The sequence below is a fragment of the Lytechinus variegatus genome, chromosome 1 (genome assembly GCF_018143015.1).
Source record: "Lytechinus variegatus isolate NC3 chromosome 1, Lvar_3.0, whole genome shotgun sequence".
NCBI classification, from domain to species: Eukaryota; Metazoa; Echinodermata; class Echinoidea; order Temnopleuroida; family Toxopneustidae; genus Lytechinus; species Lytechinus variegatus.
This window is the reverse complement of record NC_054740.1, coordinates 33739107-33811195: the sequence shown is the minus strand read 5'-3', so window position 1 is coordinate 33811195 and position 72089 is coordinate 33739107. Positions and strand designations below refer to the sequence as shown.

Below are 72089 nucleotides of genomic sequence, written 5' to 3'. Positions count from 1 at the left end.
ACACCATACTTTTAGGACCTATGGCAGCCATTTTGGATTTCAAAGTACACCATTTATTACCTCCACCATGTCCACGACCAATATGTGATGTATTTACTTAGAAATAATGTTGAAGACAATATCTTTACTCATACATGACAGTTATATGCATTTTATGATTCTCACTCTTGTGAAAATTAGTTTCCCTATTCGCATGTTATTTAGTTAGGGCTTGTAGAGGTTATTTTGAATGTCAAAATACAGTATTTATCACCTATATGAAAGAAGAAATGCGATGATTAAAAAAAATGTTTTCAAACAACGTTTTACTCATACAACAGGATTATATGGATGTCATAGTCAAGCAAATCCAAATTCGTACAAAATTATATGTCCCAATTCACATTGTAGATAATACTGTTAGGGCCTATAGGGGCCATTTTTAATTTCATAATACAGTATTTATCTCATGTATGACAAAAGAAATGATATGTCTTGCTATAAAACATGTTGTCAGACAATATTATACTCGTAGATCACAATTACATGCATTTTATGTTTCTTACTCGTGTTAAAATTAGTTTCTCTATTCGCATTGTACATGATGAATATAGGGGCTATGGCGGCCATTTTGAATTTCAAAATACAGCATTTAATACACATAAATGGCATATTTACAACTATGTTTTTAGTCAGTATTTCAATCGTTTATCTTAATAATATGCATTTTAATGCTCAATCTTCTCATTTTTTTGGCCCCGGCCATTGCCATTGTACATAATACTCTTTGGGCCAGTGGCGGCTATTTTAGATATCGAAATACAGCAATGTTCCCATATTTGACATAATAAGTAATATATCTCATTAGTAATGATGATTTGCATATATTACTTCGTTCATACATCGCGATTTTTGCAGTTTAGTGCTCATTTTTGTGAAAATTAGTTTTCCCTATTCATATTCTACATGATAGTGTAAACAATGGCCTATGGCGGCCATTTTGAATATCAGGAAGATAAATATTTTGTCAAAAATTATTTTTTAAGATTGTATTTCACTCCTGCCACACAATTTCATGCATTTCACAGCCAATGTGCGGACAATTTTATGAATTTCATGGGTAATTTGCATATTTTGGCGGCCATATTGGATTTTGCCAATTTGCGGAAAATGCTCAAGGTTACACGAGTGGCATCATTCAGATTCGTAATCAGCACCCTCGAATTGACAAGAAACCATAAAAAAATATTGTATATATAAAAAAACAAGGTTTGGTCAATTTCCTATGGGGCCTATCCTGGACTATCTTGAGAACTGAGGAAACCCTAAATTATGCATAAATTATTTTACTTAAACCATGTGTTCCAGAAAAACTAATAGCTTTTTGGAATTCCTCCATATTATAAACACGAATGGGGACAATTGAAAAAAGTTCATGTAAATAACTTTAAGTGCACTATAATGACACGTGTGCGCTCTATTTATTTCAAGTTATTTCATACAGCAATAGGTTTAAATGATTTCTTGTATAAAATTAAAAGAACTTGGGACTCCCCTAATTTTTCATTTTGTAACAGTGACCCGAAAACCTATTTACGTCTTTATATTGACAGTCCTGTTGTGAAACCCACTTGGGATGAAATTATGAAAGCTGTTATTAAAGAAACCTCTAGAGAATGTTTTAAAATCTGAAAAGATGTTCGGTTATATTAATGATAAATTTTATTTTTTCATATTTGTTTCTTTAACTTGAATATTATATCTATATAATGTACCTCTGTCGAAACTTTCAAAAATCTTCTAAAAACTTTGCTATTTAACTCTTAGCTCTTTATGCGCCTTGAGCATTCTACAGAGTGGATTTGGCGCTTTACAAGTCTCATTATTATTATTATCATTATTATCATATTTGGAAATTCGGAACTAGCCACCAACTTTTTAAGGTTACAATAAAGCATATTTGACCTTTAACAAGGATATTGAATATCATATCGCCAAGAAAAATAAACTTACAAGTCATTTTCGGAAATGGAGATTTAAGTTGTAAGATATTCCATCATTATTAATTTAGTAACCAAAGAATGCCTTAATGTGCCTTTTGGGGATGGAATTCAATTAATCGTTAATGATAGGTAAATTAGCTTATTGTTATCCCTCTATTATTACATTATTGCCTGTACTATAGGGGATGATGAATACTTAGAAGAGACAAAGTGACTGATTTTACCACTTGTTTTTCAATTATGTACTTGTTTAATGTAAACTAATAATGTGTATGCTGCTCTTTTATTTTTCTTATCTAGGTTTTTTTAATTACTTATATTGATTATTTGTGATTTGTTACATAATATCATGAAAACCCAATACAAACTTTTTTTAAATACATAAATAAAGCAAAGGTTAAGTGCAAGATTTTTTTTTTATCTGAGATAACGTTTCACAATGAGTTGGGATTATTTGAGGTTTAGACAAAAATGAAGACAGTCAAATTTCTCCTTGTAAGTCCCACCTGTGATGATGACTAGAAATCCATCATTATGCTACAGACATTAAAATCCCTTAGAAAAAAGTTCCGTTAATTATCTTCATTGCATTGTTGCCGTTTCACATATTACTTAAGCTTTCTCGGCTGTTCTAAAGTAAATTTGAATCAAATAGTGATGATAATTTTGATGCCGAATATGGTTATGAACATTAATTATTATTTTAATTCTTATCTTCAAAATAATGCTATTATCGATACATCATTAATATCGTTAACAATATTATTATGATTATCAATAGTAGGTCTGTTATCATTTTTACTATGATCATGACAATTATGACAAGAGCAATATGCCTTCTGATGATTTCCAGTGTTGGTGAAAATGATAAATATTATTAGGGTATAATATATATTTTTTTAGACATGGACTTTACGGGTCTTACCACATAACAAAGATCCGAAGAAGAATCCAATTCCACAAACAATCTCATAAGAAGCCAGAATCACCGGGAAATGTGCCCGAGGCGCTCTGTCCTTACAGATGACCAACGACAGAAGGTTTCGTTGGGCAATCGTGAATGCCGAGATGAATGAAGTCACAATCATGACAGCAAATCTTGGAGCGAAGATATTCCACAAAAGTGATAAGATGTTGAGTAAGGTAAAGAAAAGAAACAAGGATTGGCCAGATAAAAGCTTAGATTTCTCGAAGTATCCGCCTAAAATTCGGGCTACGAATATTCCAGCCCCCGCAGAATAAGGAAGCCACAGTATCTGGGATGTAGGAATGTCAAGAGCAATCGCACATGGGATGAGATATGCATACCAACTAGAGTCCACCATATACAATACAAGTGTGACCAGCATAAGGAGAATCATCCAGCGATCTTGATTATATATGGAGTCTGTGAAGATTCGATACAAATTAGAACAATCATTCAGACATTTTCGCTTAAACCCTTTTTCTAACATAACATGCATGTTAGACACGCCCGTGATTCTTTTACCAGTAGCTGATTTTTCAGGTGTTACCTCTTTGATGTCACTTAACCTTGCGTTCTCATTTTCTGATCCGATTCCATCATTTGCCGGTTTTATTTCAGCGTAAATACCGCCAACCTGTGATTTATCCCCGTCATTGTGTGTTTTTTCCTGGATACTTGATCTTGAGATAAGCGCTTCTTTTTCAGACCTATCAAATTGGTCTTCAATTTCTTCATCGTGGGTGTAGAAGGGCCCAAAATCGTTATGTACGACGCCCTCTACGTCGAGATCAACCATCAAGACGAAAGGTATAAGGTGCGCCACGATAGCTCCAATAATCATCAGGGACCCTCTCCAGCCATAAATCCTCATCAGGTAGTCTGCGATCGGGGGAACTAGAGCCACTCCGATGGCGTAACCTGATGTACCAATTCCATAGAAGACTGCAAACGCTTCTCCAGACTGATCGCTCAGAATGATTACCAATGAAATTTGCAGGATGCTGGAACCAAGACCTGCGCAGAGAGAAGGGTGTTTCATCATTATTTATTATTATCATCATTATTATAATTGTGATGATGATCATCATCTTCATTAGTCAGTGTCATTACTGATATCTAGATTGCCCTTTCTATCAACGTTACAAAAGTTTTTCTCTATTGATCAGAATAAACAACATGACATCAATCGATTGCTTACTGGAATCGGGTTGCCCCTGTATGGGAATTGGAGAATGTAGTATAGTCAAGATTCATTAACATACCAGCAACTGATAAGAAGACAGCTAATTCTATACCATTGGTTGCAATGGATACAAGAAGGAGTCCTCCTGTTGCGAGTATTGCACCTGTCACCAGAAGACATCGCCGGAACCCGCCGTGGGGTCTTCGATAGATGTACGCAATTACAGGACCTGTAGCAATCGAGAAAATGCATATAAAATGAATGAAAAGAACATAGTCATAACTTAAATCAAGGTTCCCAGAGCTATCTGCCCTTTCGAAAAATTGGTGATGCCGAAAAATGTCTCTACCGGGAATCGAACTCGGGCCCCCAACTTTGAACGCCGATGCCTTAACCCCTAGACCACAGAGAATAGGATCGGGGTTGCCCTAGCCACTAACCCGTCTCTATGGTTTAGTGGTTAAGGAACCGACGTTCAAAGCATTGGGCCCGGGTTTGATTCCCGGCAGAGAAATATTTTCGGCATCACCAATTTTTCCAAAGGGCAGATTGCTCTGGGGAACCTTCATTTAAGCTGCGCCTACCATTGTTCTCTTCATTCATTTCTTTTTTATATCGCAATCGAATAGTCCATGTAAATGCGAGTTCCAATTTTCATTTGTGAGAACGAACATTTATTTGTCTTAGACTCTATTTTCAGTCGTTTCGCTTATTTTTTGTGATAACATAATTATATTCCTGCAAAAGCATGTAAATCTGTGAATGTGTTTTTGGCCAAGAATTGTTTTAATTCCGCATAAACTTATGTTTCTGCGGATGTCTAATACTGTGGTTGCTTTTATTTCTGTAGTTTTCTTATTTTTTGAAATTGTTTTATTTGCGAGATTCTCTATTTTTAAACGATGACATTCGTTTGTAAAATATACTGCTATTTCATTCACGATGTTTTTTTTTCTGAATGGGTCTTATGTTTGTAAAAATATTTTCTCTATGATTGACAAGGTTTATTTCTGATGTGTCTTCGATTGATCAATTATATCCTTTTCGGGTTAAATACCTATTTCTGGCTGAAAATGTCTTATTCGACCTTTCTGAATGTTAATATTTCTGAGACACTACTTTTATTTCTGAGAAACGGCAATTTTTTTCTAAGAGACTGCATTTATTTCTAAAAGACTACATGTATTTATTTCTGAGAGCTTCTTTATTTTTTTTAGATTTATAATTTTGGCCCTTTTGGCTGCCCATGTATATGTTGGTGTCTACACGATGTTTCAAGTTTCAAGATGGGTCAAGTAATGATTTTGGACTAGTAACTAAAATCCAAGATGGCTTCCAAAAATGGAGTCCAAAATGGCTGTTGGTACCATAGAGATATATACTTAAAGGGGAATCCAGCCTTGGCCATAAAATGTTGTGTTGGGAAGGAGAAAAATAAATTAAACAGAATGGTGAAAGTTTGAAAGAAATTGGACAAGTAATAAGAAAGTTAAAGCTGCTTTAAAATTGAGATCACTAATACTATGTAGATTTCAAATTGGCAACTGAGTATGTAAATTATGACAAGGGGCAAGGACAACTTTCCCATAGGCCATGTACTTTATTATCAGGGATTTGTGGTTTTCTCCTAAGTACCAATTCCCCTGGGGCAGTAATCTAAATATAACCCATGTAGTATATTGTTTTATGTCCTCATGAACGAAAAATATAATTTGAAATGAAACTTTTGGGAAAAATGACATTTTAGCCATAATATGTATTGGAGTACATGGAAGAGTAGTCCTTGCCTTACATCACTATGACATCCCATATGCGGCCAATTTGAAATCTCCATGGGTATAGTGATTACCAATGTTTACAACTTTTAAAAATTCATATCTTTCTTTTTGTTTGTCCAATATTGTTCAAACTTTTACCTATCAACTTGTCTGATTTTTCTTTTCCTTATTAAAACAAGTTTTTATTTGGGTTGGATTCCCCTTTAATAACGCCTAATCAGTATACATCTCTATGGTTGGTACTCATAAATGAACATATTTCATTTAATATCTGCCTGACAGATATGATATTGGTGTCTAAACCATGGTTTAAAGAGTCAAATAATATATTGGGACAAGTTACAAGGAATGTCAGTGGTCCAATAGGCCTATGTAAAAAAAAAATGGCTTCCAAATGGAGTCTAAATTGACTGCTGTTACTGGAAAAATGTAGTTCATTAATATCCACCTGGGAGATGATTATTGTGGTGCCTACACCATTTTTTTATTGTCAGATTTTTGGGCGGCCGAATTATTGCCCCCCCCCCCCTGTGGAAAATCCTAGGTACGCCACTGTCTGTTGATATGTCTTAATAAATACAAATGCAAATCCTTGTTTGTTTCGATAGCAGGTTGAAAAATGTGAAAGTTGCTGAATTTTCTATAATGGAATCACCCTATTCCATTTTTTTTTCACTTTACACCAAACTCGGATTTCGTTTACCTGGAACGAATGAAAGTGCTTCGAATAATCCAATAGCAAGACCAATATCAGTCAACGATAGTCCTAATGTTCGCTTCAGGTCAGGTAGATAAACCCCAATGCATTTTACAGTTCCTATGAAATGACACGTCTGAAGAAACAAAGCCAAGACCGTTTTAAGGGCGCTTGAATTCCTGAAAATCGAACAGGTTTCCATCTCATTTCTGACAAGTTTCAAGATGCGATTCTTTTCTTACAGCGTAGTTCTTTATTCCCAAAAAACATCTTTCAGCGAGGTTCTCGTATCCGGAGTTATCCAGGATCGCTAGTTGCAAAAACTTAAAAAGAGTCTGACTACTAGATACTTTGTTTCTTCACGGGGTGAACTTTGCTATAGTAATCATTCCTATCATCCGCATAGGCAATACAAGATTAATGATTATTCTCTATACAGTAATCTGACTTCAGATCACCACAATATGTGCGATGCTATATCATTGCGTACAATATTTCCTTGCTTATAAACCCTATAGTTAAAAATTACCATGAAGTATCGCACCCGAACCGAATCGGTGAATAGACAAAATATAAATATAATAGAATTTGCTGTTGAAGTTTTGTCCGGAATTTTGTATTGTTAAGGTGAATCCAACTGGAAAGGGCCTAAAGGCATGTAGCATATATTTTTTTAAATGTTTTTTAGCCTTTATTCAGATAATATCACATTTTTCATGCATATACAAAATAAAGTGAAGTACATGTATACAGCAATATAACAAATGAAATATTTTTTTAACAAAGATTATCACAACGCATAATACAAACAGAGAAAAAAGTTATTTTCACATGTGGTTACTGTAAATAATGCGGTATTGTATGCTGAAAAAAATCCAAACATAAAGACTTTTTAAATTCTGAGCAAATAATAAAATTGATATATATAATACTTTGTTTGATAAAGATGTGAATAGGCTATCCCATTATATATATATTGTCTCCCCCCACGTTCGAGGAGAGATTTCAACACCCCCACTGCAAAAAAACTGGTTACAGTTGTCAGTACTTCACTACAGATTAGGAATTAATATTTGTTTTATTGCTTACTCTCAAAACAATTACTGTCCTTGTATTACGAGTGAGGAAAGCGAGCTAGGGAAATATAACACAAGAACTATTTATATGCCATCAAAATATTTACTAAGAAATACCCGGTTATCTCACGTATGGTACTTGCTACCTTTCATAAAAACGTCATTGATAGCAGTGTATCCATTAGCATACCTACGGCAGACTCCCCCCCCCCTGACGAGTCACAACCCATGCAAGGGACGTATCCCCCCCCCCTGTGGCCTTCTCCTTTGAACCTTTTTTTTTTGCTTGTCAATTTTTTTCTGGTACAACAAAATCCTTTATTTGTGGTTGAACACCTTTTTTCATATTATTGTCATTTTCCATATCATTTTCATATCATTTTTTATCATATAAAATCTTGTGAAATGTAATAAATTCACCTCCCAACACTTCAAAATCAATTGAATGCGATCCAGTGATTTTCCTTTTCTCATTTTTCTCTAATTTTACTATGTGTGAATATTGACACGTAAAAGTCGTAGTGATATACGCTATAAAAAACAAAATGTTCGATTATTTTATTTCGATAATTATCATTAAAGAACGTTGTAGACATAGGGTCAACGGCGCCGGAAGCGGGGGGAAAAGAACCCCCCCAAAAAAAAAAAAAAATTGGGGGGGGGGGAAAAACGCAAAACGACATTTTGCCCCCCCCGCAATGTGCCCCCTAAAAGTAGAAAAATGATAAATTATTTAAGGACAAAAGTAAAAGATGAAGGCACTTTTCTGCCTAAAAGTTGTCATTTCCATTGTCAAAAATGAAAAGATGTCGCCCCTGACGGGGCAATTACATATCATAGTAAGCCTCGCGTCTTTTGACGAACATGTCCCTCTGTGAAACATACCTTTGATAAGCCCCTTTTCCATCTTATTACAGTGTGATAACGTTTAACCTTTTTAGTAGACTGCAAAAAAAGGATGAACGCTGCATTTTTAAGTACAAATGTCCCACTTGGCACAAATGTTCCTTGAGTCAAAAGAAAAAGATTCATCCAAAGAGACACGCTGTATCTATGCAAATAAGCAAGTAATTTGCATAAATTTGCATATTAGGTCGATATAGTGAAAACAAGTATGTAAGAATATTTATTTAACCAGAACTGCCCTAAAATTGGAAATAAAGACTTAGGGTAAGAAAGGGAAGAAAACTGACATAAAATGATTGGGATATCCTTTTTTATTATTACCTAATTTACATGAATTATGGAAATTATAATTTAAAACAGAATGTTTTTTTCATGAATCCTGAGCTGTTTTATAAATAACAGCAATTAATACACAATGTCAACATTCTACATGGAAGAAAATATATTAGCGAAAACATCGATATGCTTCATGACAGTATTAGTGTCTTAATTTGCTTAGAAAGAGGGCAAATATGTCAAAATGTATGACTTGATATTGCGCTATTTTATTAAAACAGACCGAAACAACCTCTGTGTCACAGTCACACTCACGAATCGGACAAAAAAGCGATCAATGGTATGTCATTCGAGATAACACAATCTCAACACAATAGCTACCATCGGCTTCTCGTATTGCTTTTGTTTGTGTGTCTGCCACACCGTAATCTATGGTATATATAGATTACACGGGTCGTGTAACGTGGTACAGTGGTAAGAGCATTGGACTTATAATCGTAAGGTTGTGAGTTCGAATCCCAACTCTGCCATTGTCTCCACTTTGATAAAAAGGCCCGAGAGTGATATCTGTCGTCTATAACGTCAGCCACTATGACTGATTAACCTAGACGTAAAATGTTTCATAGGTAATTGGTTTTATACCAGCTTGGCGTTTACCAGCAAAATGCTGTCCTGCCGAGTTCCTACGGGAGTTACCGCAAACAGAAACAGATACGGGCAAAATGCATTTCGGTATCGGTAAAACACTATTAATTTTGTTTTATTTGTTTTCTAATTTGTTTCTCTTGGAAAATTTACAGGAGACATTGCTTTTCAGGTTACTGCTTTTGAAGCTCTGGCACATGAATCATGACGAATGTACCCCACCTCAATCCATATTTTAACTTTGTTAAAATATATTATTTTTTGGAGACCCCGAAGTGGCAAAACTGCATTCCCCCGCGGCATTCCCGCTACTTTACAAAACCAGTTTGACTTGTATTATCGACTTGGAAAAGACAGATGTATGAGACATCAGTTAACATGTTTCCTGAAGATAGTTTTTTGTTTGTTTATTTAAGCCTACGTCTACGGGAGCCCTCCGAATTTACCCCATCCCCTCTCTGTATTTCGACATTAAATATATCGTGTTTTAAAGCCACCGGCAATGCAAATTGCGTTTTGGGTATAATAAAGCAACTTTTATATCTACATTTCATATTCATCTATATTGATATTATTATTAATAAAATTATTATTGTTATTATTATTGTTATTATTATTATTGTCCTGCAGTTTGTAATAATGCTCTAGCACAGTAAAGGCTATAACCCAACAGGAGCATGCCTAAGATACCCTTCCCCCTTTTGGTTATAATTATGTATTAAAAATAGTTTATTGTCTTTAGAACTCTTAAAAGATTACTTTTGTTTGTATTGTTATCTTGGAATAGATTGAGGAGAAAATACTCTACAATTGACATGTAGAAGAGCTGTGGTACATTGAAGAAAAGCCACACGTAAGCTCTAAAATACTCAAAACCCTTTATTGAATCCACTCTATGTTAAATTTAAATGTTTTTAGAGCCCATTCGGAAGAAAGATACATTTTTACTGCACACAGTAAAACATCTTTACTTTCTCCTCTTGAAAAAAAAACATAGAAGGCATTGTTTTATATCGCATAAAATAAGTTCGTGTACATGACGGTGGCCTGTCGAAGTTGCCCAACCCTTTATTTTGTTTTGACAATATATATTTAGAATATCGTGTAAATGAAGCCCTCATCTGGAAAAGGGCACTCATTAAAGGCAACATCTACATTAAATAGAGGAGGCCCTGGCACTGGAAAGCGGGGGCTGAAGCACCCGCAAGAACAACAACAATAATAATAATAACAATGATAATAATACTAATAATAATTATGATAATATCAATAATGATTAATGTAAATATAAAAATATAGATATAAAAGTTGCTTTATAACAAAAAACGCAATTTGCCTTGCCGATGGCTTTAAAACACGATATTTAAGCGCATATGGACATGCTATGCTGTGATGCGCTATACAAGAATTGAGCATTATTATTATTTATTTAAAGTCGAAATACGAAGAGGGGATGGGGTAAATTCGGAGGGCTACCGTGAGCGTAGGTTTAAGTAAGCAAAAAAACTTTCTTCAGGAAACATGTTGACTGATGTCTCATACATCTGTCTTTTCCAAGTCGATTATACAAGTCAAACTGCATGGTTCTTAAAGTGCCGCGCGATGCAGTTTTGCCACTTCGGGGTCTCCAAAAGATATATATTTTAATAAAGTTAAAATATGGATTGAGGTAAGATACATTCGTCATGATTCATGTGCCAGAGTTTCATTAAAGCAGTAACCTGCAAAGGAATATGTCTCCTGTAAATTTTCCAAGAGAAACAAATTAGAAACAAATAAAACAAAATTAATAGTGTTTTACCGATACCGAAATGCATTTTGCCCGTATGTATCATAGATTATGGTGTGGCAGACACACCAACAAAAGCGATATACGAGAAGCCGTTGGAAGCTATTGTGTTGGGATTGTGTTATCTTGAATGACTTTATTGTCCGATTCGTGAGTGTGACTGTGACATAGAGGTTGTTTTGGTCTCGTATTAGCGCAATACCACGTCATACATTTTGACATATTTGCCCTCTTTCTAAGCAAATTAAGACACTAATACTGTCATGAAGCATATCGATGTTTTCATGTAGAATGTTGACATTGTGTATTAGTTGCTGTTTTTTTTAAACAGTTCAGGATTCATGAAAAAATTTTTTAAATTATAATTTTGTATTGTATTGTATTGTATTTATTTAATCACGGAAAAACTTACATTCAGTCATAACAGACTGCTTTTCAGCAAGTCCGTGAACATTAAAAAACATGTAAAAGTGAAACAATACGAAAATATTTTAAATATTACAGTAACACATAATATAAGACATACATAATTAAAATGAAAAACAATAAGTAAAACTACATAAAACCGCAGTGCGAAGAGAAATCATAGAAATTCTCTAGCCCCCCCCCCCCCCACGCAGATGAGTCAGAAGTCGTTGGAATTAACTGATTTCATAAATAAATAGAACTGATCCAGTTGACGGGTATTACTTGGTAAGGAATTAAATAATTGAATACCTATATAGAGACCACCGTCCCTTATAAAATTTGTTTTGGGTTGTTCGAGATTAATCCTACACTGGTAATTTCGAAGAGAATAATTACTTTTCTTGATACTTATTTTGGAGCACAAGAAAGATGGAAGTAGTCCATGAAGTAATTTAAATATAAAGGAAACTGCCTGCTTTTTTCCACCGCAATTCGAACTTTTCAATGTTCAGAGTAGAATACAACAAGTTGGAACTGTATCTATAATCAACTCTTAAGACCATACGCAGTGCTCGATTTTGAAGAACACTTAATTCTTTGAGTAAAACTTTCCTGCATTGAACCATACTATAGAGCAGTAATCAAAGTGTGGTTGAAAGAGTGATTTGTAAAGCATTATAGCAGTATTCAGACTGATGTACGGCCCATGCTGAGCCGTTTCAATCAATATAGTGTTTTTTGTTGCTTTCGTCTTAACGAATTTAATTCCAGTTAAGCGGTGCACTGAGCATAACGCCAAGGTATTTACACTCTTCCATGCACTCTTCTGATTTCTTTTACCGTCAATTTGAACTTGTGCATTTGCAAATGCTAATAATTTACGCCTTGATCCACATATGATAAATTCACATTTCTTAGGGTTCAGTAATAATTTATTACATTTCAACCAGTCTGAAATCCGTGCCAAATCTTCATTTAGACAGGAACATAAATCAGAAACATTATCTGAGGAATAGTATTTACAGGTATCATCAGCGTACATTGAAATACTGCTAAACTTTACAACAGTAGAAATATCATTTATGAAAATTATAAACGTCAATGGACCAATTATACTCCCTTGCGGAATTCCCCAGGTAACTGTATTATAAGAAGAAAATGTATCATTGATAACTGTTACATGTTTTCTTAAAGTTAAATAGCTTTGGAACCATCGTAAGCTTGACTCATCGAACCCCAGAAGATCAAGTTTTGTTAACAGAATATAGTGGGAAACCATATCAAATGCTTTCCGAAGGTCAAGCGATACTAAGCCAACAGCGTGCCCAATATCCAATTCTTTACGAATATTTTCTGTAATTGTAAGAGGGCTGTATTTGTTGAATAATTGGGGCGAAATCCAAACCGATTGTTTGAAAGTATATCATTATCAGAAACATATTTATATACTTGCTAAAAAGAAAAAAAAAACAATTTCCATAATTTATGTAAATTAGGTAATAATAAACAAGGATATCCCAATTATTTAACAACAATTTTCTTCCCTTTCTTGCCCTAAGTCTTTATTTCCAATTTTAGGGCAGTTCTGGTTCAATATATATTCTGAAATACTTGTTTTTACTATATCGACATAATATGCAAATTTATGCAAATCACTTGCTTATTTGCAAAGATACAGCGTGTCTCTTTGGATGAATCTTTTTTTTCTTTTGACTCAAGGAACATTTGTGCCAAGTGGGACATTTGTACTAAAAAATGCAGCGTTCAACCTCTTAACAAGTCTACTATTTAATGAATACATTTCAGTCTAAAACCGGTTCACCCACTAATGCACGCTGGCTGTGTCGGCTAACAAACGCGCGGTAAGCCAGAAACGCTCAGACCGGACCCGATATCACTAACACGCGTGAACGCTAGTTGCTCGAGCAACATATGGAATCTATGTCATAGCTGTCACATATGGAAGCTTCAAAGTGCCACCCAGATGCTGAGATAGTTATATCGGGAAGTCGACATCTTGCAAGCAAAAAGACCAGATGACGAGATCCCGGATCTCATCATGTCCACATCTTTAAGAAGAGATGATCAGATGACAAGATCCCGGATCTCATCATGTCGACATCTTTTAGAAGAGATGATCAGATGACAAGATCCCTGATCTCATTATGTCGACATCTTTCAGAAGAGATGATCAGGTGACAAGATCCTGGATCTCGTCATGTCGACATGATGAAATACGGGATCTTGTTATCTGATCTTCTCTTCTGAAAGATGTCAACATGACGAGATGCGGGATCTTGTTATCTGATCATCTCTTCAAGATGTCGAAATGACGAGATCCGGGATCTTGGCATCTGATCATCTCTTCTAAAAGATGTCGACATGACAAGATCCAGGATCTTTTCATCTGATCATCTCTTCTAAAGGATTTCGACATGACGAGATCCAGGATCTTGTTATCTGATCATCCCCCTCTCTTAAAATATTGTATAACGTAAATACTTCTTTACATGACCCATCAGTTACGTTTTTTCAAGTGCACAAAAATTGTATTTATTTTTAAACAAATTTATCATTACCACCCAATATTTAGTTGTTGTAGTTTTATAATGAAACTAAGTTAGGGGCTTGCCTCCTGTACAAGCTTTGCTTTTTTCGGCAAGTCCCTCCGTTTTACTTTCAAATACAAATGTCATTTCTGATAAATTTATTTACTCAATTGTGTTCTTTAAATTTATGATTATTTATATATACATATTATATTTCGTAGTATTTTCGACCTTGTTTTGTTATGTTTATTATATTATTGTTATGTTCATTATATTACTGTGAAACGGAAATAAATAAATCAATAAATCAATCAATCATCTCTTCTAAAATGATGTCAACATAATGAGATCCGGGATCTTGTCATCTGAGCATCTCTTCTAATAGATGTCGACATGATGAGATCCGAGATCTTGTCAGTCTGATCACCTCTTCTAATAGATGTCGACATGATGAGATCCGGGATCTCGTCATCTGATCTTTTGCTATCATGATGTCGACTTCCCAAGATAATTATCTCAACATCTTGGTGGCGCTTTTAAGCTTGCATAGTCACGCCCAGAAATCATAACATCTCGAGGTCGTCAATATCTCATATACCTGTTGCCTGTGTATAAGTCATCCCTGAAATAGTACATATAGATTAATAAAGATATAGATTTAAATTATGAAAACTTATTTCAATTATATAATTTTCAACTAAATATGAATTTAGTTAATACAATGATATCAAGTCAGTGCCCTAAACTGCATGATGCACCTTTCCTAAAAGTGTGATTTAGTAAGTCAAATGCTCTATTGGCATGCATGACTGGCGCATTATGTATCGAAATCATATCATCCGACCTCCGAATTTCCTGTCTTCGTTAACCAAAATGTACATGAATTTGTACGAGAGATCATAGCGAGTGAGGAAATAATCATTTAAACAGAACTCTAATCTAATCAAAATTTAATTTAATTGTATTGGTATGGTATACATTGAAAATATGTTAAACAGGCAGCTCGCAGGCTGAAAATGTTCAAAAAATCAATAGAGATAGTATTTTTTTTTTTGCAGGAGTTTCTGCATTTATTGTAAAGTTAAAATAAATTTTACAATACATAAAACATAATCGTAATATGACATGAAAGTACATTGTAATGTGACAGATTTATAATAGTATAAACAAAATTTTAGACATGAATACAATAAGGATAAGACAAAGTAATGAAAAAAAGCAAATGCAGTGGCACACTATATAAGCAAAAAAAATGCTTGAGCAATAGCAGCCAAAGGGGGAAGAGCGCTACATGGAAACCTAATTTTTATACTGGTCCGGGTCTGGAAGAAAATGTTGAGATAGTATAATTATACAATGGTGAGAGATAAAACATAAATCGAATTTACATTGATAAAATGTCAAATGCAATTGATAGAAATGAAAATAAACTGATTTACTACAATTGTGTTTGAGATAAAAATACAGAAACAAGCAAATAGGGCAACAATGAACAAAAGCAGAAATGAGTGGTGTAGTTGAGACAAAGGTCAAGTGATTGAAATTTTAAAAAAAGTAAATCTGTTGTGTAGATAAAGACAGAATAATTAACGTTACTTCGAGTTGAAATAATATTAAAAGAAAAAGTGAATTTCAGTGTGCAGCAAAGTGTCCATGTTAAAGAAGATTTGATAAATAGATATTTTAACAGTTTCGAAATATTGCAAATTAATTTACAGATAAACAGGATGAGTACAGGGTAATAATTAATTTAAGTGCAGTGCAATAAGAAAATGTCTTAGTATGTAAATATGATTTTTACAGAATTCTACAGAATATATTTTAAAATAATGACTGGATGAATCATTAAAGCCCCTTTTACAACTGTTGGTGCGACTGCTTCCTGACTGCTTACAAGCGTTGCGACTCTGTGCAACATATTTTGTGACCAAATCAATTATCGCAAACGATCGCACGAGAAATAGTGAAAGCCCCTCAATGGGAACTCCCAAAAAAGAGAAGAGTTTACTTGCTTGAAACGTCGAGACCACTCATCAACCCTTTTCAGAAGTATCTTGCATGATGAAACCGAAAACATAGCCATCTATTCTCAAAATCATGCAAACCTTCAAAGCTCGCACAATAGCCGTTATATGAAAATATTCAAAATATTCAGATTAAACAGAAAAACCTATGAACAACAATATTGGCATGGAAAACATTTTTTTTAAACAACAGTTTTTTGGTCAATCGCGCAAATAGAAGTTTACTAAAATAGCGTCCTCTATAAAGGATTTAGGCTCATTCGGTTTTTCTCGTAAAATTCTTTTTATATAACGGAAAATGATCAATTTGGACGTTTTTGTTGTTTTTTATGAATTTGTCTCGAGACTCGTCAATACATTCTAACAAATACAGAAGCCGCGGAACTGATGTTTGGGAAATGGGGGGGGGGGGTGGGTTTGGAGCCCCCCTCTTTTTTTTCAAATGAGCATGTACAAAACCCGAAACGACAAAATGACAATGTAAAGAATTTCCAACTGTCGTAACTTAATGGCAGCTTCCATGGTAACAGGGCTCAGCAGCCAATCACAATCAAGGTTTCTTTGGTAATTACCATGATGGAAAAGTTACGATTGTAAGTCTCTGTGAAACGGACCCTTACCTCTCAATAACAAAATATGCCCGTTTATAACCCCGGTCGCATTTCACCAACTGTTTGATTAAAGGACAAGTCCATCCCAACGAACTCTTTTAATTTCAAACTTAAAAAATGCATACACTGTAAAAACGCTGTTTAAAATTTTAAGCACGTTGTTTAAGCCTGTCACTCTAACAACTATACTGTTTAAACTTTTTAAACAGCCGTTTAAACCTTTTGAACAGCTGCTTAAACTTTTTAAACAAGTTGTTTAAAAAGTTTTAACAATTACAAAAATTTAAACAACCTGTTGTTAAAGTGACAGGCTTAAACAACGTGCTATTTTTTTTTTACTGTATAAGTGCTCCATGACGATCTCGGTCACTTTGCTCCCACGCTATCGAATTTCTTCTAATATCTTTAAGCCTCTTGCCCGTCCTCCATGTCCAATGACAAATAATCGCATAAAGGGAAGGGGGAAAAACTAATTTTGCAACCTAAAAAAAAATATTGTGGGGAGGGGGGGGCAGGTTCCCTTTCTGCCCCAAGTTTCCAGCGCTTTGACACCATTGACAAGATACAACTTAAATCCCCTTACACTCATCCCCCAAAAAACTTGCTTTGGACCCACTGAGAGCCCCATATTTCACCCCTCTGCTTCCAATGCCCCTGGATGGGCTCAATTACAATGATCCCCTTTTGCACTCTTACCCCCGAAAATCCCTAACTGCAGAACCGACATGATAAAGAACTCTTAAATTATCAAAATAAAACAATCTCAGTTTATCAAAATCGATAAACTATTAAGTTTTTCAAATTCGAAAAACTGATTTTTTTTCCCAATATAGAAAGATTTATTTTATTTATCAACAAACACTATGTTTTTTTCTTTTCCGTGATAAAATAAAACAATAATATAGGTATTTAATTTCAAAATTGATTCATTGCCCTTGTCTGAGACCAACCAATCATACACTTTACCTTTATGTCGAAAAGTATAGTTTTTCGCGAAACTCTGTTTTTCAAATTAAACACTATGTTTATTGAAATACTTATAGTTTATCGATCGTAAAACTAAGTTTATCGAAAAACTATCCTGTTCAAGTGAAAACTAATTTTATCCGAAAACCATGTTTATTAAACGAAACACTAAGTTTATCTAATGAAAAACTGAGTTTTTCGAGTGATAAACTTTGTTTGGGCGAGCGAATATGAGTTTTTAGAGCGAATTGCTGAGTTTTTCGCCTGTATGTACGGCAAAAACATGACAAAAGGCACGCCATAAACGTGCCCAATCTTGAAAGAAAAAAAACACACACCCTGTTCTTTGGTTGTTTGGACACGCATGATATCCACTCGTCAATGGGGTCCCTCCCTTCCCGGCGGTGATATATTTTCATCACAAATGTTCAAATCTGTGACGATTGAGGCCACCATTTTAAGCCTATGCATGTGTCCTGTAATTACACACCTTGTTTACACAGTGATTCGGCTCGGTTCGACACGCGAGCCGTGCTCAACACGGCAATTTTTTTTTGCTGTGTAAACGTGATCGGTGTGATCCGCGAGAAGTGTCAAACACGGCTTTTTTTGTCCGCCAAAATTGTAGGTTTCAACCTGCGAGCCGAGTTAGAGTTGCCCCTTTTTCGGGCGTAAACAGAAAGCCGTGTCGAACCTGGATGACCCAGGTCAGACAAGGCATATCCGTACTCTACTTCCGTTCGTGATCCGCGGGCCGCAAAAATGCGAGCGCAAATCGCGAAACGAAATTTTGATAAACTGTCATTATAAAAAGGGGATTTTAATTAATTTGTTATAGAATTGATATATAAAAAATATGGAATAAACAAATAATGCGAGCACACAGCGCAAAAGGCGGCAAATGATATTCACACAATAAAACGGACATTTTAAACGAAATCAATTTGTAAATCAAACAAAATAATGAAAGCTCGATGTCTGAGCTGAAATATGCATTGCATATTTAAAAACTTGATATAGGCTATCACTATATTAAATTTTCGCTCGTGCTTCGCGCTCGCATAGCCTGTTCTATAAAATACATATCTTGCTCAATAGGCTGATATGTAGCCTACATATCAGCCTATTGAGCAAGATATGTATTTCATAGAACAGGCTATGCGAGCGCGAAGCACGAGCGAAAATTTAATATAGTGATATGAAATATATTTTTAACTCATTATCCAAGTCTTCCCTTGGCCTTATTTATTCTCTCGTCTCCCTTCTCTTATTTTTCCTCTTCTCTTCCCCTCTTTTTCCGCTTTTTTTCTTTTTTTCTTTTCCCCCTTTTTCCATTTTTATTTTGCTCCGCCAATAGGAGGGGGCCCAAAAGTAAGGTCATCTCCTCCAAAATACACGTATTATTTCGATTTTTAATGATGCATTTCTTTTCATCATAAAAGACCAAAAATAGTAGGGGAACAATATTGTGTCCCCCTAGTATTTTGGTTAGGGGACACGTCCCCCTGCCCCCCGGGATTTCCGCCCAGTACATGGTATAATTCATCCTGCATATCCCCATTCCCATGATTTACGCCAGTGACCCCTTTATGTATTTCAATACTGAAAATACTAACCATGGATTTCAGGAGACAATTGGCCTATTGAAAAAAGAAATCCCCTTCTTTTCCTCCCAAAGGACTTGCATGCAGTGCAGTTGTTTTCCACTTTCATTTTCTCAAACTTTTTGTTCTTGTGTTCAGTGGAATTCTGGAATTACAACGTGGGCCTCCGCTTATGTGGTTTGTGATCTCTTTTGTTTTAAATGAAGTATCTTTGCTTGGAAACCAGCGCAGCATCAGTTAACAAGAACAAAATATGATCGATAAAACCCAGGACCAAAATCCAGTTGAAACCAATTAGAACAAAACCAATTGAAACCAGTTGGCCAACTGGTTTCAATAGGGAAATTGGAACAACTGGTTCCAATTGAAAACCAGTTGCCAACTGGTTCCAGTTAAAACCAATTGGGCAACTGGAACCAGTTGGCTATTGGTTTCAATTGGTTTTCAATTGGTTCCAGTTGTTCCAATTTCCCTATTAAAACCAGTTGAATCCAATTGGAGGCAACTGGTTTCAATTGGTTCCAGTTGAAACCAGTTGGAGGCAACTGGTTTTCAACTGGAACCAGTTGAAACCAACTGGTTTCCAACTGGATCCAATTGGATCCAATTGGAACTTCCAGTTGTAATGAACTTAATTAGTTACAAATTAATTAGCATTAATTTTGCACTATAACTATTGCTCATGCCAACACAGAAGCAGTGTTATTTGTCTATTAATACCAATGTAAAGGGCATTGATAAAATACAGACTTTCATATGTATATTCATATTGGAGTTCTTCAAATATATGTATTTTTATTTGATGTAATTTGGTAACAGTTAGTGGTGTACTAATTATCTTTGAATCTGTTTTAATTATAATCTATTACATTTATGAACATGGTTTTCATTGCTAAGTATCGGAAACACTTATCTGAAAAAAATGTGGAACTTCAAATCGAAAAAAATAAATAGATACATTGTAAATTATGATGAATCTCATAAAACATTAATCTTTCCATACTGGCAGAAAATATGCAAATTAACTGGTTTCAATTGGATCCAGTTAGGTAACTGGAAAATTTCCAATTGGAAATCATTTCCAGTTACCCAACTGGATCCAGTTAGGATTTCCAGTTACCCAACTGGTTCCAGTTTTATTTCCAGTTACCCAACTGGTTCCAATTAGAATTCAGTTACCCATCTTTCCAATTAGAAGTCATCTCCAGTTACCCAATTGGTTCCATTTAGGATTTCCAGTTACCCAACTGGTTCCAGTTAGAAATCATTTCCAGTTGGAAGTCATTTCCAGTTACCCAACTGGTTCCAGTTAGGATTTCCAGTTGCATAAACTGGTTCCAGTTAGGATTTCCAGTTGCCCAACTGGTTTCAATTGGTTTCAACTGGAAATTGTTAAATTCCAGTTAAAACCAATTGAAACCAGTTGAAACCAATTGAAACCAATTGAAACCAGTTGGAAATCCAACTGGTTTCAATTGGATTTTGGTCCTGGGAAAGGAGTAAATAAAAATCGTGAGCTATAAAGAATAAAGTTTATTTCTTGCGCAAGTCCCGTTGTGACGAAGCGACACTCCGGGGGGGGGGGGCACTCAGTATATAATATTTGCCGCGGAGGGGACCCCCATTTTCACACTCAAATTTCCGTCCAAGGCATAGCATTTTTGCCTTGTTGAGAGAAAGAACAAAGAAAGCCGCTCCAAGGCATAGCATTTTCTTCTTATCGAGAAAAAAGAAGAGAGAAATCCGCTCCAAAGCTTCGCATATTTTTCGTTACGCCGCTCTGATCGCTTTGAATGAGCTGCAATTTTGGTGAAAAGCGGCCGCAGAGCTCCCCCGGCGGAGGCCGCGCTATCTGCATCATGCACGCATGATAATTCCATATAGGGATGCATACGCACTAACACGCTGGCGATCCGTTCCAAGGACCCCCGTTTTCACAAGCATTGTCGTTCCGAAGCCCGTTCCGAGGACCCTCCTTTTTACAATAAGCCCGCTCCAAGGCCCCCGTTTTTTGTCTCGCCCGCGGCACACCCCCACCACTTTTTTGGTCGAGTGCTCCCCCGGGGCGACACTATCTCCTTTGGGGTCCTCTGGCCTGCCCCCCGCCTATCTCGGAAACATAAGATTATTGTATCATTATATTTCTGATTCAAGTATCTTAAAGGTCAAGTCCACCTCAGAAAAATGTTGATTTGAATCAAATGAGAAAATTCAGACAAGCACAATGCTGAAGATTTCATCAAAATCGGATGTAAAATAAGAAAGTATATGACATTTCAAAGTTTCGCTTATGAACGAGCCAGTTACATCCAAATGAGAGAGTTGATGATGTCACTCACTCACTATTTCTTTTGTTTTTATTGTTTGAATTATACAATATTTCAATTTGTCCGAATTTGACGATATAGGATCTCCTTGCCTGAAGCACAAAATGTTAAAATAATGGAATTCCACGTGTTCAGGGAGGAATGAAATTTCATTTCACATGACAATGACGAGAAAATCAAAATATTTCATATTTCAAAGTTCAAACAATAAAAAACAAAAGAAATAGTGAGTGAATGACATCATCAACTCTCTCATTTCGATGTAGATGGCTCGTTCATATAACTGATTTTGTGAAATGAAGCGAAATTTTGAAATGTCATAACTTTCTTACTTTACATCCAATTTTGATGAAATTTTCAGTGTTATGCTTGTTGAATTTTTCTCTTTTTATTCAAATCAAGTTTTTGTTGGGGTGGACTTGTTCTTTAAGAAAGCGCACCATGTTAGAACACTTTTGATTGTCACATTCCCCTACGGCGGTCGAAAACAGCCGTGACATGGGACATAAGGTGGTTTGAATAAAAATGAGTAATACCTCGGTCACATTTGCTTTACGCCGGCCATACGGCGAGTCGAAAAAGCCGTTTTATTAATTTTTATTCAAACCACCTATGTATAGCCGTACGGCCGCCGTAGAGTAATTGTGACCGAGGTATTAAACGATTGTTTTCGACTCGCCGTACGGCCGCCATAGGGGAATGTGACTGAGGTATTAGACCCGGCTTTCGGTTTAAATAACCTAGCTAGAATTGAACCTTGACCCCTTTATTGGGTCATATTAAGCTATATAAGCGAAGATATGTTGAATTTGTTGATTAGGCGGCGGGGCTATTAAGTGAGTTTGCTTCTTGCTCCTCTTAATATTTAATACGAGCCATAAATAAATCAGCAGTGGCTTAGACAAAATTTTTGATGGGGCCAGATATGGCGTAGGCCTATTGGGCAAAACGTATATATAAAAAGTTACAACTAGCAAGCGAGCAAAACTTAATTTCTCTTTTTTTTTTACTACAAAATCAAATAATTTGATAGATTTTGACATAGTATTCAGTGAGTAGTATGATTTTACCCTTCTTTCTTTCTCTTTTTTCCCCTTTGAGTCATTAAAAATGGGGGGGGGGTGTTGCACCCACAAATGTAATAACGCCCACAAATGTAATAACACTTTACCCACAAATGTAATAATTTTTGATCGCCCACAAATGTAATAATGACTTTACCCACAAATGTAATAAATTTGAAGGGATTTTTGGCGAATCCGTTCTAAACTAAAATCCTATAGTAATGCCTTCATAATTATAGCGCAAAGTCTTTGTTGGAGATAAGTCCAAAGTCTTTTTCCAGACCCGGTTGTTTCAAAAACTATTATATAAGTCCAGTCTTTTTTCCAGACCCGGTTGTTTAAAAAAATTATCATGTAAGTCCAAAGTCTTTTTTCCAGACCCGGTTGTTTAAAAATTGTGATATAAGTCCAAAGTCTTTTTCCAGACCCGGTTGTTTCAAAAACTATTATATAAGTCCAGTCTTTTTTCCAGACCCGGTTGTTTAAAAAAATTATCATGTAAGTCCAAAGTCTTTTTTCCAGACCCGGTTGTTTAAAAATTATGATATAAGTCCAAAGTCTTTTTCCAGACCCGGTTATTTAAAAAAATTACAATAGTCCAAACTAAGATACGATAACGATATTCCAGTGGAATGAAAATGAGAATCGAGCTTAGTCTGGAAAAAAGACTTTGGACTTATCCCCAAGAAAGACTTTGCACTTTGTGCTTTATGAACGCATTTCTATAGGATTTTAGTTTAGAACGGATTCGCCAAAAATCCCTTCAAATTTATTACATTTGTGGGTAAAGTCATTATTACATTTGTGGGCGATCAAAAATTATTACATTCGTGGGTAAAGTGCATTATTACATTTGTGGGCGAAATTATTACATTTGTGGGTAAAGTGTTATTATATTTATGGGCGTTATTACATTTTGTGGGCGATTATTACATTTGTGGGTGTATAGACAGGGGGGCTAGCGTCCCTTAATTCATCACCATCAGGGGGCCATCAGTGCATCGCTACGTCTGAACAATGAACAAAACTGAAAACGACAATGCGAGGAGGGGAAATTTTCGCTCGAACTCCACCCATCAAGTTACGTAAGAGTAATTTTCCGAATTCATCAAGGCATTTGCGTGTGCATTGACATGGTGCATCTACGGAATTGAATGAATGCATCCACGGTCACGCGCACGCGGGTGATAATATCCCTACCAAAGACCTTATAATATGATCCGGACCATTTATTGAAGTGTCGCCGCTCCTCCGCGTACGTGTGCCACAAATTTCGCAGTGAACAGTGAGAGAACTCAGACTTCGAAATGCCGGGCACGGATTCTAAGTCCATCTTTTCGATGGATAGATGGAAGAAGGGAGGGAAACAGTCACCACATGCGAACGGGGGTGCTAACGGACAGTATACCCCTGTCGATAGGAATGGGGATGACGAGAAGCAAAGAGGTAAGAAAAAAAGAATATCATCAACTTCGCAGAGCGCTCTCGTGAGGTGTGATGCATCCATCCAGCGTCCAGCTTGCTGGGGCACCGAGCGCGACCCACAGGCACCAAGTGTAAATTGAAATCATGCCAAATAGTAATAGAAATGGGAAGTTATCTTTCTTTGTGAGCGTGAAGGTAGGGGTTACAGTGCAGTGGTAGCATAGTAATATTGATGGATTTAATGAAAATCCACCTATAGGGATGGGCCAGACTGGAGATATTTATATCTCAATAAATAGAGTAAAATTCACAGAGCAAAATGCTGAAAATTTTGTCAAAATCTGATAACAAATAAAGTTATTGAATTTTAAAGATTTGCATAAGTCCGGTGAAACAGTTCTAGGCATGTCTTTATGAATATTCATAAATGGGCTGATGATGCCATATCCCCATTTGTTCTTTTGCATTTTATTATATGAAATTAGGTTTATTCAAATGTTTCTACCAAGAACATTGGATTGACAACTGATTATGTGCATTAGATATTATTTGCTGAAACTTATTTCACCATAATGGAGACACATTTTATACACATCTGAAAAAATGAAACAATCATGATTTCATGTAATAACATAAGAAAAAGGAAAGTGGGATGTGACATCAGTCCACCTAATGAATATTCATGACAATGTGCATACAACAGTATTGTTTTCATAAAATATTGATAAATTTTAAATGTCATTAACTTCATTATTTGTTATCCAATTTTGATGAAATTTTCAGCATTTTGCTCTGTGAATTTTAATCTATTTATTTAGATATATTTTCAGCCATCCCTTTAATGAATATCACTAGTGTCAAGGTCTTTTCATTCCAGCTGATAACTATTTAAAAGGATGGTCAAGGCTGGAGATATTCATATTTCATGAAAATCAGTCAAAGAATTCTACTAAATTTCAAATATTGTCATGTAATATGAAATGGAGGCTTTATATGCATTATTAGTTCGTAACCATTATGTAAACAAGTATAGTGTTTTTATGCTTATTGACTCGAAGTTGTGAACAAAACAAATTTCTGATATGGATAGCTAAAGACAAACTTTGAAATAATAAAAGGTATGGCATTTTAAAGTTTTGCATCATTTGGGATAAATAGTTATATGCATATACTGTGTCCATATGAATGTGCAGTGAGCAAGTTGATTGATAATGTTATATCTTCACTATTTCTTTGTATTATATTATGTTGAATTATATGTACTTATATGTAAAAGGCTCATACCTTTGCTCAATTATAAATTGATAATATGTAATTTTCTTATTTGTTGTCTAATCTCTTTTAAATGTTAATCTTTATGTTGGCCTTATTTTTTTGCATTCAAACCAATGATTACCACAAAAAAGATGCATTGCTATTGCTATAGCTGACTGGCAACAAGCGAATATGTGACTGGATTGAATATTAATAAAAATTATTATGTTGACTATCTTGGATTGCTATTCTATAAATACTCTATACTACTTTGATATTCTTCAGAAAAACCCTGTGTGAATACTGTACAACAACACAGAAAATGTCCTTTTATATGGTAGCCTATTTGCTGAAATCTTTTCAAATTTGAAAACTTTCATAGCATTCATTGGGATCAGCATTTTGTTTGGTTGAATAGAGAATTTGTATAGGCTTTTCATTTTAATTGCAATCCCTTTTCAAAGCTCTTCCTCACCATCTTCTGATGGTTGAGACCTATTGTTGAGGGTTTTGTCAATAGTTGTGTATTGAACTGTAGTGTACTTTATTAAAGTGGGGGGGGGGGGGGTTACTTAATTGAAAGTTCTTTGGATTAAAAGGTCAGTGTCATCTTTTAAACAGCAATGTTTATTTTTATGTGGGCTAAGTTTATGGAAAGTTGGGGAAAGTGTCTGACAAAATGAAGTAAAAGGTTGGTTCCAGTTGTGGTTGATTTGATTCACTGGCAGCTGAAAGCATTCAAATTCAGCCCATCAAATTAAATGTATTAGCATCTAAAGTTTTGGTGATAAAGAGTCAGTATTGTGAATCATGATCCAGTTTCATATAACGCCACAGCTTATTACTGACCATTAAAGGACAAGTCCACCCCAACAAAAACTTGATTTGAATAAAAAGAGAAAAATTCAACTAGCATAACACTGAAAATTTCATCAAAATCGGATGTAAAATAAGAAAGTTATGACATTTCAAAATTTTGCTTCTTTTCACAAAAACAGTTATATGAACGAGCCAGCTACATCCAAATGAGAGAGTCCATGATGTCATTCACTCACTATTTCTTTTGTTTTTTATTGTTTGAACTTTGAAATATGAAATATTTGGATTTTCTCGTCATTGTCATGTGAAATGAAGATTCATTCCTCCCTGAACACATGGATTTCTATTATTTTAACATTTTGTGCTTCAGGCAAGGAGGTCCTAATGGTCAAATTCGTAAAAATTGAAATATTGTATAATTCAAACAATAAAAAACAAAAGAAATAGTGAGTGAGTGACATCATCAACTCTCTAATTTGGATGTAACTGGCTCGTTCATATAACTATTTTGTTAAAAATAAGTGAAACTTTGAAATGTCATAACTTTCCTATTTTACATCCGATTTTGATGAAATCTTCAGCATTGTGCTTGTCTGATTTTTCTCTATCGATTCAAATCAAAATTTTTCTGAGGTGGACTTGACCTTTAAGTAATTTAAATATATATATATATATATATATATATATATATATCTCTTTAATAGCAAAATTTTGTAAGGACGTGTGCAGTCATGTATGAACTGGTACAGTGAGAGACAAGTTCAGGGGATTTAAAAATACTTGAATGTTTGGTTATCCTCATCTAAATAATTAGAAAAGGGGCTATATTGTGAATTATAGAGGTTCACCTACCATTCAATCTTACAAAAGTTAGTGGCCATGAAATCTGTGTGTTTTGAGCTGGCAGTCATACCAATGGGAGCAAAGTCAAAGACAACACATCTTCCATCTCCATTTATATTCTTTATAATAATAATAATAATAATAGTAATAATAACAATAATAACTGTTTATTTACCCAGGGTAGCCAATTCAGTTCCGAAAACTGTTCTCCTAGCGGGTTCTACTATTATTATTACCTGGCCAAGCTAGGCTACCTTTCCACAAAAATGACCTCAATGCTCCAGCGCATCGAAAACACCGCGGCTCGTCTTGTTTCCTGTGTCCCTCGTACTTCCCACATTACTCCTGTGCTTCACAAACTCCACTTCTTGTATCACCTACAAAATTCTTGTTCATGCTTTCAAGTCATATCATGGTCTAGCTCCTTCATACCTTTCTGAACTTCGAGTGCTACGTTCTGATTCTCAATCTCTTCTTTCTCAATCTCATACTTCTTACAAACAATACGGTCAGCGTTCTTTTTCTTATGCAGCTTCATTTCTTTGGAACAATCTCCTCCTCCAAATTTGCAATGCTAACTGTGTTAATACATTTAAAGTTATGCTTAAAACTAATCTTTTTAAATCTTAAAGTGATCATATCAAATGTTTTTTGGCCCATTTGATGGTATTTCTTTATTCATGATCTGGTGAGAAAAAGTTGTAGATTGTAATCAGTTTTGATACATTTTGTTGTGCAAAGTATTTCTATTTCCTTTATACTTCATATTTCCTTTCTCTTAACCGCTTAGAGGCAATTTGAGAATTTGCGGTATATAAAATTGTTATTGTTATTATATGAGAGAAAAGTTTTTGCTTTTTTAAAGATATTTTCTCTCAATTTTTCTCTATATAGGAGCCAATGAGGAAAAGAAGCCAGAAGAAGTAGACAAATCAAGAGAAACATGGGGCAGTGGGGTAGAGTTCATTCTCTCAACCATGGGCTATGCAATTGGTCTTGGCAATGTGTGGCGTTTCCCTTATATGTGCTATGAGAATGGAGGAGGTAAGTGTCCAGCTCATGAAGTAAAATGATTGAAGGGGGAAGACCTGCTTGTTGGTCACAATTTGGGGACTCTGAGGAGTGGTATAAAACAGAAAGTGAGTGAGATGAAGGAGAAGGATGAAAAGAAGGAAAAGGAAGAGTACAGGTAGGGAAGAAGTTCTAAGGAGAATGAAGAGGAGGGGGGGGGGGGGGGGTTACGCAAGCTTAACATGTGAATATTTGTGGTAAATAAAATGAAATTAAGTGCAAAATACAAGGTTTTGTTAAAAAAAAATAAATGTTTATCATAACATCAAGTCCTTGGTATTTTTCTAGGAAATTAATACAATAGCTATACAATCAATTCTTTGTAGATTTTATCACAAGAAAAAGTATCAGACACGGATGAATAGAATATTTTTGGTAAATAAAATGAATCAATTATTCAGTGCAACAAGGCATTGGTAGCTAACATAAATGTGTATCACCAGGGCCTTGATATCAACCTTTTTTTATTCTTTGGCCAGTGTGAATCACAAAATGCTCTGGTTTTGTGATTTTATAAGGCACTGGATCGGAGATGATCAATCAGCCGTGAATTCATCTGAATACACATATTCAGGTGGATTCAGTCCTAATAATTAAGTAGCTGTTCTCCCTCCGCAAATTTGAGAATATTCAGGAGGGATTTGGGAACAGTCGTGGAGGAATTTGGCTCATTTTGAAATGTTCAGAGCTGGATACCCTTCAAAATACTCCTGAATGTGGTCAAATTTGGGCCACATTGGGGATGTATTCAGATATTAATATTTGGTTGGATTAGGGGAGACATTGGAAGTATTCTAGGCAGATTCGGACCTATTTGTATCATTCGGGGAGTAACGTTCTAACTTTGGCACATTCAGCCAAATTCGTTCTGATTCGGGTCAATATTCAGGGCGTCCTCCCCCTCTCGATCCATATCTGTGTTTTTTGTCTAGGTGTGATTGTGCCACACATGATACATCCATCCATATACCCACACACTAAAAACTTCATAAAGCAGTGTCTACACTTCGGATCTCATTAGGTGGTTTCAGACCGCCTCGAAGTTCGTCAGTTCCAGGTATTCTCTGATCGGGAAATTTACCCCGATCAGAAAATACCAGGTGTGGTATTCTGAAAGCTCAATTAGCGGTCAATTAGCGCTCAATTAGCATTTTGGTATTCTGAAAAGTCACTTAAGTGCCCTTTCCTTATTTGGCCAGGTTGCGTTGCGCGCACTTGCAATAGTACGCGTTTTGACCGCGCGAAGACTTAATTGAGTAGTTACGAGACTTTTGGTATTCTGAAAAGTCTCATAGCGCTCAATTAGCGGACTTTCCAGTGGGGGAAGATAATGGTGATAAGAGGTCCATTAAGTCTCATCATATCTTGATAAATGTGGCTTTCATTTCTTATAAATATCATCAAATCGGTTTAATACTAGGAGGAAGGAAGGAGGAAGGAAGAGAATAAAGGAGAGAGCTAAAAAGGGAAAAGAATAAAGGGGAAAAGGTGGTGTATAGAAACAAGTAAAATAAGGAATAGGGTCTTTGATTGAACCCCATACTTTCATGTGCCCAGTCAGGCTCCACCTTGACCACTTGGCCACGTCACCTCAGTTGATTGTCTTAAATGGGACTATATTTGGTAATAAATAAATTAGAAAAGGGGGAAAAAGGAGACAGAAATATTTGTGTACTTATAGGGAAAATATGACTATTATTTTTTCTATATTTTCTTTAATTATTAGCATCGTAAACTATTTTGTTTTGCACACTTTTTTTTGACAATAATGAAATTGCCAAATTACGATAGATGCAGCAATGTGCATGGTTGAATTAAACCTCGTTTCTGACAATGAAAAATAAGCATAGACCCCTCTAGTATTTAAACGAATATATAGAATAAAATACAAAAGAAAAATAGTGAGTGCTGCCATCGTTTTCCCCACCTATAAAAACCTATAAATGTCATAACGTTTCAACATCAAATATCAATAGAATTTCGGCTTTTTTTAATTATGCTTTTTTTATATTTAAAATATGTCTATTCAAATTTTGTTGGAGAATATTTCTCATATAAATGAAAAGTATGTAGTTTTTAAAATAAGTAGGAATTAAGTTAAAGAAGAACCCCCTCTACCATGGCCCCGAGACAGTGGCAAATAAAAATTATTGTAAAAAACAAGAAAAAGAAAAAGAAAGAAAGCTACAAATGGATTCAAATAGAGAGTTGTGAAAATCAGACCGCGTTCGAAAAAAAGAGAAAAGCACAAAGGTACATTAAATGAGAGAAAGGGAAAAGACAACAATTAATTTCAACAACATAACAAACCTCTAATCTCAGATGCAAATGCTTTAGCATTTCAGCAAAAAATATTTTTATCAAGATCGTGGTGGGTGCAGTGCACCTGCAGCAGCCGGGCGCTGCGCTGCGAGGCAGCAAAATGAAGAGACACTGCGCGCTAGGAAAAAATTTTACGTTGTAAGAGCGCATTTGATTGGCTAATTCGGCTCAGTAGGGGAGTGGCCTAAAGGGACTTAATTGAGCGCTAATAGAGTTTTCAGAATACGAATTTGGAGGTACATTAGCGCTCCATTAAATGGGTAACTTAAAAGGATATTTAAGTGGAAACTTACGAGACTTTTCAGAATACCCCCCCAGGTATTTTGCTAATGTGAAAGCAAACTACGCGTAATCTCCCCGAAAGAAAATACCCACTAAATAGTAGGTACTTGGCGAAATTACGAGAACTTTCGTGGGGATTTTTCCAAGGTCGCAGGTATTTTGGCGATGTGAAAGCAAATTACGGGAACTTTTAGCCCAGCGTGTCGTTGGGCGCGGGAGCTGTGGGTGGCTGCTGGGCTAGTGATTTTAAATCTCGCGCCTTGCCTGCTTATCAGACCATACTATGCTCATGCTTAACTTCAGGAATTTATCCCAAAGGGTATGTTTCGGGGCGGTGTGAATGCAGGAATAATTAATGGGTATTTTTTAGCCGAAAACAGTTCCCGTAATTTAACGGGGATTCTTGTGATCGAGGCGGTTCGAAACCACCTATAGGTTACATAACTTCACTGTTGAATAATTGACAAGTATCCAAATGTATACATGACTTCAAAATAACTTGCCTAATTTGGAAGCACTTTGAACCATTCGCAAGTGTGTGGTGGTGGTGTGCATGTGGTATGTGATGGGGGGTGTGTGTATATATTAGGTTTATGTGTGGAAGGATAGGTAGGTACACACTAGTCTGCTATGCAGACTCTGAATGGCTCATGAGGTGGGATCTGCTACTGGTTTGCGAAGCAAACCAGCCTGAAAGGGCGAGCGTAGGAACATTTAATCATTGATTTATTGATCCTCATAGAGCTATTATTTGCCCGCATAACTGACTACGAGGCTATCATCAAAAGGTCTCAAAACTCAGTTGCTGGGTGAAGAATGAAATAAAGTGTGAAAGAAGGGTTATAACTTGTGTGTGTACCTAGTCTACAAATGTAGACCCACTTCTGCAGCCTCAGTAGACCTAGTCTGCTATGCAGACTCGTTGAATCAGCTAAGGTACACACACTGCAGATGTGGGTCTTCATTTGTAGACTAGGTACACACACAAGTTATAACCCTTCTTTCACACTTTATTTCATTCTTCACCCAGCAACTGAGTTTTGAGACCTTTTGATGATAGCCTGTAGTCAGTCATGCGGGCAAATAATAGCTCTATGAGGATCAATAAATCAATAATTAAATGTTCCTATTTCAAGAAGAAAACTTCAAACTGATGGGACTTTTTTTCTGACTCGCTCTGTATTATTGACCCTTTACTGAAACATTAGACAGGCTTAAAATAAAGTCACATGTTTCATTCAGCAGGGGATTTTCCATGAATTAGATCTGTCCAGCACTCCAGCAAAAGGTGACCTAAAATGTGAGAGCTCAATTGCCAAATTTGTGTGATTGTGTGACTCTCCTTTAGGGTAATGTAAATATTATGATTGCCTTTATTGATCGATTCAAGGCAGAGAGAACAATATGATATGATAATGTACTACCTAATGCAATGTCTTCCATGAGAGAAACAGTAAATATTTGTATCACTATCCAATTATTTTTAGAGCAAATATAGAGATGATACCACTTTTACCATTTAAAAGTCAGGAAACCAGTGAATTTATACACACTTGGTCATCATGCTGAAAAAGTAATTTTACACCAGGGGGGTGTTTCACAAAGATTTAAGTATGACTTAGGTCGCACTTAAATGCTGACGCATAGAAGATATGCTATGCGCAATCTTATTGATCAATACGCAGTAGTGCGCGTCCTCTTCTCATGATCTGACCAATGCGGTCTAGCCTTTTATACCACACGCAACGAGGCATTTAAGTGCGACTCTAAAACATACTTATATCTTTGTGAAACACCCCCAGATATTTTACACCGTATGTCTACTGTTCGAGCTCGGGATGAAAAATTTCAGCAGTCCTTGTTCAGATTACATGTAGTCCCTATTTATTTTTGTTTTATTCTTATTGCCGTACGTCCTTGTGCATCATTGAATGTAGTTTTTTTGTGAGAATTTAATGGGAAAAGTGAAAGAGAGAGAAAGGGAGAGAGAGAGAGAGATCGTGAGAGAGAAAGCAAAAAAGACAAAGAGAAAGATACATACATGGCATGCCATTTGTCCCATAAAGGTGATAAACTCAGTTGAGTGCTTAGAAACTCTTGTTTTACAGATGAAACAGAGTTTTTCTGCATAGCAGAGTGAGAACATAGGCGCTGCTTTTCCAATGGCGGTGGCATCAACATTGAAATCTTCACTGAATGTTAAGTTTTTAAAATGTCATATCTTAGAAAGTAAATGGTCCTAGTTCATCAAACTTGGACATGAGGAAAATTAAGTATTACTAAACGTCCTGACCAAGGTCAAAGGTCATTCAGGATCATTGAACTATGACCATGTTGGTGTTATATTTGTTGAAATACCATCATAACTGAAATTTTATGGATCTAGTTCATGACACAAGAGTAATCAAGTATGAGTGAACACCCAGCATGAGGTTTAGGTCACATGACCAAGGTCAAAGGTCATTAAAGGTCAATTAACTTTGGCTATGTTTGGGGTATTTGTTGAATCCCCATTATGGTATAACTTTGAAAGTTTATGGATTTACTCCCCGAAATGTGGACATAAGGGTAATCAAGTATCACTGATTGCATTGCACAAGTCTTAGGTCTCATGATCAAGGTCAAATTAGGGTCAACGAACATAGTACTTTGTTATGGTAGTGTTTTTTGTGAATAGTTATTCTGTAGGCCTATTGTAATTTTCAAAGTTGGCACGGTTGCTATATTGAATCACGTATTGCAGGCCCGAGGGGGGGGATACTTCCATTCACGAGTGGATACCATGCGCGACCATGAGATCTCAAAAAGCACCCTAAACACGTATTTTCCATATTCTGAAAATGCACCCCTTAACAAGTACAGTGTATTGGCGTGTGAAACCCTACCCTTAACAAGTATTGGAAACTAAACGATACTATTGGCAAGTATTCCCTGAATTGTACTACTAAACAAGTGCGGGGACATTTCAAACAAGGACGTCGGTCGCCGGTTTTACCTTTACCGTACCTACATCATTGGGTTTAGTACAGCCGAACTCGCGCAAATCATACTCTAAACACCAACACGTAGAGTTGACTCCTGGGGCAAAAAGTACATCCTTTATTAAACATTTTAGTCTTGATTGTTTATGCCCTCAAAAATTTGACCCTAAACACGTAAATTTCCTAGCGAAATAGATACCCTTTTTTTTTCATTATTTTAGTGTTTTTGACACCCTTATTACATTATGTACGTAACGTGCCGTATCTTGAAAAAGACATCCTTTTTACGTGTTTTTTTGGTCGCGCATGGTATCCACTCATCAATGTAAGTGGCACCCCTGGGCGGATTGCAGGCAAGCCTGCCAGAGGCGCTCCTCTTGTCTTGTCTTGATAAAATTAGTTTTTCAAGTGATTTATTTCTTTTTTTGGTGAAAAGGTGAATTTATCACTGATAAACCCAATTTTTTAAGCAATAAATTAATTTTTCAATCTTGATCAACTTAGTTTTCTTTAGATTTTCGATTTCAATAAACTGAGTTATTCATCAGTAGTAAATAAAGCCATTTGAAGGAGGCAGGGGGGAGTTATCCCCCTCCCCTTAGAAACTTTAGAAACTTACTTTTCATCAAATGCAGCAATTTTACTTTGGAAAATGCAGTAGTGCCCAAATGATAAGCTTGGTTACTTCACTCCCTCACTTTCAAATTTCTTTTAAAATCTTAATGCCTCTTGCCCCTTTCCCCATGAGAAGAAATTGCATAGGGCATAGGAAGGGAAAAAAATATTTTTGCCATCCCCAATTTTTGTCTCGCCCACCAAAGAAGAAGCCGAGACTGAAAGACCCAAATGTTGTCCGGCGTCCGTCCGTCACAAACCTGTAATGACACATAACTCCACAACCGTAAGTCGCTTTTCAACCAAACTTGGATGGTAGATGGACTTGGGGGACCTGCATGTTATGCTGCAGTCAGAGGTCACATGGTAAGGTCAAAGGTCATTTTCAGGTCAACATGAAAGTTTACGTGCAAGGCTCTTATGACAAGTGTTATTCCATCCCAGTCATTTCACAATGAAGTTTCGATATGATTCTGCATGTTGCGTGCCCTTGCAAATCACGATATTTCTGGTTATTTTCATAAGTGGGCGAGACACAAAATTGCTTATGCCTTGTGATTGTGGTGGGGGGGGAGGTAGCAAGTGTCCCCCAGCCCCGCTTCCATCACTCTTGAACCCAATGACAATGATCCCATCATCTTATTGAACCCAATTACCCCACCCCCGTAGATTCGACACAAATCTGAATATCAAAATTGAAAAACTATATTGAAATACTCATTAGTTTTTTTCGAAATTGGAAACTTAGTTTATCATTCGATATTAAAACTAAATTTTTCACATTTTAATTGTTTTTGTCACTTGAAAAACCTTGTCTTTCACCAATAAACTTGAGTCTTTTGCCTTTTGGCAAAGAACAGTTTATATTTTTGCCAAACGTAGTTTGTCAATTAATAAGTAGGCTTTTGTGAAAAACTCTGTTTTTTGCTTTTGTTTTTCTTGAGTTTTTCATTCAAGAATATTAGTCTATTGGCAAAAATTTGAGTTTATCCCCTTTATGGGACGGACAATGTGCCATATATGTATAGAGAGAAAGAGAGATTGGTTCTGGATTCAAATCCCTGAAGCATTATTGCCCCTTGCAAGATGTTGAAAGTTCTCCAAAATGATAATTTGCATACTTTAAGTAACTGTCCACAACCTTTCAACATTTCATCCTTGTATCTGGTATGATGTCTTTAATTGTCTTCATTTGTTTTGTTTACTACCTTTAGGTGCATTTTTAGTGCCATACTTCATCATGCTGTTTATTGTGTGCTTCCCAATCATGTTTATGGAAATGGGTCTTGGTCAGTTCAGTAGTTTGGGATGCATCTCTGTCTGGGAAATCAGTCCATTCTTCAAAGGTAAGTTTGCTTTATTAAGATAAGTTCAAAGTTTATAGGAGGCGTGATAGCTCAGTCGGTAGAGCGGGGGATTCGTATTCCGATGACCCGGGTTCGATTCCCACTTGGTGCGCCAGTGCCCTTTGGTAAGGCATTAATCCTCAGTACCAGGTCCTTCGGAGAGGACCTTAAGCCGTCGGTCCTCTGGTTGCTTGCTTACAAGCATTCATGCATTCTTAGCAATCAGGTAAAAAAATCACCACCAATACCATACCAATACACATAAAGATGATTCCTTGGATATGGCAACAATGTGATGATTAATAGCATCTTTAGCTGTGCCCAGTTATTAGGATCTGGATTACTTTACCGGGAACCCACACTCAAGAATCATCCTCTTTTATTTATCCACACATGACATGGGACTATACATTCCTAATTTATATATGCCTAGGGCATACCAGTAAATTGGGTTTTTATATATCCTGCTACATGTATGCACTACCCGACAGGAAAGTTCACCCTGGCTTGACAGTTGGTTTTGATGAAAGGGGGAGAAAATTGTAAGATTTGGCACAAATCCTTCTAAGAGAGTCGATAAGGATTTCTACAGTGTTATGATAATGTCACATGCGAGCAGCTCTTCTGTTGGAATTGTAATAGAAAGTCAATAAAATGCAATTTTCTCAGAAATTTGAGAATGATTTTCCTTGTGCATTTATTATATTAGATAAAACAGTTTCATTTTCATACCTGCTTCTTGGCCCTAGCATTTGCATAAAACAAAAGTTACCATTATGGTGACTTTGCCTTGCAATAGTATATTGCATGGAATCCTTGCTTTTGATTAGCTGTTGATCAGCATTAGAATGGAACCATTGGATTGCATGCAAAGCTACCATAATAGTAATTTTTATGCAACGGGCGCGGGAAGAGAGATAATTTCATTCATCATTATCTATCAGAAAATGGGGATTTATGGAATTAGTGGAGCTGCTGTTTGCATATGACTCGCAAAGTCAAATCTTGTATAATAATCATAACTTTTGGTGGATTTTCAGCAAAATTTCACCAATAGTATGCCTTTTCCTTCTCTTATTGAAACATCTATTGTCAGGGTGGACTGTCCTTTAAAGGAGAATGAAACCTTTGGAACAAGTGGGCTTGTGTGGAAAGAGAAAAATCAAAGAATAGGATCAAAGATAGTTTGAGAAAAATCAGACAAATAATGAGAAAGTTATGAGCATTTGAATATTGCAATCACTAATGCTATAGATCCTCACATTGGCAATGCGACAAAGATGTGTGACGTCACATGTGAAAAACTTTCCCTGTGGGGGACTACATGTATAAAATACCCATAAAACGTCCCTTTTTGCACATTCTTATGGTGATGCAAACTCTTTATCCATAATGTATTCTTTAAAAATCTGTGTTACATGCTCTCAAAATACATGATCTACTGATAGATGTGATAAGAGGCATTTTCAGTGAAATATATAGAAAAGTAATGGGAAAGTTGTTCACATGTAACATCACACATCTTTGTCGCATTGCCAACTTTAGGAACTACATTATGATAATGATCTAAACTTCAAATTCTCATAACTTTCTTATTATTTATTCAATTTTTCTCAAACTTTTGTTGATATGTTTCTTTGATTTTTGTCTCACCTGCATAGAAGAGTGAGACTATACTGTAGGCGCCGCTTTTCTGATAGCGGCATCAACATCAGATCTTAACCTATAAGGTTAAGTTTTTGAAATGTCATCATAACTTAGAAAATATATGGACCTAGTTCATGAAACTTGAACATGAGATTAATCAAGTAATACTGAACATCCTGCCAGAGTTTCATGTCACGTGACCAAGGTCAAAGGTCATTTAGGGTCAATAAACTTTGGCCATAATGGGGGTATCTGTTGAATTACAATCATAACTTTGGAAGTTTATGGATCTGACTCATGAAACTTGGACATAAGAGTAATCAGGTGGCACTGAACATCCTGTGTGAGTTTCAGGTCACAAGGTCAAAGGTCATGTAAGGTCAACAAACTTTGGCCACGTTGGGGGTATTGGTTGAATTGCCATCACATCTCTGTAAGTGTATTGGTCTAGTTCATAAAACTTGGAAATAAGAGTAACCAAGTATCACTGAACATCTTTTGCGAGTTATAGTAGTTTTCTAAGTCAGTACTGCTGCTATATTATATCGCATGATGCAGGTGAGACTGCCAGAGGCATTCCACTTGTTCTGATTTAACATGGGCTCTCTTGTTTCAAAGGTTTCATTTTCCTTGAAAGATAAACTCTGGTATGGTACTGGTCAAACTTAGAAATGAAAATCAGAAACATTACTGAATAGTGCACAACTATGGTCCCATGTGTTGTTACATGTGCTACGCACACCAGGTAAAGCATTTTGGAATTAAATGAATATAATTTCAATCAAGCCTTATTATTTTAATTAAACTTTGATGGTCTACATGCTAATAAGTTGTCTGGTAGAGAATTAAACGCTTCAGGATTGCTTCCAGCGTTGTGTTGGCTCAGTTGGTAAAGCGTCCGTCTCACAACTTGGAGGTCGGGAGTTGACAAAACCTGGCCACACCAGACCGAAAGACGTTAAGATGGGAGCTAGTTGCTACTACCCTGTTTGGTATTCAATGCTTAAAGGGATAGAGCCTCGTCGATCTGGCGCTGCACAGCAGCTGCCGGGCCCACCATCAATTGGGCAAAACAAATTTATTTTCGAAAAATAAAATATGGATTTTCATTTTAAAACAATATACCTGTACCAGAGGTCGAACTTAACTCTAACAGTTTAACAGTAGGGGAAGGCGGGGTAAGTTGAGCATAGGGGCAAGTAGAGCCACCACCCCCAGGCCAATAATGAATGAGTCAGACATTGTGGTGGTGTCATGTAATGATGACCCATAGCATAACCCTAACCCCACCACATTGTTTTCCACTTTGAAACAAAAAGTAGTTTATTAGAGGGAAAAGTATGAATTTCAGCCCAAAAAGTAAAAAAGAGTGTGAAATAGATAAGTACTTTATTCACACACACGTCTTTAAATATAGTAAAGACATGATAACAACATTATTAGTCCAGGTATGAATCTTCATTCTTGTCATAGTCTTTTATATGATGGATGCATGATAAATGTGTGGATACAAAATTATCGCACTAAGTTCGGACTGGGGTAAGTTGAGCCAAACAGCATGGGGCAAGTTGAGCCATGGTAATTCTTATGGTAATTTATCTTAAAAAACAAACAAACCATAAAAATCAATTGAAATGCAAGCTGAAAGAAGCAAATTTACATGACTGCTCTTTTACTTTTAAAGGATGTTAGTATTTATAGAGAATTAGCAAGTGAAAAGACTTCAAACAAAAAATTGACATGCTGGTTCTCCCCCCATACATTTTGTACGTAGTTTTTGTGGCTCAACTTACCCCAGACGGTGGCACAACTTACCCCATATATGGGGCAAGTTGAGCCATTTGACATCGTTTTTTTCAAAGGTCATGATGACTTTCAGTGTGGGGTTAGAAAGTTATATGTAGGTGAAAAACATTTCCCAAGAATCAAATTTAAAGTTAAGGTACTTATTTCTACAATAGTACTAGTCCTATCAATTCTAACATGCAAAATGCAAAAAGTGTCACAACTTATCCCGCCTTCCCCTACCCTCCTTATGATAATATTGAGAATTTAACCCTTCAATTTCCTTCCATTTTTCCAACCACAGGGATTGGTTATGCCATGACAATGGTGTCTTCCTACTTTTGTTTCTACTACATCATCATTATGAGTTATTCAATCTTCTACATGTTTGCTAGCCTGCAAAGTGAACTGCCATGGAGAGGCTGCAATAATACATGGAACACAATAAATTGCTTTGAAGGTATCAAAGAACTCAACCAAACTGCCAACTGGTCCAACCCAGTATCCACTGCCATGCCAAATGCCTCTGGAAAGGTCTGGGCTACGGAAGAATACTGGAAGTAAGTTATTTTCTCTATCAATTTAAAGTGGAAGTCCACTTCAACAAGAGGTTTATTTGAATAAAAAGAGGGATATCAGATAAAAGCATAACACACAAAATGTCATCAAACTTTCATAGAAATTTAATAAAATTATATTTTCAATTTCTTTTTACAATTTACAATACATTTTTTTTTCACAGAAAATGCAAAAGACAGTAGTACAGTATGCAAATGAGAGTCATGATGTCACTCAATGAATCTCTTGTATTTTATTTTATAATTATGCAATTTTTCCAAACTTTTGCAGATTTGACAATAAGGACACTCTTCATCAAATCATAATAGATTCCATGTACAGCAATGGCAGTTCCATTTTTTTGAGAAATCAAACTTTATTTTGTGTTATGAGACAATTAAGTTTTCATATTTCATGTAGAAAAATGCAACAGAACTTTGCACAATGTGCTTATAACATTTTTTTAGATTTAAGCAAGACTTTGATAATGCTGTGACTTTCTCATTTTACATTTGATTTTGATGACATTTTCAGGTATACATGTAAGTTTGTCTTTGTAAGGATGGTCTTATATTTCTGAATGTTTTGGTTATATCAAACAGTTTACAAGCTTAGGACTAGTGTCTTTCAGATCTGTAAGTGATGATTTGCAATCTGCAAGATACAAATTCAATGTAATTATTTGTGTTCCATGGTTATTGAATAGTGGAATAAATGATTGAGAAGTATGAATTTAATCTTTGTTTATTTTACTATTTTATTTGTTGACAGATTTTGATTAATTTTCTTCCATCTGGTAGAGCTCCATGAGGTTCATGAAACTTGTACACAAAGTTTTTAAATTTTGTTTGGAAAATTATTTATTCTAATTTATGCAAAATTTATTCATAAATAAAAAAAGTTTTTTCTTCTTCATTTGTTGATCAATTTCAGTTTTGTTTGCTTTATATGATAGCTCAAGGTGGTGATGCAAAATTTCAATATAGAATTTTGAAACTCATTAAATATGCTAATTTATTCACATATTTCCAAAACTCACAAAAATTACTTATTTATTTGTTGATTGATTTTGGTTATTTTTGTTCCATCTGAGAGCTACATTAGGTTCACCAAGGTTCTACACAGAGTTAAGAAACTTTGACTAGACAATTATTAATACTTAATTTATATGAAATTTAATGATAGATCACAAAAATGCTTTTATGTCATTTCTTCATCAATTTCAATTCTCAATTTATGTCACCAATATAATTCACTACAGTGTCAACTGGGCTGAAATTAAAATTGTGTTAAATTTTGTTGCGAGATGCCGGATGAGCTCCACATCATTGATGTGCTAGTTTCGATATCCTGTGGGTAGATTTACAAAAAGTCTTGTCCTTTCAATGCAGATTTAATTTCTTCGGCTTGCAAATCCTTAAATCGGTCAATATTTTTAACATTTTAGAGGCATATTCAATGCTCTTTGATATTTCATTGTCACTCTTCACCACATATCCACAGGCCGCCATTCAAGATGAACTCATGAATATTCAATATGACGTCATAGCAACACGCGCTCTCATTGGTTGATTTTCAACGACCAGTTTTTGGTCAAAATATTTGTAAAAACAATGAAAGACAAAATAAATAGGTGAAATTTGGCTCAGATGTCAAGAGGCCCTGTCTCGCGGCGGTCTGCTTTGCTCTCTCACTTGCTTTGCCATGTTCGCTCGGAAAGGAGCCGACAGGGCCTCGACAAGAGACTACCTTTCTCGGTGCTGAAGGTGCCCCTATACATGTATAATCCCGGGTAAGCTTGTCTACCAATTCCGGTGCGCACAGCTTTTTGAGGAATTACTTCCTGCCAGTATCCATTTACCTCACCTGGGTTGAATTGAATAGAAAGAGAAAAATCCAACAAGCAAAACACTGAAAACTTCATCAAAATCTGATGTAAAATAAGAAAGTTATGGCATTTTAATGTTTCACTTCATTTCACAAAACAGTTATATGCACATCTCGGTCGGTATACAAAAGAGAAACTGATGACATCACTCACTCACTTTTCCTTTTGTATTTTATGATATGAAATGTTTTTATTTCTCGTCATTGTCCTGTGAAATGAAGTTTCATTCCTCCCTGAACATGTGGAATTCCATTATTTTAACCCCGGGGTGGGGGGGGGGCACTTCGATTCATGAGTGGATACCATGCGCGACCATGGTGTCTCGAAAAGCACTCTTAACACATAATTTCCATTTTCTTAAAATGCACCCCTTATGCCTAGGTCACATAGCCCGGCCGATGAGGTTCCGATGAGCCAGCGATGCGATTTCAGCCGGACACCGGCCGGACTCCCGTGGTCACCGGCCGGCGTTTGGGGCTAAAAACCGCATCGGTGGCAGCTCGGCGAAATTTAACTTCGGAGTTAAAAATTCGACGGGCTCTCACCGAGCTCCCTCATCGCAGCCCCATCCTTATCACATCGGAATACGCATCGGCCGGTGTACGACCGAGTATCGGCCGGTGTCCCGTGCCAGTTTATGTTTATTGCCATATTTATTGTGTATGTGGTAACATCCAAGGTATGAAAACTAAAGTTCTGTCGTTGTCTTTATTGTTTTTATCTTTTTAACATCTTAGAGCAATAAACTGAGAACTCAAAAGGTAAAACAAAGTTAATTTAGAAGGAAAGAAAATGTCATTTAGAAGGTTTTATAGAACACACCATAAAAATTGGTTAATTTTAACAAAGTTGCATAGATCAAAAGTTAAACAGTACTCAAGTAAAAATTAATATTTCGTAAGACTTTATCTGATATGTAAACAATGGAGATCCTTCCTCATTATGAAAAAACACATACTTTTTAAAAGGTGAAAACATATTAATGGGCAATCATTTGAAGCCTATTACAAAATTACAAAGCTAATCATATTGGTTGATACAAGTGTTTTTCTTTATGAAAGGTTAGTTTTTAAAGGTGAAAGAAAAGATACAATGACGATTATTCTTTGATTAAAAATAATTCAATCACAATGAATGTGTTGCTGTTGTATTATTTACACACATCTCATCTTATTCATACTGGTGTATTTTAATATTGATTTATTCTTTCAAACAGGTTTGATTTCTTTTGGCATTTATTACTAGTGTTCAAATTAAAAAGAGCAAAGGCAATGTTTTAAGATTACCCAATAACAGATTTATTTGCAAACAACATACTGAATAATGGAAAGTATAACACATCAAAAATGCGTTAAGTCCTGAGAAGAATAATGGAATGTCTGTGGCTGCATCCGGTATACTGTAACAATATTAGACACAAGTTACTGCTGGTTTATTGCCACATCTTGCCATGGCACACTCCCGGCAGGACTGCAAAAGTAATTCTTGAGGTATGCGCGCAGTTCTTTGCCTGGTCGGGTCAATCTTGGCCCGTGCCCTGCTGCTTGCACATCTTCGAGCACGGCTTGGTCTCGCCATGCACCCGCGATGATCTGACCCTGCTCATCTTCCCGGTCGAGGTCAGCATTCTGAAGGTTGGGGTAACGAGTCCTCATGAGGTTGTGAAGGGTCATGCAGGCCTTGACGATCTTGGTAACTTTCGACGGTCTCAATCCCAGGGTTGTTAGCAGACATCTGAAGCGATTGGCGAATATACCAAACGCGTTTTCAACCACACGGCGTGCCCTGGAACACCGGTAGTTGTAGATCCGCTCGTCCCGTTTCAGGTGCCGATGAGGGTAAGGCTTCATCATGTATGGCCGTAGGGGGAAGGCGTCGTCTCCGACCATGTAGTAGGGTGTGTCCTGGTCGTCATTTGGTAGGGGATCCGGCTGGGGTAGTCCGATCGTTCCCTCACGCAGACCTGGCTCCAGTCGCGACCGGTTAAAGATGCCGGCGTCGGAATACGACCCTGGTGACCCCACATCCGCCCAGATGAACTTGTAGTCAGAGTTTACCACTGCAAGCATGACGATGGAAAAGAAGCCTTTGTAGTTGTAGTAAAGTGAGCCGCTCTTGGGGGGCTTCTTGATGGCGACATGTTTCCCATCGATCGCGCCACAACAGTGGGGAAAGTTCCATCTGTCTCCGAATCCCTCGGCTACCGGGCGCCACTCATCTTCTGTCTGGGGAGTGGCCCACATCTCGTCCTCGTATTCGTCGTAGATGGCCTGACAGACCTCGGGGACGAACAGAGAGATGGTGTTGTGTGGGACACGAAACGCGAACGCCAGATCATGATAGCTGCTTCCGGTCGCCAAGAACCTCAAGGTGATCGCCAGCTTCAGCCCAGGATCCAAGGGGGTTCGATGCCTGCAACAGAAGAGGGTGAAATATGAATAAAATCAAACTAGAATAAATATGGATGGAAGACATTTCACCACAATTTGACAGTAGGTTCATAAAGTGTAAACTTACGTTGTGGTCTTGGCAATGCGGGGGCCAACTCGGTCAAGCAACTCATAGAACATCTGTGGCACCATGCGGAGGTAGGATTTGAAGTCGGCAGCGTGCTCGGCCTCGAGTTCCCTCATGAGCGTCTCATACTGGCCGAAACGAGGTCTGCGTAGGATCCACTCGCGCACCCACCAACGTCTTATTCTTCTGCCGGCCCTCTGTCGCTCCCTCTCGGCTTCTTCGAGCAGTGCTGCCAGGACCAAGTTGTACTGGAACCTCGCCTGAGCTAGCTCGTGTTCTAACAACGCCATTCGTAGTCTTCTCGGTGCAGCCATAGTGATGAACTGACCATTCCAGGTAGGGTGGACATATATATACAGGTATGGAATAGCTGACCATCGGCCCCCCAAGTCCGAGGTACACCGGCCGAACATCGGCCGGGCAGTGTTCGAAGCCCGTTAACAACCCGGCCGGTGATCGCACGGTGTCCTTTAACCTGCTCGGGTACCGGCCGTATACCCCCCGATGTCCGGCCGACCATCGGCCGGACATCGGCCGGTAGTTGCTGCCACATCGGCCGAAAAAAATCTCCACTTTTGAGACAGACTCCGGACGGTCATCGGCCGGTGTTTGGTCGGTCGCCTGTAGATTTCCGGACGGAGCCCGGTCACGTCACCGAGCTATGCCACCGATGAGGGGAGCTCGGCGACACCTCAAAAATCCACCGAGCTCCACCGATGCCGGACACCGGCCGGGCTATGTGACCTAGGCTTTAACAAGTATTGGCGTGTGAAACCCTACCCTTAACAAGTATTGGAAGCAAAACGATACTCTTGGCAAATATTCCCTGAAATGAACCCCTAAACAAGTACAGGAATGTTTTATTGTTACGGGTCCTGCGGTCGTCGACTTTACCTTATTTGGGTTAGCACGACCCACCTTCTACACCTCGCGCAAATCGGACTCTAAACACGTAGTGTTGGGGCAAAAAGGACATCCTTTATAAAACATTTTGATAAATTGTTTGATCATCCCCGCAGATTCGACCCTAAACACGTAATTTTCCAGCAAAATAGATACCCTTTTTTCATTATTTTTGTTTTTTTGACACCCTTATCACGTTACGTACGTAACGTTCCCTATAGTGAAAGAACATCCTTTTTACAGGTTTTTTTGGTCGCGCATGGTATCCACTCGTCAATGTAAGTGGCCCCCCCCCCCGGGATTTTAACATTTAGTGCTTCAGGCAAGGAGGTCCTAATCGTCAAATTCGTAAAAATTAAAACATTGTACAGTGCGTATCAAAAAAAAGTTTACACTTTGAAAAAACCCTGTAAAATTATAAATTTGTAATATCCTGAAGATTTTTCCACATTTAAACATTGGTACAGATGCATTTAAGCAAATGACGATATAACTATCGAAAAATATTTCCGCTTGAGTGAGCACCACTTACTTTTGAAAAGTTAGTGAAAAATGATTTGCGCAGAACTTTAAAATAGCTATGCGAATAAAAGTAAACCTTTTTCATGAAGAACACGTAGAATTTAGCAAGTAAAATTGATTTTAAGATATCTTTGACCTTTTTTAACTTCGAAGAGTGCATTGCACCCCGCCCCACTCCCCCACACACCAAGGCCATCAAGACGATATTTGATTTACACTGAGCTGTGATTTACATAAAATGAATTAGGCTTGATTTTCATTTTTTTAATCATTGTCAAGCTTGGGAAAAGTGTGGAGAAACAAGTATTAAATGAAAAATTAAATGTCAACCCACTTTGAATAACAGAAACTTAGTGAAAAAGTGCTGGAGATGTCTGATGTAAACTTTTGTTTAGATTCAGTTATGTCCTCAGATCCAGCTGGCACAAAAAGGGTAAAAGTTGTGCTTACTAAGTGTTGAAATTTCAATTTGGGTGGCAAATTTGTTTAAAAATGCTTGAATGTGTCTGTTTTATCTTAATTGACTAAAAGTGCAAGGGAAATGTAGGAAAAATGTGTCGCAGGGTAAGTTTGATTTCTCCCTTTCCCCTTGACACTGCGTGAAAACAAGCATTTCTGCGCAAACAGATTTCTGCGAGCTTTACAAAAATAGACAGTGCTCACTCAAGTGTAACATTCTGTCAAAACTTTTACTTTCATTAGATAGATGAGACCCAAACCAAAGATTATATGTGAAAAAATTACCCACATGTTGTATATTTTTTAATTCTCAGAGCTTTTTCAAAGTGTAAACTTTTTTTTGATATGCACTGTATAATTCAAACAATAAAAAATAAAAGAAATAGTGAGTGAGTGACATCATTGACTCTCTCATTTGGATGTAAGTGGCTTGTTCATATAAATATTTTGTTGAAAATAAGTGAAGCTTTGAAATTTCATTACTTTCTTATTTTACATCCGATTTTGATGAATTTTCAGCATTGTGCTTATCTTATTTTTCTCTATTGATTCAAATCAACATTTTTTCTGAGGTGGACTTGACCTTTAAGAAGGTCTCAGTGGTAGAATCATGACATTGATCTCAGATGTTGTATTCAATCAAACATTAATGTTGATGAACCTGTCTGCAGATTCAATTAGAATGAGGCACTCTAAGGAATGTCTGAGGTTAAAGACCCAGACAGGAGCTGAAAGTGATATTAATCAAAATACTCAGCCGTGAAAATGCATAAAGCTTGCACTTCTACGTTAAATAGCTTACTGGGTGTAAGCTTTTGATTGTTATATGAATTGTCAATTTCACTTTTAGGTCTGGTCTGGCTCTTTGAGAATTTAGTAGTATCTAGTGTATAAAAACAGACAGAATGGTGAAAATTCTGAAAACAAAGCTAGTTTTGAAGAGTCACAACAGCTTTTGTTATTAAAGGACAAGTCAACCCCAACAAAAGGTTGATTGGAATAAAAAAATCCAACAAGCATGACACTGAAAATTGCATCAAAATTGGATGTAAACTAAGAAAGTTATGACAATAATTTCTCATTATCAAGTGAAACAAAGAATAAGTCCTCCCTGAACATATAGAATTGAAATTGTTTTAATACTATATGGTTGAGTCAAGTTGATCCTTATTGTAAAATGTGTAAAAAGTGAAATATTGTATAATTCAAACAAGAAAAAACAAAAGAAATAGTGAAGTACATCGACTGTCTCATTTGTCACTTAACAGTTGTGCGAAAAAATGTTTTGTGAAAAATGAGTGAAAATTTAGTGTCATAACTTTCATATTTTACATCTGATTTTGATGAAATTTTCAGCAATATGCTAGTTTGATTTTTCTGTATCAATTTAAATTGATATTTTTCTGGGGTGGACTCAACCTTTAATCGCTGCAGTCACCCAGATTCACAATGGTTGTGAACTATTGTTTGCTGCCCCAAGTTTAAGAATTCATTTAATGGGATATAAAGATGTGAGGTTGAGATATTGGTCATGGAAGGAAATACAAAGGTCTTTGTGAACTATAAACTTTGTAAATTAAAACTTATTCCAAAACACTTTGGTTGGGCAGAAATTAGATTTAAAACTTTTGGATTTATTTCAGTTGTGGAATAATAGAGAGTGAAATTTTAATGTATTGTAACTTATCCCCTAAGTCACTCAATCAGTCAAGCAGTCAATCAATTAATCATTTAATCATTCATCTAATCAAGCAATCATTTGATTGATCAGTAAATCAATCAATAAATCGGTTAATCAATCAAATACTCAGTCAGTCTTTGGCATGACATATGGTTTAATACTTCTGTTCAAACATTCATCATAAAACTTGTACTAGTACTGGAAACGAGTTAATACATGTAATGAGAACATTCAAGCGGTTGTGGAACTTGGAAGTGATCTTCCAAACTGGTTCAGAAACCACCTTGCGATGTAGTTTACAAGATTGCTTTGCCTCATGAAACTGGTTTTAGCAAAAGTGAGGACACAAGCGTTTTACTCCACACACTGTGTGTAGAATGCCTACACTACGGTTTCAAATTTTGTGCGAAACATGTCATCCGCTGGGAGCCTGAATTCCCGTAGCAATAGACCACTTTGTATGATTTGGAAACCACTTTTGGGTGATTGATTGGGAATGCTAACAAAGCGATCTTTTTAACTTGTTTCCTGAACCGGTTTTCACTAAACTAGTTTTATGATTGTAATGAGAACGGTGTCTGAATGTACCTAGCTAGTTGATACCAAATCAACCCAACTAGGTCAACATAGTGCATTTAATGAGGAAAAACAAATAAGACCCTTGTAAAAGTCAGAAAAATTGTCCTTCATTTACTTTTAATTTACAGCAACACAGAGACTACACTCTGATTCTGGTTGAGAAAATTGTAGAATATTAATAATAATTTATGAATATAAAAGAATATGACTTCAAAGTACTTCAATAGTGGCTTTTGAAAAAGAGAAGAAAAAGTATTACTATGTCCATGCATGAAATATCGTGTGTTAGGCGTACTTAGGGCTTAAGCTTGAACTTCCCTCCCGCTGTCAGAAATATCCATAAAACAGCCCCTCAATTAGAAGTAACATCTATTTGTAATTTATGACCTTGCAACTGGCAGCATTTAATTCATGGAATTGTCCTCAGGTTCAACTTTGTATATTTATGACAAACCTATGTCAGTCATTATTAAGATATTAGAATTAGTAATGTTAATAAAATGCACTCAAAGGATGCAAAGTTCAACACTTTGAGGCATGTGAATGAAAAAATAAAGGATTGCATACAGTGGAAGCACAAACTGTTTGAATCTGACCCCATACCAATACTTGCAACCAGCTGTGATTTTCAGCAGAATAGCTATTTGTGACCTAGACTTTCTGATAAAAGAAAAATAATATTGTTTTTTCTCTGATTTTGAATAAAATTATCGATATTCTCATGAGAGTGAGGATTTTTGAAATATGAATGTAATCACTTGTTAATATATGCATAAGATATGAAATTTGGTTACACTCCTTGAAATTTGCCAGTCCAATATCTTGTTAGGATAAAAGACAAAGAAGTCATGCAATTATTGATTTTTTTGAAATATCAGCATTTTTAATTTCAATATTGAATTGGTTTGTGGTCACTATTAATATTTGATAGGAGTGTGTACCACTATAAGTCTGTCTCTCGTTTTTTGAACTGCCCTGATTAGATAACTTGTGTATCAGCACTTATCCTACATCATATGTATATTTGTAGACTGCTCCAGAAATTGCAAGCACAAGGTATTAACTAGATCAAGTGTGCTTATCAGTAATATGATAAGTAATATCTTTTCTTTGCATATCTGTTAGAAGGTCGAATGAATACAAGTTTGATAGCATTTTGATGCTTTGTTTATATAGGTTTGTGTTCTGTATTCAGGGCTCCTCACTAACCCTTTTTGTCTACTGGTCCAAACTGTATGATGTTGGACCAGTCAACCCTTCCACATTTTTACTGGTCCAGACCTAAAAGTTACTGGTCCACTAAAAAAAAAATTAATTTACTTTTGTTGTCCTCTACTGCTTTATTTGCCCCCCCCCCGAAACACAAACACACACACATAATATAATTCATTTTTAAGATGCCAGAGCAATTTTTATAATTTATGAAAGAGGAGAAAATATTTTTTTTTATTAATTTGATATATTTTTACCGGTTATGTCGGACAAGTATTTCTGGCTATTTCTGAAAAGTCAGTGGCCCGCCAGCAATTTTTACTGGTCTGGCACCATTGGGCCAGTGCCAGTGTCGCGCACTGCTGTATTGTAGATTTTGATATGAATTCTTGTAGGCCTACATGTAAGGGATGGAGGAGATATTACTTTCAAATCTTGATCAGTCTATCAGGTACATGTACCTGCATACATTTGTAATTCCGAAGCTTCATTATTCTGAAGGTTCGTTATTCTGAAGGTTCGTATTTCCGAAGGTTCGTAATTACGAAGGTTCGTTAGTCCGAAAATGATATGAGGTTCATAATTCCGAAGGTTCGAAAATCCGAAAAAGAAATGAGGTTCGTAATTCTGAAGGTTCGTTAGTCCGAAAACTAAATGATTAACTAACCTTATTTCATTTTCGGACTTCCGAACCTTCGGAACATGTACGTAAGTTTCTCACGCCTAATTATAGCAAGAAGGCAAGACATATTCATTGGACCCTATCCATTCCAAAGATTTCTAATTTTATTATTTGAAATATTTGAAAATTTCATCAAAATTTGATGGAAAATATGAAAGTTATGACATTTTAAAGTTTTGCTTAATTTCACAAAACAGTTATATTCCCATTCTGTTTGGTATGCAAATGAGCAGACTCTTTTATGGAATATGAAATATTCTAATTTTCTCATCATTGTCATGTGAAAATGAGTGTATTCCTCCCTGAACATGTGGATATGCCATTATTTTAACAGTGTATGGTTATTAAAGTCAGGTTGGTCCTTATTGTCAAATCTGTAAAAAATGAAATATTATATAATATAATTCAAACAATAAAAAACAAAAATAGTGAGTGATGGACATCATCGACTCTCTCATTTGCATATCACTGAGTTGAGCATGTAACTGTTTTGTGAAAAATAAGCGAAAATTAAAAATGTCATAACTTTCCTATTTTCCATCCGATTTTGATGAAATTTTCAGCGTTACGCTTGTTGGATTGTTCTCCTTTTATTCAAATCAACTTTTTGTTGGAGTGGACTTGACCTTTAATAAATAGCTGATTGCATGAATATGTATGCATAAACACCATCTAATACTGGAAGGGCAATTACTGAATACCCTTTGTCCAAATGGGGAAGACCACTGGGAAGACATATCATTTGACCTTTGGGACTATTTTGTAAGCCTGAGTCGAATCGATTTTAAACTCGGTGTTCGATCGACGTCATCGAACACCGGTGCAGATTTTGCAAAATCGGTGCATCGAAAAAAAAAAAAAAAATACGTCGGCCAGCCGATTCGTTTGGTTTACACAATCAGTCATCAAAATATCAGTAATGTCCAACTTTACTACTACTTACTTGATTTCTATTGCCCCCAAAATGAAACCGAATGAGTAATTATGATGCTATTCACCATTAATTTGAAGTTTATTTCGATCATAGTTCGAGTCTTACTCGTCTGCTCGTGCCGAGATAATTTATGCACGATGAATATAGGTCTCACAGGCCTAATTCATTCCCCATAGACTCATGTGTTAAATTGGCACTTTAAAAAATTCATAAAAAATAAGGATGAAATTCGGGGGTCGAATGTTTACTACCAGTGGATAGGATTTATATCTGGCAATCCATATCTGACCAGAAAAGGGTCCCTCGACCGGCTCATTTCAAAAATAAATTGGCGTGTTTGAAGACACCGTCGGGGGGGAGCAGATTCATCAACTCAAACAGCAAAATGGCCCTAATCCTTCCGCCAGTCAAAATATAGTCCAAAATTGGTGATATTTCTTCCCAATTAGGGAAAAGGAAGTTCAGTAATTACCAAAAATAGAATCAGTGTTAGATGTACAATCATATGCATACACTTTGTCAATCAGCCATATCAAAATAAAAAAAATAGCAATGGGTTGGCTCGAATGAATATCTATGGCCTACCACTAGTAATTAGGCCCGTGAGACCTATAGGTCTCACAGGCCTAATTCATTCCCCATAGACTCATGTGTTAAATTGGCACTTTAAAAAATTCATAAAAAATAAGGATGAAATTCGGGGGTCGAATGTTTACTACCAGTGGATAGGATTTATATCTGGCAATCCATATCTGACCAGAAAAGGGTCCCTCGACCGGCTCATTTCAAAAATAAATTGGCGTGTTTGAAGACACCGTCGGGGGAGCAGATTCATCAACTCAAACAGCAAAATGGCCCTAATCCTTCCGCCAGTCAAAATATAGTCCAAAATTGGTGATATTTCTTCCCAATTAGGGAAAAGGAAGTTCAGTAATTACCAAAAATAGAATCAGTGTTAGATGTACAATCATATGCATACACTTTGTCAATCAGCCATATCAAAATAAAAAAAATAGCAATGGGTTGGCTCGAATGAATATCTATGGCCTACCACTAGTAATTAGGCCCGTGAGACCTATAGGTCTCACAGGCCTAATTCATTCCCCATAGACTCATGTGTTAAATTGGCACTTTAAAAAATTCATAAAAAATAAGGATGAAATTCGGGGGTCGAATGTTTACTACCAGTGGATAGGATTTATATCTGGCAATCCATATCTGACCAGAAAAGGGTCCCTCGACCGGCTCATTTCAAAAATAAATTGGCGTGTTTGAAGACACCGTCGGGGGGAGCAGATTCATCAACTCAAACAGCAAAATGGCCCTAATCCTTCCGCCAGTCAAAATATAGTCCAAAATTGGTGATATTTCTTCCCAATTAGGGAAAAGGAAGTTCAGTAATTACCAAAAATAGAATCAGTGTTAGATGTACAATCATATGCATACACTTTGTCAATCAGCCATATCAAAATAAAAAAAATAGCAATGGGTTGGCTCGAATGAATATCTATGGCCTACCACTAGTAATTAGGCCCGTGAGACCTATAGGTCTCACAGGCCTAATTCATTCCCCATAGACTCATGTGTTAAATTGGCACTTTAAAAAATTCATAAAAAATAAGGATGAAATTCGGGGGTCGAATGTTTACTACCAGTGGATAGGATTTATATCTGGCAATCCATATCTGACCAGAAAAGGGTCCCTCGACCGGCTCATTTCAAAAATAAATTGGCGTGTTTGAAGACACCGTCGGGGGGAGCAGATTCATCAACTCAAACAGCAAAATGGCCCTAATCCTTCCGCCAGTCAAAATATAGTCCAAAATTGGTGATATTTCTTCCCAATTAGGGAAAAGGAAGTTCAGTAATTACCAAAAATAGAATCAGTGTTAGATGTACAATCATATGCATACACTTTGTCAATCAGCCATATCAAAATGAAAAAAATAGCAATGGGTTGGCTCGAATGAATATCTATGGCCTACCACTAGTAATTAGGCCCGTGAGACCTATAGGTCTCACAGGCCTAATTCATTCCCCATAGACTCATGTGTTAAATTGGCACTTTAAAAAATTCATAAAAAATAAGGATGAAATTCGGGGGTCGAATGTTTACTACCAGTGGATAGGATTTATATCTGGCAATCCATATCTGACCAGAAAAGGGTCCCTCGACCGGCTCATTTCAAAAATAAATTGGCGTGTTTGAAGACACCGTCGGGGGGAGCAGATTCATCAACTCAAACAGCAAAATGGCCCTAATCCTTCCGCCAGTCAAAATATAGTCCAAAATTGGTGATATTTCTTCCCAATTAGGGAAAAGGAAGTTCAGTAATTACCAAAAATAGAATCAGTGTTAGATGTACAATCATATGCATACACTTTGTCAATCAGCCATATCAAAATAAAAAAAATAGCAATGGGTTGGCTCGAATGAATATCTATGGCCTACCACTAGTAATTAGGCCCGTGAGACCTATAGGTCTCACAGGCCTAATTCATTCCCCATAGACTCATGTGTTAAATTGGCACTTTAAAAAATTCATAAAAAATAAGGATGAAATTCGGGGGTCGAATGTTTACTACCAGTGGATAGGATTTATATCTGGCAATCCATATCTGACCAGAAAAGGGTCCCTCGACCGGCTCATTTCAAAAAAAAATTGGCGTGTTTGAAGACACCGTCGGGGGGAGCAGATTCATCAACTCAAACAGCAAAATGGCCCTAATCCTTCCGCCAGTCAAAATATAGTCCAAAATTGGTGATATTTCTTCCCAATTAGGGAAAAGGAAGTTCAGTAATTACCAAAAATAGAATCAGTGTTAGATGTACAATCATATGCATACACTTTGTCAATCAGCCATATCAAAATAAAAAAAATAGCAATGGGTTGGCTCGAATGAATATCTATGGCCTACCACTAGTAATTAGGCCCGTGAGACCTATAGGTCTCACAGGCCTAATTCATTCCCCATAGACTCATGTGTTAAATTGGCACTTTAAAAAATTCATAAAAAATAAGGATGAAATTCGGGGGTCGAATGTTTACTACCAGTGGATAGGATTTATATCTGGCAATCCATATCTGACCAGAAAAGGGTCCCTCGACCGGCTCATTTCAAAAATAAATTGGCGTGTTTGAAGACACCGTCGGGGGGAGCAGATTCATCAACTCAAACAGCAAAATGGCCCTAATCCTTCCGCCAGTCAAAATATAGTCCAAAATTGGTGATATTTCTTCCCAATTAGGGAAAAGGAAGTTCAGTAATTACCAAAAATAGAATCAGTGTTAGATGTACAATCATATGCATACACTTTGTCAATCAGCCATATCAAAATAAAAAAAATAGCAATGGGTTGGCTCGAATGAATATCTATGGCCTACCACTAGTAATTAGGCCCGTGAGACCTATAGGTCTCACAGGCCTAATTCATTCCCCATAGACTCATGTGTTAAATTGGCACTTTAAAAAATTCATAAAAAATAAGGATGAAATTCGGGGGTCGAATGTTTACTACCAGTGGATAGGATTTATATCTGGCAATCCATATCTGACCAGAAAAGGGTCCCTCGACCGGCTCATTTCAAAAATAAATTGGCGTGTTTGAAGACACCGTCGGGGGGAGCAGATTCATCAACTCAAACAGCAAAATGGCCCTAATCCTTCCGCCAGTCAAAATATAGTCCAAAATTGGTGATATTTCTTCCCAATTAGGGAAAAGGAAGTTCAGTAATTACCAAAAATAGAATCAGTGTTAGATGTACAATCATATGCATACACTTTGTCAATCAGCCATATCAAAATAAAAAAAATAGCAATGGGTTGGCTCGAATGAATATCTATGGCCTACCACTAGTAATTAGGCCCGTGAGACCTATAGGTCTCACAGGCCTAATTCATTCCCCATAGACTCATGTGTTAAATTGGCACTTTAAAAAATTCATAAAAAATAAGGATGAAATTCGGGGGTCGAATGTTTACTACCAGTGGATAGGATTTATATCTGGCAATCCATATCTGACCAGAAAAGGGTCCCTCGACCGGCTCATTTCAAAAATAAATTGGCGTGTTTGAAGACACCGTCGGGGGGAGCAGATTCATCAACTCAAACAGCAAAATGGCCCTAATCCTTCCGCCAGTCAAAATATAGTCCAAAATTGGTGATATTTCTTCCCAATTAGGGAAAAGGAAGTTCAGTAATTACCAAAAATAGAATCAGTGTTAGATGTACAATCATATGCATACACTTTGTCAATCAGCCATATCAAAATAAAAAAAATAGCAATGGGTTGGCTCGAATGAATATCTATGGCCTACCACTAGTAATTAGGCCCGTGAGACCTATAGGTCTCACAGGCCTAATTCATTCCCCATAGACTCATGTGTTAAATTGGCACTTTAAAAAATTCATAAAAAATAAGGATGAAATTCGGGGGTCGAATGTTTACTACCAGTGGATAGGATTTATATCTGGCAATCCATATCTGACCAGAAAAGGGTCCCTCGACCGGCTCATTTCAAAAATAAATTGGCGTGTTTGAAGACACCGTCGGGGGGAGCAGATTCATCAACTCAAACAGCAAAATGGCCCTAATCCTTCCGCCAGTCAAAATATAGTCCAAAATTGGTGATATTTCTTCCCAATTAGGGAAAAGGAAGTTCAGTAATTACCAAAAATAGAATCAGTGTTAGATGTACAATCATATGCATACACTTTGTCAATCAGCCATATCAAAATAAAAAAAATAGCAATGGGTTGGCTCGAATGAATATCTATGGCCTACCACTAGTAATTAGGCCCGTGAGACCTATAGGTCTCACAGGCCTAATTCATTCCCCATAGACTCATGTGTTAAATTGGCACTTTAAAAAATTCATAAAAAATAAGGATGAAATTCGGGGGTCGAATGTTTACTACCAGTGGATAGGATTTATATCTGGCAATCCATATCTGACCAGAAAAGGGTCCCTCGACCGGCTCATTTCAAAAATAAATTGGCGTGTTTGAAGACACCGTCGGGGGAGCAGATTCATCAACTCAAACAGCAAAATGGCCCTAATCCTTCCGCCAGTCAAAATATAGTCCAAAATTGGTGATATTTCTTCCCAATTAGGGAAAAGGAAGTTCAGTAATTACCAAAAATAGAATCAGTGTTAGATGTACAATCATATGCATACACTTTGTCAATCAGCCATATCAAAATAAAAAAAATAGCAATGGGTTGGCTCGAATGAATATCTATGGCCTACCACTAGTAATTAGGCCCGTGAGACCTATAGGTCTCACAGGCCTAATTCATTCCCCATAGACTCATGTGTTAAATTGGCACTTTAAAAAATTCATAAAAAATAAGGATGAAATTCGGGGGTCGAATGTTTACTACCAGTGGATAGGATTTATATCTGGCAATCCATATCTGACCAGAAAAGGGTCCCTCGACCGGCTCATTTCAAAAATAAATTGGCGTGTTTGAAGACACCGTCGGGGGAGCAGATTCATCAACTCAAACAGCAAAATGGCCCTAATCCTTCCGCCAGTCAAAATATAGTCCAAAATTGGTGATATTTCTTCCCAATTAGGGAAAAGGAAGTTCAGTAATTACCAAAAATAGAATCAGTGTTAGATGTACAATCATATGCATACACTTTGTCAATCAGCCATATCAAAATAAAAAAAATAGCAATGGGTTGGCTCGAATGAATATCTATGGCCTACCACTAGTAATTAGGCCCGTGAGACCTATAGGTCTCACAGGCCTAATTCATTCCCCATAGACTCATGTGTTAAATTGGCACTTTAAAAAATTCATAAAAAATAAGGATGAAATTCGGGGGTCGAATGTTTACTACCAGTGGATAGGATTTATATCTGGCAATCCATATCTGACCAGAAAAGGGTCCCTCGACCGGCTCATTTCAAAAATAAATTGGCGTGTTTGAAGACACCGTCGGGGGGAGCAGATTCATCAACTCAAACAGCAAAATGGCCCTAATCCTTCCGCCAGTCAAAATATAGTCCAAAATTGGTGATATTTCTTCCCAATTAGGGAAAAGGAAGTTCAGTAATTACCAAAAATAGAATCAGTGTTAGATGTACAATCATATGCATACACTTTGTCAATCAGCCATATCAAAATAAAAAAAATAGCAATGGGTTGGCTCGAATGAATATCTATGGCCTACCACTAGTAATTAGGCCCGTGAGACCTTCATGAATGGATGTCATGGCCATCGATCGTGCATGCGCAGTACTGTTCTTTAATCAAACCAGAAAATGGCCGGAAATTGACGCGATCAACGTAAAATAAATCTTGCTTTCATGAACAATATTAAAATCATGACCATAGAACATTATTTAATCGTAATATTTAACAATAATCGTAATATTTAACAATAATTTGCATATGATAATCATTAATATGAATTTAGAGCTTGATGTGAAACGTTTGTATTTCGTTTCAATTTTCAATGGCGGACATCTCATGACGATCGACTTGACTTCTTGAGTCGAGCTAGTGCACTTGTCTAAAAAAAATAATCATCACGTCAGGATTGATTCTCGAACATTGTCTACATGCAAAAACTCTGTTCAAGTTCGTAATATCACCATATAATATCATTTTACATGACAAAACAGAGAAAATTGCGTTTGATATTTTTCCCATCAATTTGAAGCTAGTTTGTGCCCAACTTTGGGCTCTGATTTCATGAATGGGAAAATATGTCATACGTCATCAAACACGCATGCGCATTGTGCTTATTTTCTCGGAGCTTGGAGGAGACGTCCAGAGATGGAACAACAATAGAAATAATCCCAGTATTATTTCTTCCATATGAACATAACATACTTTGCTGACATCGTCAATATTCTTAGTATGACCATAAAATCTTGTTAAATCGTAATAATTTAGATGAATTTAGGGCTCGATTCGAAACATTCGTATTTATTTTGATCGCATGCTCAATTGCGTCTAAAAAACTGGATTGTCATTATCAGGATTAATTCTCGAACATCGTCATAACTCATATTCCACAATCTTTCCTCATCGTTATATCAGCATTGAATAGCAATTCAAATGACCATCCAGAGAAAATTACGTATTTATTCCCATAAATTTATTTGGAGCTCATTTTGGATCCAACTACACAATCTCAGGCAAGTTACAGCGCTCTCCGTTGATTGCAATTGTTTGCTGGCGCTGACGTCAAGCACGCCTGTCGTTTCGGGAGAGTGAGTGTACGGAGCTGCGGACGGGGCTGGTGAATGGACTGCGAATGCTAGTTGACCGAAAATCATTCGGATCGACTCTGCGTGATTCATGTCTTTATTATTGTTTCATTTCAAACTTATATGTTGTCATCTGCAAATATCATTGTTGAAGATATTTTGGGAAGAATTCTGCTTTGGTCCCCGGCCTTTTTTGTGTGTTTTGTGATCATGGAAAATACAAACGAACTTTGCTCTGTCATCTGCTTGTGCAACGCTCACCCGGCCAACGCCAGCGCATACCGTCAGTGCGTAGTGCATATGCAAAGCGCATCGCATCGACGCAAAAACAAAAGACTAAATTTTCCCCGCCTTCAATATTCGATGCATCGATGTTCGATCGAATTAGAGCTGTCGAACACCGGTTTTCAAAATAATCGATATGACTCAGGCTTACTATTTTGACTAGTCTGCTGTGCAAACCCTTCACTCGACTGAAGGCCCTCACACACTTGTTGATCAAAGTTTCAATCAGGGTCTGTGCCTGCAGACTACTATTTGACTGGAGGAGGGGGGGGGGGGAGAATTAGAGCTATTTTATTGTTTCAGATGATGATAATCTCTTGTCATAAGATCAGTGTACCCTCTGTTCAGATATCAAATTTTAATTTCTTGCCTTCTGGTAGTAAATGACATGGGACCAACATTGTTCTTTTTGTTAAATAAGGTGCTTATCATTCAGCAATTTTGCGTCAACATTGGTTATTCAGTCTGCAACATATTGGTCTACACTAGTTGGTCTACTTCCATTTGGTCTACGGCTATTATGTCTATTCTTTTCATCTGTATACCTTTTGGTTGAATGACCATTAGGCCCACTATCTGTTTGGTCCACAACAATTTGATCTACTATCATTTGGTATACCATGGACCTACTATAGTAGGCATGGGTATACTAACCATTTGGTCCAGTGACCATTAAAGGACAAGTCCACCCCAACAAAGAGTTGAAGTGAATAAAACGAAAATCCAACAAGCATAACACTGAAAATTTAATCAAAATCTGATGCAAACTAAGAAAGTTATGACATTTTTAAGTTTTGCTCGCAAAAAATAGTTATGTGCACATCCCGGTCGGTATGAAAATGAGGGAACGGATGACATCACTCACTATATGTTTTTTTTTTAATTATATGAAATATGGAAAGGTCTTTTTTTCTCCTAATTGTCCTGTGAAACAAAGTTTTTTTCTCCCTGAACACGTGGAATTACCATTGTAAAACATTTTATCGTTCAGTCAAGTTGAGCCTTATTGTCAAATCTGTGAAAATTGAAATATTGTATTGTTCAAACAATAAAAAACAAAAGAAAAAGTGAGTGAGGGACATCATTGATTCTTTCATTTGCATGTGACTAAATTGTGCATAACTATTTTGTGAAAAATAAGCAACACTTTAAAATATAACTTAAAAATTTTACATCGATTTTTGATGAAATTTTTAGCATTATGCTAGCTTGTCTGATTTTCCTCTATTGATTTAAATCTGCATTTTTCTGAGGTGGACTTGACCTTTAAGTCTATTATCTATTTGGTCTCCTAGCAAGTGGTTCTAGGCATTTGGTCTACAACAATTGGTCTACTAGGCATTGGGTCTACAAGTTGGTCTAGAGTTTTGGTCTACAACCAATTGGCCTTCTAGGTGTCTGGTCAACTACCAATTGGTCTAATGGGCATTTGATCTTTTGGTCTTCTACCAATTGATCTAATGGGCATATGGTCTTTTGGTCTTCTACCAATTGATCTAATGGGCATTTGATCTTTTGGTCTTATACCAATTGGTCTAATGGGCATTTGATCTTTTGGTCTTCTACCAATTGATCTAATGGGCATTTGATCTTTTGGTCTTCTACCAATTGGTCTAATGGGCATTTGATCTTTTGGTCTTCTACCAATTGATCTAATGGGCATTTGATCTTTTGGTCTTCTACCAAATTGTCTAATGGGCATTTGATCTTTTGGTCTTCTACCAATTGGTCTAATGGGCATTTGATCTTTTGGTCTTCTACCAATTGGTCTAATGGGCATTTGATCTTTTGGTCTTCTACCAATTGATCTAATGGGCATTTGATCTTTTGGTCTTCTACCAAATTGTCTAATGGGCATTTGATCTTTTGGTCTTCTACCAATTGGTCTAATGGGCATTTGATCTTTTGGTCTTCTACCAATTGGTCAAATGGGCATTTGATCTTTTGGTCTTCTACCAATTGATCTAATGGGCATATGGTCTTTCAGTCTACTACCGAATGGTCTAATGGGCATATGGTCTTTCAGTCTACTACCAAATGGTCTAATGGGCATTTGGTCTTTCAGTCTACTACCAAATGGTCTAATGGGCGTATGGTCTTTTGGTCTACTACCAATTGGTCTAATGGGCATATGGTCTTTTGGTCTACTACCAATTGGTCTAATGGGCGTATGGTCTTTCAGTCTACTACCAAATGGTCTAATGGGCATTTGATCTTTGGTCTTCTACCAAATGGTCTAATGGGCATTTGATCTTTTGGTCTTTTGATCTTTTGGTCTTCTACCAATTGGTCAAATGGGCATTTGATCTTTTGGTCTTCTACCAATTGATCTAATGGGCATATGGTCTTTCAGTCTACTACCGAATGGTCTAATGGGCATATGGTCTTTCAGTCTACTACCAAATGGTCTAATGGGCGTATGGTCTTTTGGTCTACTACCAATTAGTCTAATGGGCGTATGGTCTTTCAGTCTACTACCAAATGGTCTAATGGGCATTTGATCTTTGGTCTACTACCAATTGATCTAATGGGCATTTGATCTTTGGTCTTCTACCAATTGATCTAATGGGCATTTGATCTTTGGTCTTCTACCAATTGGTCTAATGGGCATATGGTCTTTTGGTCTACTACCAAATGGTCTAATGGGCGTATGGTCTACAACCAAGTGGTCTCCTAGGTGTCAGGTCTACAACCAATTGGTCTAATAGGCATTTGGTCTTTTGGTCTACAACCAATCAATTGGACTACTAGGTGTCTGGTTGACAACCAATTGGCTTAGGTCTACATATCTTTTGGTCTACATGTTATAGCTTTTTGGTCTACTAATACCTACTGTGCATATGTGAATGGTGGAAAATCTGCTATTTGATAATCATTCGCATATCCAAGATTTTACTCAAGGGGGGGGGCGGCTTTGTACTTTTCAAAAGTAAAATATATGTATATATTTTGAAATTTGACTGAAATTTTGTTGAGCATTTTGATGCTATGCTATCTCTGATTATGATTTTAAAAGATTACTCAATATCTATTCTGAAATCTTATCCTTTTTACTTGCATCATTGTACTATTTCCATGTTTTGTATGTTTATATTTGGGTCTGTGATCAATGGCCTATGATTAATGTTGTGATGCACCCTTATTCCCGATAATCATAATTTCAAGTTTTTCCATTCTCGATACATAAAACAGATCTCGACTATTGAATCGTTTTATTTTGCTCATTTTCCCCTTTTTTTCTTTTCTTCTTCACTTGATTATTGACAGGTGACCCTTACTTACTACAGTAATATTTTAACAACTGAATCAACCGTTTCAAGGCTCACTCAACTTGCTAGCTCACTACAGGCTTTCAGTCTTTCATAATCACACCCCTAACAAAATTTTGCTCACTGGCATAATATCTATTGTCAGTCCAAATGAAATTCAATAGTTTATATCATAACAAACCTTTTGCGATAGCCCCCCCCCAAAAAAAAAAAGTCGAAAAATTGGGGAGAAAAAAAATGACCTCTGACGTCGAGAAGTTCTCTGGTTAGCTCTCATACTGGACGTTTCACTGACGAACTACGACAGGGAAACAGTTTCAACAGGGAAGTTTCCCTGTGTACCTTTCATACTGGACATTTTCCCCTTTGTTGGTGAACTTCGCCGTTGAAATTCACCGGGGAAAAGTGCAGTATGAAAGGGTTATAAGTGGCTAGTAGACTAAATGGTTATTAGACAAAAAGGTTATTGGATGAATGGGATAGTATTATGTTTAGACTGAATGGAGAAAGACATATTGGCTAGAGGACCAATAGGTGTTTTACATTTTTTTACTGCTATTTAACATGCATGTCTATGGGAAAATTGCTTCCTGACCAGAAGACCGGCTTCTAAGATTCAGGAAACATACCTATCATAAATATATGGATGGCAAACAAAATGTGAAGTTTTATTATGCTTTAACAATATTGACCTTGTGATAAAAATCTATGTTGTTTTTTTTGTGATATAAAATAGTATACAAGTCAATCACATAAATCAATCAAGGTGACATGTTTTATGCCAGTTTGTTGGGTTAGTTCCAAGTTCATATGGTAGAAATATTAGATTGTGTCCATTATCATAAGATACAGACAGTTATCTTATACCCCTTTCATAAACCTATCCTCCAATTAGCCGCCTTAGAGTAATGCGGATAATTCAATAAAATTGCGTTCATAAACTCCGAAAATAATAATCCGCACTATTTTTACGAGCGCCCGTCCTGAAAAAGGAGGATAATCGTCATGGCAACCGCACACACCCCCTCCGATGCGGTTGTGTTGGAAAAGGGTGACCTTGTGACTGCTCCATGGCAATTATCTGTATTACTTTCGAAATGCGTTCATAAAGTAAAAATCTGGTCTCGATGCTGCTATTATGCGGATAATAGCAGCATCAAATAATGCGGATAACTCTGGTCCTCCTCCGATTTTATGACCAAATTATGCTGCTATTAAAGATATTCCTCCTACAAGGCATTCTTTCTTGCCTGCAAAGCGGAAGCAAGACATAGGTACTGGTGGTGGTGTCATCAACATGAAATAATACAAACAACTAAACAAGTTTTAGAAATGTCAGAACTTTTAAAGTAAAAAGCTCCATTTTATGAAATTTGAATTTTACTAGGGTGATCAAGTGTCACTGATCATTTTGCACTAACATCAGGTCACATGATCAAGGGCAAAATTAATTTTGGTTCAATGAACTTTAATTATGTTGTGGACTTGTGCATATCAATTTGTTGTGTACAAAAAACGCTCCTCTTATAAGGCATAGAAATGGGACGTTTAACGCACAGTCACTAATACGCGCCGCTGTCTTCGCATCGTGCAGGCAGTCTACGTGTATAGTGGCGGGCTGCTACATTGCGGTGCAGGGGTGTTCAACTTACATATCGTGAGCGCACTCAGCTGCGTGTTTTCACTTCTTCTTTCTCTCCTTTTCTTGTCATTTTTCCTCGCATTACTTGTTTTCATAAATTTCCCTCTCACTTTCCTTGTTTTCTCACTCCCTTCAGTTTTGTAACTCTTCTTGATCACTTGCATTCATTGGCACACCCCCCGGTCAAAAATGGTACGGTCCTATCCAACATACACTCAAGTCGTCGCTGTACGAATAGTGAAATTTACGCGCTGCGTTGCCTAGCTATGCGTGTGTACTGTGTACACACAATGCCATCGGCTGAACCCGCCAAACTATAGTGACCAATTGCAAAAGCTTTTGCAAATGTGAAAAGTGACAGAGGTTTTTTTTATCCAATCAAAATCATTCTTAGGTATTCGCAATCTACAGCATTTTCTGCAAAATGTCTTTTTTTGATAGGGTCTATTGTGACGTATATATTTTTTTACAACAATGTGAAGTCGCACCAAACGTTTCGTTTCCCGCACTTGCCCATTGGCTCATGTACAAATGGATTTCCAAAATCATCAAGAAAGGTTCCAAAAACCTCAAAAGTGACAGAACTTAATTTGACTAAAATTAAATGAAAATCATATCATGTTCAAGGTGAGAATCTGCTCTATTCTATTCTGTTTTGATAGATCACCTTGTTGACGCGTTTGGGAGATATCTTAGCAAATCCCTCAAAAACGGCGTATTTTCTATCATTCTCCATAGGGAAATAATTTGACACACTACGCACTGCAAAAAAGGAGCGCAAACAAATTGATATGTACATCACATAGATGGATCCAGGGGGGCCCGGCCCCCCCCCATAAAAATGGGGGGAAAGAAAGAAGAAAAGGAAGGGGTAATAAAGGAGGAAAAGGGAAGAGCGAAATAAGAGGAGGGAGACAAGTGAATAAAATAAGGTCAGGGGAAGACTTGGAAATGATTTGAAAATTTCATTTCCCTTAAATTTTCACTCGGGCTTCGCGTTCGCATAGCCTGTTTGATGAGATACATATCTTGCTCAATAGGCTCATATGTAGCTTAAAATATAATTTTTTAAAGTCAATATGCAAAACATATTTCAGCTCGGACATCAAGCTTTTATTATTTTGTTTGATTTACAAATTGATTTTTTTTATAAGTGCTCTGTAATATGTCCGTTTTATGATGTGAATATCATTTGCAGCTTTTTGCGCTGTGCACTCGCATTATTTGATTTGCCAAGTAGGCCTACATATTGTTTTTGTTTATTCCATAAGATTATTTATATATTAATTCTATAAAAAAACTACTTAAAATCCTCTTTTTACGCCAGTTTATCAAAATTTCGTCTAGCGATTTTAGTTCACATTAAGAGTAAAAAATATGGGGACATCCCGATAGACCGCGGGTCCGATAGTCCGCGGGTCCGATAGACCGCGGGTCCGTTAGACCGCGGGTCCGATAGACCGCGGGTCCGTTAGACCGCGGGTCCGATAGACCGCGGTCCGATAGTCCGCAGTGCGTGTAAAATTATGATCAGATATATGAAATGTCATCGAGAGGTCCAAAGGTCAAATGATATGAGACCATGGGGTTCTATCAGGTGCGGATCCATGGGGGGCGAGGGGGAACTGCCTCACCCACCCCCCCCCCCCCCCCCCGTTCAAAAAAAGAGGGGGAGAGGGGAAAAGGAGAGAATAAAAAGAGAGAGGAAGATGGGAAAAGAAGATAATAGAAAAGAGAGTATAAGAGGGGAAAGGAAAGACAAAGAAAAGGGAAGAAGAACAGGGGAAAGAAGAGAAAAAAGAGAGGAGGGAAAAGGAAGAGAAGAGAAGAAAGCTAGGAGAAAGGAAAACGAGGAAAAAGAAGAAGAAAAAAAAGAGAAAGGAAGTGAAGAATATTTAAATAGAGAGGGAAGATGGGAAGAAAGATAAGAAAAAAGAGAGATAGAGGAAGAGGGGAAAAGAAGAGAATAAAAAGAGAGAGAGTGGAAGGGGGAGGGCGAGAAGAACAAAAAATAAAAGAGAAAAAAGGGGAAAGGAAAGAAAAAGAAAGAGGGATTAGTAATGGGGGAAAGAGAAAAAAGAGGAAGAGGGAAGAGAAAGAAAAGAAAAGAAAGAAAAAGAAGAAGAAAAAATAGGAAGAGAATAATATTAAAAAGAGAGAAAGATGGGAAGAAAGATAAGAAAAAGAAAGATGGAAATGAATGTCGAATGTCCCATTGGGGATTTGAAATCTCATCTTTTTAGGTTGGAATATCAAAAATTTTCAGTTTAATCGTTAAAATATGTATCGTCTTAATGACTAACTTTTCGACCAGTCCATAATATTTAACATTTCTTCTCGCGCTTCGCGCTCGTGGTAATTATTTAGTTACATACGCGTCCTGTTCAGGTTCACAAACATTGCCCAGAATGGTAAATTTTCAGGACAATAATCATGAAATTTAATTTTCAGCTTGCATATGGCTTATGAGATTTTAACACATTTATGTTGCTTATAAAGTAAATCTAGGAAATGACTGTTAGGACATAGGCGTTTGCCCCCCCAACAAAAAAGAGAGAATCAAGGCTAAGAAAAAATATAGAGAAAAGGAAAGGGATTAGGATGTAATATACTATTATTTTCGAAATATTATGTCAAAATCTATCACAACCTTGTATTTTTGTAATAAAAGTGTCAACATATTTGCTTGCTCGCTTCGCTCACTGCCAACTTCTTATTAATTTTATGCGATACGCCATATCGAGCCCCCTCGAAATTGTTGGCTCATTACGGCACTTGGACAAATCAACTTTGAGCGGCCGATCGGGGAAAATATGGGTGAAATAAATGGCCCCTCCCCCTATTGGCGGAAGCTGGGTCCGCCCCTGACTTAGGCTTTCAGGATAAAATACAGGAAAATTCTAAAAAAAAAAAATCAGATCGCGCTTCGCGTTCTCATTATTTATTTAGGCCTTGTGAGATACCTCAATGTATTTTTCAAGAATAAAATCTCAGATTTTCTTTAACGTCTACCCCCCCCATTTCATTCATTTTTTTTCTTGGTGCCCTCGCCCCCCCCCCTGCACCCATGCTGAATTAATACGCCACTGATGAGGATAATTAGTCGAGATTGCATATTTCCTAGAGGTTATCATTAATAATATTTAGGGGTATACTAAAACAACAGTACATAAACTACAGCTCCCATTCACAATATTCTAGTAGGGCCTACTCTGGTGAGAAGTTAAACCAAATTGAAACCCCTCAAAATCACTCGTGCTTCGCGCTCCCATCGATATTACATCATGGGCGGAAATCCCAGGGGACAGGGGGACGTGTCCCACCTACTCAAAATAGTAGGGGGGGACACAATATCAAATGTCCCCCTACTATTTTGGTCTTTGATAATCATAGATAAAACATCATTCTAAATCGAAATAAAACATGTATTTTGGGACGAGATGACCTTACTTTGGCGATGATAACCTTTTTTTTGCTTGTCATATTTTCCCGCCCCTTGTCCCCATAGGCGGATCCAGGGGGCCGAGCTCCCCCTCCCCCCTCTTGGCGGAGCAAAAAAAGAAAAAAAGGAAAGAAAGAAGGAAAAAGGAGGGAAAAGAGAGGAGAAAAGGAAGAGAAGGACGACGAAGGCATAAAATAAGATGAGGGGAAGACTTGGAAAATAAAAAGAATCTTTCGTGCAACTATATAAAACTTTCGCTCGCGCTCACATTGCCTATTAGGTGATTTGCATATCTTGTTCAATAAGGAGTTCGAATATCAAGTTTGGAAGTCAATATACAACACATATTTCACCTAGGAAATCGAACTTTCATTTTTTTTTGTGTAATTTACAAATTGGTTTTTACCAAGTGCTCTGTAAAAATGCCAATTTTATGGTTTGAATGTTAACATTTGCTGCTAGCGCTACGCGCTCGCAAATTTTGATTTATCAGGTACCTATATTTTCTAGTATTCCATAAAGTTTTCAAAATATCCCTTTTCTGGTCTGATTGTTAAGGCGCATCAGCTAGAGCGCTGCATGCTTGCATTTTGATTGGCGAGTTATATAAATGTTTCAATATTGTTTATACAACAAACTACTTAAAATTCCCTTTTCATGACAGTTTATCAAAAAGTATAGCTCGCGACTTGCGCTCGCATCAGTGGTTAAAAATATATAAACTGATGCATCCTATTCATAATCACAAAAGTGAAATGTCCAGTTTTTATGCCATGATATCATCAGATATAGGCATTAATAAATATGATATCAATTTAATAATTAAATTGTCCCTTTGTTTCATCTCGCGCTTAGCAAGATGAATAGGAAGATAGTCATCATTTTCATATGATGGCATGTCGTAAGGATGTCCCGGTCCTATGTCAAAACTCAAAGTAATAATAATATCAGCTCTTTCTTAATTGCGATCCATATCCACCTTACAATTTTTCTACAAAGTGCTAGAAATATAAGGCTGAAATTGACTCTTTTTTTCAGATCGGACTATCAAAGTTTATGATTTTCATGATTAAAGTTGTATTTAGAATGCCTAGATTCTAGGTCTAAATATGAAACACGCTCGCGCATGTTTATTCAGATACCCAACTTGTTCTCTACTTTAAATCATTATCCAGTTTCAGATCACAATATCAAAAATTTTCTGCTCGCGCTTTGTGCTCATTTTGAAGAATGAAAATAAATTTGAATTGGATTGAATTGCTCGCATTATTAATAAATATGAAACACGCTCGCGCATGTTTATTCAGATACCCAACTTGTTCTCTACTTTAAATCATTATCCAGTTTCAGATCACAATATCAAAAATTTTCTGCTCGCGCTTTGTGCTCATTTTGAAGAATGAAAATAAATTTGAATTGAATTGAATTGCTCGCATTATTAATGAAGGAAGACCCCACATTACTCATCATTTTGATGATTTACAAAACATGAACAGAGTGGCCCACTTTTAGGTCTAAATCTCGATTTTTTTCTGCTCGCGCTTTGCGCTCGCATCAATCGTTAAATTACATAGCTATCCTGTTCACAATTACAAAAACTGATTGAAATTTTTCATTCTTTCTTTAAAAAAGTTAAAAAATGTTCAGCTCGCGCTTCGCGCTCGCAATTTTTGATTGTTGAAATATGTGACGCCTTCATGGCTAAGTGCAAGCAGTCCTTAACAGGTACCAGTTTAAAACGTATAATTTTTTTTGCTCGCGATTTGCGCTCGCATTATTAATCCTCATATTTTTTAGGATTTACAAATCATGAATAGAGTGTCTCGTTCAGTAAATATTATAGGACTAATTTTCTTGCTTTAATTGTTTACTCATATACCTATTCTGCTTGAGTTAAAAAAGTGCTTAGAATTTCCTTTCTTTGGGTGAAAATTTCAAAAAGATTCAGCTCGCGCTTCGCGCTCGCATTATTTAATTGTTAAATGCTACTTTAACAGGTATCTTTTTCATCAGTTCATTTCCCCTTGCGCTTTGCGTTCGTAGTAATTATTAAGTTGCATACATGTCTTTTTCAGGATAACAAACATTGCCCAGAATCAGTTCAAATTTTAGGAAAAATACAAAAAATTTCCCCCAAAATTAGCTCGCGCTTCGCGCTCGCATCATATAAATGAGGATTATGATATTATGTATTAATTTATAAGAATAAAGCCAAGAAGTGACTAATGAGGACTACCCCTTCAAAGAAACAAACAAAAATTATCTTCGAGCTGCCGATCTGCCGGGGAAAATATGGCTGAAACAAATTTCCGCCCCACCCTCCCCCCCCTATTGGCGAAGGCTGGAACCGCCCCTGTGTCCACCTACCTTTTGGTATGTATGTATTCATGGATTTTTTCGAGAACACATTAAAAAGTGGTCTTTATTTTTTTATGTGATTATAAGATAATTTAAGTTAGCCTGGCCGGGAGGGAGTGGGCGCCATTTTTCGAAAAGTACACATGGGCGCCAAACATCAGGTCAAATTTGCTCCCCCTCCCTCCCCTTGAAATCCTGGATCCGCGCCTGGGTTCTATAACAAGCCAATTAGGGGCAATCACCCCCTGACAACTACTTCAAGGAAAATATCCCCATATTTTTTACCGCCGGGGACTGTTACCCCCCCCCCCCCCCCCGGAAATTACTCTCCAGACAATTACCCCAGATTATGAAAATAATAATTGTGAAAATGCCTTAACGTGACGACATGGAGTAGTACTTTATCTTACCATGTCTTAATTGATCATTGGCGGCCGAAGGCAAAACATTTAGGGGGATCCACCTGAAATTTTGGGATGGACACAGGTAAAAAATTGACAAGCAAATCAACCAAAATTTTAGGAGGGACCACCAAGATATTTTGACAAGGAAAAAAAGAAGGTTATCAACCAAAATTAGGGGGGGGGACAAAAATATCTTAGGGTGGTCTACCTCAATTTAGGGGGGGCGTAGAAAAGAAATTGACTACCAAAAAAGGTTCTCAACTAAAAATTTAGGGGGGACCGTCCTCCCACCTCAAATTTAGGGGGAAAGCCCCCCCCGCTTCCGCCGCCTAAGTAATTAATAAGCTTATTATTTCGACATAGCGATGTATTCTATCTTGTCAAGTCGATATGTCCACATGGCGAGATATGAAGTGTACAAGTCCCGGCAAGAATCCCGACATATCGCCATGTTGACATGTAACATATTTAAGTCGACTTGGCAAGATACAATATCTCGCCATGTTGACATATAACTTTTTATAAGTGGACTGACTTGGCAGGATAACGTATCTCGCCATGCGGACATAATAAGCTTATTTAGTCGACATGGCGTGATAAAGTATCTCGCCATGTCGTCAAGTCGATGGCATTTTAGAGGCTCCATATGGCGTCTAGAGGGCATATTTCCGGGGGGGGGGGGTATACAGTCCCCGACGATAGAAATATGGAGATAATATTTTCCTTGAAGTAGATGTCAGGGGGCGATTGTCCTGTGGGTCATCGTTATAGAACCCCATGGACTCGTATCAATGACCTTTTGACCTCTTGATGACATGGATTTCACTATATTGTCCTGATCATAATTTTACACACACCGCGGACTATCGGACCCGCGGTCTATCGGGCCCGCGGTCTATCGGACCCGCGGTCTAACGGACCCGCGGTCTATCGGACCCGCTGTCTATCGGACCCGCGGTCTAACGGACCCGCGGTCTATCGGGCTGTAACCAAAAATATCAACTCATAAATCCTGTTCATGATTACAAAAGTGCTTAAAATATCCAGTTTTCAGGCCTTGAAATGTCAACAAATTTCACTCATTCATTAGGCCTATTACATAAATAAATATGATAATAAAATTTTCATGAATTCCTAATAACTAAATTTTCCTTTTTTCAGAAAGGGATATCGACAAGTTTCATATCGCGCTTAGGAAGAGGAATAGGAAGGTATGAAAAAATGTCCTTAGGCCTAGAATGTCCAGGTCTAAGGTCAAAATAATAATAAGAATATCAGCTCGCTTTTCGCATTGTTTATTAAGTGCTATCCACATACATTTCACAATTTCCCTATACAGTGCTTTAGATAGTGCTTAAATTCACCCTTTCATACCAGAATATCACATATTTTCCGCTTGCGCTCGCATTATTGATTTTCATGATAAAAAATTAAATGTATTCAGAATGCCCAGATTCTATCTAACTTTAAGACATGCGCACACATGTTTTTTGAGATACGAAGCTTGACCTTTATTCAAAACCTGCTAATATTGTCCAGTGTGCGCTCGCATTATTAATGTAGGAACTTCCTTTTTCATGATTTACAAAACATAAACAGAGAGTCCCATTTTTAGGTTGGAAATCTCCATTTTTTCCACTCACGCTTTGGACTTGCATCAGTTGTTTAGTTTTATACCTAAACCGTTTATTTAAAAAGTGCTTAGAATGTTAATCTTTTAGGTCGGAATGTCAAAAAAAAATTTGACTCACGCTTGAATTGTCTAAAAGTTTAAATATTGAACAAATTGAAAAAAGTTGAAAAAATTTTAGGCTAAAAAATACCCATTAATTATTCCTGCATTCACACCGCCCCAAAACATATACCCTTCGGGATAAGTTCCTGAAGTTACAAGCATGCGCAGTATGGTCTGATAAGTAGGCAAGGTGCGAGATTCAAAATCACTAACCCAGCAGCCACCCACGGCGCCCGCGCATAACGACACACTGGGCTAAAAATTGCTTTCACATTGCCAAAATACCTGCGACCTTGGAAAAATTCCCCGTGAGAGTTCTCATAATTTCGCCAAGTACCTACTATTTAGCGGGTATTTTCTTTCAGGGAAATTATGCGTAGTTTGCTTTCACATTACCAAAATACCTGGTATTTTCGGATCGGGGTAAATTTCCTAATCAGAGAATACCTGGAACTGACGAACTTCGAGGTGGTCTGAAACCACCTAGAGTCGAGGGAGTTCCAAAATCTAGGGCCATCGAACATAAATGTACTCTTTGCCAATAAA

The 72089-nt window shown here is 36.9% G+C and overlaps 3 protein-coding genes across 3 annotated transcripts in view; 1 reads left to right on the top strand and 2 right to left on the bottom strand.

Moving 5' to 3' along the window:
• Positions 1-7073, bottom strand: part of LOC121412034 — a 10461-nt gene extending 3388 nt beyond the window's left edge. Inside the window, exons 1-3 of the mRNA XM_041604948.1 lie at positions 6614-7073; positions 4212-4361; positions 2908-3963 (exon numbers count right to left, since the gene is read on the bottom strand). Of these exons, the coding sequence (XP_041460882.1) occupies positions 2908-3963; positions 4212-4361; positions 6614-6809 (1402 nt within the window). The 5' untranslated portion in view covers positions 6810-7073. The remainder of the gene's footprint in view (positions 1-2907; positions 3964-4211; positions 4362-6613) is intronic.
• Positions 7074-24082: 17009 nt separating this feature from the next.
• Positions 24083-40208, top strand: LOC121412024 (sodium- and chloride-dependent glycine transporter 1-like). The gene is made up of 4 exons (XM_041604939.1): positions 24083-24298; positions 28088-28237; positions 35679-35810; positions 39547-40208. The coding sequence occupies exons 1-4, from the start codon at positions 24160-24162 to the stop codon at positions 39804-39806; spliced, it is 681 nt and encodes a 226-aa protein (XP_041460873.1). The 5' UTR covers positions 24083-24159; the 3' UTR covers positions 39807-40208.
• A 2718-nt stretch (positions 40209-42926) lies between these two features.
• On the bottom strand, positions 42927-44960 carry LOC121412017 (putative nuclease HARBI1). The gene is made up of 2 exons (XM_041604933.1): positions 44206-44960; positions 42927-44100 (listed from the first exon to the last, which is right to left on the bottom strand). Exons 1-2 carry the CDS (start codon positions 44616-44618, stop codon positions 43110-43112), a joined length of 1404 nt encoding a protein of 467 aa, XP_041460867.1. The 5' UTR covers positions 44619-44960; the 3' UTR covers positions 42927-43109.
• Positions 44961-72089: the final 27129 nt, after the last annotated feature.

Bases quoted from the DNA above. Each gene is read 5' to 3' on its own strand.
- LOC121412024 (XM_041604939.1), top strand. From the start codon at position 24,160: ATGCCGGGCACGGATTCTAAGTCCATCTTTTCGATGGATAGATGGAAG. The intron at 24,299-28,087 runs GTAAGAAAAAAA...TTCTCTATATAG, and splicing joins GGATGACGAGAAGCAAAGAG to GAGCCAATGAGGAAAAGAAG. The intron at 35,811-39,546 runs GTAAGTTTGCTT...TTCCAACCACAG, and splicing joins AATCAGTCCATTCTTCAAAG to GGATTGGTTATGCCATGACA.
- LOC121412017 (XM_041604933.1), bottom strand. From the start codon at position 44,618: ATGTTCGGCCGGTGTACCTCGGACTTGGGGGGCCGATGGTCAGCTATT. The intron at 44,101-44,205 runs GTAAGTTTACAC...CTTCTGTTGCAG, and splicing joins CGCATTGCCAAGACCACAAC to GCATCGAACCCCCTTGGATC.